The sequence below is a fragment of the Callorhinus ursinus genome, unplaced genomic scaffold (assembly GCF_003265705.2).
Source record: "Callorhinus ursinus isolate GAN/ISIS: 27379988/994484 unplaced genomic scaffold, GSC_fseal_2.0 scaffold21, whole genome shotgun sequence".
NCBI classification, from domain to species: domain Eukaryota; kingdom Metazoa; phylum Chordata; class Mammalia; order Carnivora; family Otariidae; genus Callorhinus; species Callorhinus ursinus.
The window spans coordinates 102,408-173,815 of record NW_027397083.1 but is presented as its reverse complement, the minus strand read 5'-3'; the positions used below and the strand labels follow the sequence as shown (position 1 = coordinate 173,815).

Below are 71,408 nucleotides of genomic sequence, written 5' to 3'. Positions count from 1 at the left end.
AGCTCGCCTTCAGATGGTAGGTCTGAGCGCCGCCATTGGAGATGATGAAGTTGCAGGAGTCCTCCACGGTGATGTTGGCCGTGGCGAGGTTGATGGTACCACGGCAAGTGTGTCTCATTTCTGCCTTTGACCTGCAATAATGAGACAAAGACCAGCTAAGTAGAAAGTGGATGGGTGGTTTATCCTTCACTGCCTTCCTTGTCTTCTCGTAGCTCTAAGCTTTTTGAACATGTGGCAGCCTTAGGAAACAGCAAGTTCTACTATTTCCCTTACACAGCTCCCCAAGATTCCAGAAACAATCAGTAGGGATTTCCTTTCACAGCCATTAAATGGTATTACTGAGTCAGACTGTATTGCTCCGCTGTTTTAGAAATAGCCTTCATGGAAGTATAACGACATACAATGTGAATTCAGCAATTTTAAGTGTATAATGCAGTGAGTTTTGACAAATGTATACAATTGTGTAACCACCTCCACAATCAAGATGTAGAACACGTCCATCACACCAAAAAGAGTTCCCTCATTACCCTTTTGTAGTCAGGAATTACCTATTTAGCAAGTTATAATTTTAAAATAGTGATTTATGGGGCGCCTGGGTGGCTCAGATGGTTAAGCATCTGCCTTCAGCTCAGGTCACTATCTACAGTTCCTGGGATCAAGCCCCACGTTGGGCTCCCAGGCTCAGCGGGGAGTCTGTTTCTCCCTCTCCCTCTCCCCCTGCTTATGCTCTCTCTCAATGAATAAATAAAATCTTTAAAAAATAAAATAAGTGACTTATAAACTCACACAACAAAATTTCTTTTAACACTCTCACTCCCTCAGAGGAAGAATAGCTCTGTTTCACATATACTGAACAACCTCCCTCCCTAACCTCAACTCAGCCCAAATGAGAATTGTCATACTACACTTAGAATTACATTGCATCAGTGTAAGGCACGCTGAGATGCTTAGGGTATTAAATATTGACTACAGCTCAAATGATATATGAAAGAGGAATAACTAGCTTTCTGTGGGAGTAAAGAAAGAATAATCATAAAAGAATCACCAAGTAATATAATCTTTTGGGAATATGCTCTTTCCAAGGATCCACTGACCTCTATTGGTAGGAACTCCTAAGCCATCCTATTAATAGCTAGGAAAGATTCAGCAAATCTGTTCTCAGAGGATTGGGTGCAAAAATTTTCCCCATCTCTACTGACAGTTCTATTAATAGACTAACTTTTGAACTTTACATCACTACCTGGTGACAACAAGCTAACTTCACAGAAAATACCAAGCTGCTAGCACAATTGTGTATACCTTGCAAACTGAGCTAATTTCCCCACCGCCCGTTGGGTTATGCCCAGAGACCTGCATGTTGAGACCATGGTTTTCCCTGACCAAGTTGGAACATAAAGAGGTCAAAGTCCTTTGCCGACTGCCACAGTGCAGAGCGGAGCCATTTCCCTTTCACTGGAGTCAAGCAGCCCCATACACCTGGCACAGCCCCATACACCTGGCACATTCCTGCGTGCCAGAAATGACACACACCCCATCTCCAGAAACTAAGACTTGGTATATTTGAGAAAGTCTGTTTACTGTGCTTAGGAAGACAGATTTGCTATTGTTCAGTGTGTCACATGAAACTGGTTTTTCCTCCTCAAATGCACAAATGAGCAGTATGGGAGGGCCAAGGGGGTCTCAATGGCCTGGGCCATTTTCCATCCCCTGCACCTGCCACACTGTAATGTGAATCCCTGTTTTTTCTATTCTTACCTCCCCTCCCCCCACCCCCAAGCTTCAGTTACGTTATGAATAATGCAGGCCGAATTTCAGACCCACAGCTGACAGGCCAGCTCACCCTTGCTTTCCACTCCAAAGGTGCTACTTGGACTTTTACCACATTCCTCACAATCTGTTGGTACTTTTCACCTGCCACTTCCTAGGAATCTCTTCTGCCTGCGTCATCTTCATGAACTAAAGGAGTTTCTCAAATCACATAAAGTCCATAGCAGTTTTAGAAATACCAAGGAACCCAAAGAGTAAGGCAGGCTTGACTCAGGAGCTCTTGGGTTCAGGCAGATACACCCATGTTTATAAATGATTAGTGCAGTTCAGAGTGCAAGGTAAGTTCTTCCAGTACTACAGCAACAATTAGGTGGTACTTTCTGTCTAGAAAGTTCCCTGAAAAGGCCAGCCGAAACAGTAACTCAATCTCTGGAAACTAGTCAGGAAAACGAATGCTATGTGTCTGGGAAAGCTGAGGTTCTACATACGGCTTTAAGTAATGGAACATCCATGTAACTGTGTATGTAAGGAAGAACAGGATGGGTAAAAAGAGGGAAGTGGCCCGCCAAAGCCCGTTAGGACAGTTCATCACAGGCTGGGTCAAAGAAATATATGATCTCAGTTAAAAAGAAAACAGCATTTTGTAAAAGGCATATAGAGGAGATGACAGGTTATGGAGGCATGAAAAATGGGAGGAATGACAATTTAGCTAAATAACTCCAGGGAGATGGGGACCCGAAGAACCCTGTTAAGAAGAATAAATTACCAGTGTAGTCGGTAGGAAATACTTCAAAGTGATTTTGAAGGTAGTGCACAGATTTGATAACCCTGGTTCCTGTTGCTTGGTTGGTCTGTGGGTGGGACCATCTTAGCTGGCAAAGACAGGCCTATGCACATTTCCCAATATGTGGTTTGGTATGCTTTGGAAGGAGTCTGATCTGTAGTCATTAGCTCTTGTAAAAGAGAAGTTAAAAGTGGTTACAAATACCTGAAGAGACAGCAACATATAAGTTCTTAATGTCCAGCCAAGATCAACACTGATTAAGACTGGTACTGATTAAAGAATCAACTGGTCTGGAAAGTGAATCTGGTAAGAACTTGGATGAGGAAAAATGGCCACACAGTAAGGCCCTCAGCTGACACACAACTTCTGAAGATGAGCAATCAATATTAATAGTGACTTACAAGCCAAGTTAGGATACGAGTCAATTGAACATTAGAATGATGGTCAGTGAAACAGGAAAATAGGACTTGAGTAGGGGAAAAATTTTGGAACACACTAAAATGTTAGATTTGTGATCTAACCTTAAAACTGATCGTCCTGGATGCGTACTTAGAAAGGGTTAAAATTAAAATCAATTCTGAATATAATAATGCAAATGATACAACTGTTCACAACGTGGCTGAAGCAGTAAGGATGTGCTAAGGCACTTTCCAATGTTAGAGACTAGATAAGAATGTGTTCTTACTTCAACAACCTCCAACTCCCACCTTCAATTTCCCCTCAAAATTCTCTAAGAGCTGATACAATGGGGTTGATGGAAGAGATTCATTCCCCCTAACTCTCCTGGTGGCAGAATGACTACCTGCAAAGGAAGAGAAATAGAGTGAGCTGTTCTTAACAGCGTTTGGGGTCTCAGGATGGTCTTTATAAAAAGATTTCAAGTAGAAATGCCATTATATTAAGAAAAGTCTCCCTTAAAGGAGACTTATACATTTTGTATAAAGTACACACAGTAACTATGATCTATGAACTTGCTATATAGGCAAGCAATAATCTCTATTATCTGACTGATTCATGTAACACTACCCTGGGTTTTAGGTTATGTTGGTGTGAGGAGAACTAATTTCAAATCCTGACTCCTTAAGACCGTGGAAGAGTTGCCCAGCTAGGTCTCAGTTTCCTCATCAGTAAGATAGGAATATCTCCTAACTCCAGGGTTATTGCTGGGAGTCAGTGAAAGTACCCAAACTGTCCAGGCCTCAGGAAATGTTTATGTCCTGTCCCCAAAGCCAGTATCATTATCTCCAGTAACTCGAGGAGCCAAAAGCATGCTACAGTGATGGCAAGACTGTCAGTCACCATAAATATATATTAAACATTCCAAAACAAACAAGAAGTAATCATACCAAAGACATGGACTCTTCTTTTAATAAAACTTCAACCTAACCAACCAAAGAGACCCCAGAAATACTGGATAGACCGCTTAAATCATGCCCATGGGGGTAGGTGGGCTCAGCATACATAAAAGCAGCACTGGAGTGCACATCTCCATTCTGGGCTGTCCAGAAGGTGAAAGCCTATGTCAAGTCTGGGAGAGATAAGGAAGACAGGGGCTTAGATACGGAGGCCACCCTGTGCCTGGTGTCCTTGTGCCTGAACATGGAGAGAACAACGGCAGGTACATCAAGGGCTGCTAATAACCTTGAACTCTGGAGATCGAGGACAGACAGCTAAGACTTGGGACTTTCACAGTAAGTTCCTGGAGAGCCATGCCTGGGCTTTGCTCTTCCACATGTGCCCCTTAGCACCTACAACAGCGCCTTCCTTGCAGAATTCATCATTGCACCTCTGTGCTGGTGGAAACACATTGGAAGAGTAGATGCTCTCCAAACAAATGGAAAGGCCAGGAACGGAGGGGAAGGTATTGCACCAAGGGCGGGTAACCCAGGTGGAGGGGTTAGACCCGGGGCGTTCACTTTTGTGATGGTGGGCTCGCGTCGCGGGCTGTCAAGGCGCGCAGGTGACGAAAAGGGGCCTGGGGCGACCTCAGCTGCGGTGCCGGCTCGAGAGGGTGACGGCGCGAGGACTGTGGGCTGCGGTGGGGGACGGCGCCCCGGAAGCAGTTACCTGTAGTAGCTCAGGAGCCCGTTGCTCAGCACGAACCACCGCCGCTGGTAGCCTTTGATATAATTGGTCCATTTGAAGAGCCAGCCCTCTCGAGCCGAGCCCGAACCCCCGGCGCCCGAGCCGCCGGAGCCCCCCGCCGGCGGCGCAGGGGCCGGGCCCGCAGCCGCCACTCCCCCGGCGCCGGGGCCCGGGCCGCCCGCCGCCACCGAGGCCACCGTGCCAAGCGCGGCCCCGGAGCCTGGCCCCGAGTCTCCGCGGCCGCCGCCGCCTCCCACCACGGGGGGACCCGTGCCGCCGCCGCCCGGAGCTGCGATGGCCGCCGGGCCCGGCCCCACCACCCCTCTCAGCTCCGTCGCCGCCATGAGCCGCCGCCGCCCCGAAATACAGGACCGGAACCGCCTACGAGAGCCGCCCTCGCCGCCCTGAGCGCCCCACACGGCTAGCGCATCAGCCGCAGCCGCGCAGCGTCCCCGCCCCGCCAGGCCCGCTGCGGGAGGGCGGGCTCGGCCGCCGGGAAGGAGGCAGTCGATTGGTGCCGCTGAGCGTCACTTGCGGAGGACCCCTAGGACATTGGCATTTCTCTCGGGCCTGTCATCCCACACCGCCCAGTGAGAGCCCGGGGTGGGACGCGTCCTGCAGGCACGCCGCTGACTGGCTCAGGTGAAGGCCAATCAGACTCATGTACAAGCCCATTGGTGCTTTCCCGAAGTCTCCGGCGCTCAGGGAGGACTCGAGAATGCAGAGTGCCCGGCCAATTCGATCACCGATTGGCCAGGGTTTCCGCCACTCATTTCAGTTTATGACCCCGTCACTGCCACGTCACCCCCTCCCATCACTCTTCTCTCGTCCCAGTTCCGCCCTTACGGATTGGTGGTTGGTGTCAGCTGCTCAGCCTTTTCTACCACTTGCTAAACGAGATGAGGAACAAGGGAAGGAGTCTCGTTTTCACATCCTCACTTTCCTATCTTATTGGTTCGCGTGCATGTCATTCACATGTTGGAGGAGAGACGGAGTGGGGATTAGAGATGATTGGTTCCGGATGGTGTCTGTGACAGCTGACGCTTGGCAGTGCTGACCAATAACAGAGACGTAATGAGAGAGGGGCTGACCGGAGGCAACCAATAAAATCCGGGAAGCCCGCAGTGGGGGCTTGCCTGCTTGCTTCCAGCCTTTCGGGATAGGCGAAGAGTCTTCTCCCCAAAAGCGTTTTTTCACAAAAGCGTTGGAGTCACTCTTCCTGAGTTAAAAACATCCGTATAGTTTCCTGTTGGGAAGAGTGACTCTCAGCAGGTTGCCACTGCCTGTGAAAAGCCCCCTTTTAGGGCCTCCTCCTAGCGGCTGGCTCTGAGCTGGAGGCCCGGATTGCTGCGGAGTCCACAAATAGCTTCCCCAGTTCCTTCCTGGGTCCAAGATCCTCCTAATTCCCTTCCCCGGTTTGCTCATTCATCGCACCACACCCCTTAACTCTTGATTCCAGACTGTATGCTCTTGTTAAGAGTAGGCAGCTAGTTAGGTTTTAACAATACCTGGAGTCCAGAAACGGGTAAATCGCGGCCAGCGCGTAGTTGTAAGAAAGTCAGAGGCCTGTCCGGGCAGAACTACCAAAACAAAGCCACGGGAAACCGGATCAAACCAGACCGGCCCAAGCCGGCTGACAAAGAAGGCTGGAAACGCCCGACAGAATCAGGAAGAAAAGGCGGGAAACCCTGCTTTCAAGAAATCCCCGCCTCGGGTAATAAATATTCCACCCCCTAGTTAACAACTGTCACTAAAAGGTAGAAACCCAAGCCCCCCGTGTGCAGCTATCCCTCGAGCCGGCCTGCTCTCACATCTGCGGAGCGTACTTGCACTTTAATAAACTTTCCTGCTTGCACCGCTCATCCACTGTGTCTGGTCTGTCTTTGAATTCTTTCTTTCGATGAGACCAAGAGCGTCCAGAGACATCCTTGGAATGGGCTGAGCAGAGGCCACAGGGCCCGGGTTTCCCCAGTCCACGGGCAGCACCTTTTTGGCGAGCCAGCCAGAAGGAGGTAACAGCCGTTGAGCGACCCTCTCCACCACTGGTGAGTCTCCAACTCTCGCCTGTCTTTGTGCTGGAGAGTTGCTTAGTCAAGTCACCATTCCTCCTTTGCTCTACTCTCTCTGGTCTACCTGGGAACCGGATGTCTGGTAGCATTTATGAGAGACTAATTTTCAGCTCCAAAGAATAAAGGGACACTTGCTCCTTCCAGCCGAAAGGCACTCTTAGGTGACTGAGAGTTTTATGGAAGTGTCGGAAATTATTTCTGAGGCCGCACAGCAGTCCCATGGGGCTTTGCATCTCCCTGGTAATTAAAACTTTGGCTCATCTGGATATGCACACATAGGACTGAGCTTCCAGTGCTCCGAGCTCCTCTGGTTGTCTTAGATTTCTGGTGCAAGAAACCGAGACATGTGAGAGAGTGATCCATGGTCACTCGTGCAAGTGACACAGCAGCACACAGAGATCCTCTCCACTGGTCCCGAGGTGACTGTCTGAGATTCCCAGGCTGACTCTGTCTGCAGGAATCTGCCTCTTGGTCATGGGACACTGACCCACCTTGTCTGCCTTCAACTGCTTCCTCTCCTACCTACTTCTGCACTCTCCTCTGTTGGTGGTGGGGCACGGAGACCTGCGAGATGTCCTGTCCCCTGTGGCAGAGGTCCGGCACAACTGCCAACTCAGACTGTGATCACCATAAAGTAGCTATAAACCATTCTACTCCCTGGCAAAGGACCCCACCCCTCGAGATCTCTCCCTGTGGGTATGCCTTATCCACCACTTAATTAGATGTGACTCAACCCAAATAATTCAGGGATGCAAAGAGAACTGGAAAATAGAGGTTAGTTTCACCAGAACTGACCACAAAGTGGGGGGAGATCAAACAGGTCAGACGAGAAACATTTAGACGGTCAAAGGGACCCCGTCCCTGGTGGCTGTTGTTTGCCACCAACTGTTAAGAGGCCTAACAGAACAAGGGAGGTGGGATATTCAGAGATCTTGAATCATGATGATGCCCGTTCCCAAGGGATCCATCCTAGGACATCAGGGTTAATTATTGGGCATTGTTTCTATCGGGTCTTCAGGAAGGCTGTCACTCCTGGGACAGCAGGTGCCAGAAAAACGCTTGGGCCCTGGGATGCCAGGGCCGCTGGGTCATCACTTGGCATGCTGGCCACAGCCATGATTTCAGGGGTGAATGGACAGCAGGCTCGGGACACCCACAGTCCAGTCACCACTGGAACTCTCTAGAAGAGAGAGTATCCACTTGAGATCCTATCAGGTTTCGGAGAGAGAGCTAACTCTCCTCAGGGAAATAGGACTCCAGGCTTCTGGTAATGGGAACCCTGGTTTAGTTGCTCCTTTTCTCTTTACAGGAGTCAACTATCTCCCTGAAGACAATGGGATATTCCACCTCCATCCCCAAAGACTCCCCCCTCTGGGATGTATTTTGAGACAATGGGATCAGCTCCTATTAGAAAGCCTAAATAAGAAAATGCTTATTTTCTTTTGTAACATTGCTTGGCCACCATATAAGCTAGAGGGGAGGTCTGGTCAGAAAATGATAGTCTTAACTATAAAACCATATTGCAAGTCGATGTCTTCCATATGATACAAGAAAAGTGGGTAGAGATCCCTTCTTTCCAGGCCTTTATGGCCCTCAGGGATGCCCCTGACACATATAAAACATGCACAGTGGGAGGGGGTCATTTAGATCTTGGCCCCAAGAAAGGAATTCTTGCAGTAGCTCCCCTCGGAAACACCCCAACACCGTTGGCTCCAGCCCAAGCAACCACTCCCCCACCCTAGCAGCCAATCTACCCTCCTTGACCAGACTCGGGCCCAAAGAAAAAGTTCCTCTGCCCCCTCCAGGAGGTGGTGGGTGGACCTCAGGGGACCACAAAGACTCTCTGTCCCCTTTTTGATGTCAGATCTCAGGCAGTGCCATGAGTGTTAAGCCAGTTTTCTGAGGATCCCAGCAAATCTACTGAGAAATTCAGGAGACTGACTGCAGTCTTTTGCTCTAACCTGGAAGGACCTTCTGGTCATTCTGTCCCATTGCTGCCATCCGGAGGAACCATTCCTCCTCTGGGCGGAAGAGGAAAACTTCATGCTACCCAGCCTAACAGATATCCTGGTTGGAATGACCTTCGTACCTCAGATAGACCCTAATTGGAATTATCAGCCTGGGCAGCAGGGACTAGCCCACATGGTACTATGCCTCCTGGAGAGCATGAAGAGGTGTATCATCAAACTAATAAACTATGATAAGGTGAGGTAGATCACCCAAGGACCCACTGACAATCCTGCTCTTTTTCAGTCCCATCCAGTAGAAGGGCCACAAAAGTTCACCAGTGTAGATCCAGATACCCCAGAGGGAAGGTTGGTCCTGGGAGCTCATTTTATAAATGAGGCAGGTCCAGATATTCATAGAAAGCTCCAAAAGATGGCTTTAGGGCCCCAAACTCCCAATACAGGCAACTTTACTCCTTCATGGGCCAATCCTCCAACAAAGGTCCCAATATACAAAGAAGGAAATAAACTGGACTCAGCAGAAAGACTACCAACTCCATCCTGAGGGATGGTGGACGCAAGACCAAAAGGTGATGCTTCCCTAGGCATCCCAGTGGAAAATCATCAAGGGACTACATGACTTTTCTCATTTGGGAAGAGATGTATTAACCTCCTTAGTTAATAGAGTCTTTTCAGGAATTATCCTGTCATGGGTTATCAAGGAAATCACCAGGGCCTGCGACCTATGTCACAAGAACACCACTGGGGGAGGGTTTAAACCACCTCCACTTCTCTAGCCCATCCAAAGACAAGGCACATACCCTGGAAAGGACTGACAGATAAGACTTCACTCAGATGCCCCCATCTCAGGGATCTAAATACCTCCTGGTCTTTGGGGACACTTTCACTGGTTGGATAGAGGCTCATCCTGCTAGAACGGAAAAAGCTCAAGAGGTAGCAAAAGCTCTACTAAAGGAAATTATCCCGTGCTTTGGGCTTCCAAAGTCTCGGCAAAGTGATAACAGCCCGTCCTTTATTGCAAGGGTGACTCAACAAGTGTCTTCTGCCTGGGAATTCATTACCACCTTCACGCTGCCTGGAGACCCCAATCCTTGGGAAAGGTCAAGAGCGCTAATCAAATCTTGGCCAAACTTTGTCAGGTAACCTCAGAATCCTGGATAAAACTCATGCCTATAGACCTCCTGAGAATGAGAATGGCCCCAAAAAGGAACCTCCAACTCAATCCCTTTGAAATGCTATATAAGAGGCCTTTCTTAACAGCAGATCTGCTGTTTGATTCAGAAGCTCACGATTATAAAACATTTAATCAGTCTAAGACAGGTACAGCAGGCTATCATGGATTATGGCAATAAAAATTTACCTGTGCCCAAGAAAGAGCCTGTACCTGCCCAGATCAGGCTAAGGGACATGGTTTTATTAAAGACCTGGAAGGAGGGTTTACCTTCAGATCAATTAGACCCCAAATGGTAGAGACCCTACCAGGTTCTTCTTGGCACCCCAACAGCAGCTAAGCTCTAAGGTATAACTAGCTGGGTTCATTTGTCTAGAATAAAACTAGTGGCTCCAGACCACCCAGAGTTGAAGACTGAGACATTCCATCTAATCCTGTGAGCCAGTGGAAAATCTACGCTACATCTTCAAAAAGATAAGTGATTGACATCCTACTATGAATATTTGCTTTGTACTTTTAGCTATTGCCTGGATTTTTTTTTTAAGTGTTGTTCATTTGAATTTTATTGGTTTTGTAGTTTTTTTCCTTGTATTTAACATATACATTTGTTTCAGCCTTATGGTTGTGTAAAAGCTGTAACATCAGGAGTCCTGGATTTTCTTTATACTGCTTCTCCTTGCAAACCTCTGCTGTCTACTTGCATCTCTGAGTTGTTTTTCTTGCTCTCCTCAAGCCACTCCCCTCCTTCAAACAAAACAACAAAAAACATCTTTCCTATTGGGTCTCACCCTCAGACATGGCCCTAAAAGTCTTATTTTTTCTCATTCTTATTACTGCTCTAACCTAGGCAGATCCACGGAAGAGTTCCAACATCATCTCCCAGGAAATAAGTTTTCCACCTGCTGGATTTATCATTTACATCCCCCCAAAAGGCCTTTCTTACCTCCTCTTTTATCCTGCTTATTCTCCTAATATAAGTCTCCATCAGAAAAACTACCAGGCAAGTTTCCCTTCCGTAGAAGGGATTCTCATCGGCCCTAATTGGATCTGTGTTGACCTATCCCCTCCCACGATATTTCAGGTGGTGAACCCCGCTTATTCCTAAGCTCCACTTGCAGATAACTCCAATAATTCAACCCATAAAAACAGACCTAAAAGATAGGTCAGCTGGCCAGATAGCATCACCTCTGGGGGCAGTCTCTGGACCTCACTTTGCCAACGACCCTTGGACCATCAGACGAATTTCCAATGTCTCAATTCAGTATTCCAGGCATGGAATGCGGCATGTCCGCATAGAAAATATAAACGACACAGATTGCAGTGCCACCCACTGGGTATGTGCCAATTCCACCCTTTCAAGTAAAACCCCAATACATCCATGTTTTGGATCATGGCCTAGCTGGACACTAGCTTTAGTCAGCATTACTGTTCAATTTCTCCCTTCACAACCACACTTTCTAGTTCCCTAGGATACAGGAAGGCAGGACCCGATTCCCCAAATGCACACACAATAACTCTTCCCTGTGGGCCCAACAGCTCCAGGAGCTAGGAACAGCAAGTTCTCCCATAACCTTATGTGCCTCTCCCAAATATCTCCTTATCTGTGTACATCCTTCTCACAATCTACAGGGGCCCCATGTTTACTCAGCCCATATTGGCCCTAGGATTTCAATGCGCTGATAACCTCAAACACTGGGGCAATTGCACCCTGGAGTCCACATCTATAATTCTGCCCACTCCGACACCAGAACCTGAGGAAATGCATTAGCTCCTTGGGGATTTGCATATCATGATACCACCCTGCGAAATCTGATAGCAGCATTAGATGAACTAGCTTTTCCTCTCATTTCTCAGATCTCTGCCAAGTCTCATCTGTCTTTGGCCAATGTGGTTATAGACAACAGGCTGGCTTTAGATTATTTATTGGCTGAACAAGGTATGTGCTGTCATTAACAGAACATGTTGCACCTACATCAACACCACTGGACGGGGGGAAGAGAATATTCCAGAATTCTATGCACCAGCCTAATGGCTGCATCCAATGGCCAAAGGGGCTGATCCTGCTAATAATATTTGGGATGCTGTATGTAAGACCTTTCCATCTGTAACCTGGTTCTTGCCCTTTTTAGGAGCACTAGTGGCTATATTGGAACTTTTGCTTTCTGTACCTTGTTTGTTTAATTTTCTTGTCAAATTTGTTTCTTCCAGACTCCCCACAATTTCATTTACAAATGATGGTGCACCAGGGATTCCAACCCATCCCCTGTGAAGATGAAACCTATCAACACCAAGCCCGTGATTTCCTTCTACTCCCCACTGTCCATCAAGGTGTCCTAAAATTTAGAGAGCAAGGACTTCTGGAACCCTCAGGCAGGGTCAACATCCCAGACCATTATGATGCACCATCACCCATTTTCCCTTCAAAGATTTTAAGGGCCCAGAGTCCTTGAGGGGAGAAATGTTAGAGGAGGCAGCTAGTTAGGTTCTAAAAGAATACCTGGAGACCAGAAAAGGGGAAGCGGTGGCCAGTTCTGTTATCAGAAAGTCAGAGGCCGGTCCTGGCAGCATTCCCAAACCCACGAGAAACCAGATCAAACCAAACTGGCTGACAAAGAAGGCCGGAAACCCCTGGCCAAATAAGGAAGAAAGGGTACAAAATCCTGCTTCCACGAAATCTCTGCCTCCAGTAACCTTCCTCCCCATAGCTAACAGTTGTCAGTAAAAGGTAGAAACCCAAACCCCAGCGTGCTCGAGCCAGCCTGCAGTCACATCTGCTGAGCGTTCTTGAACTGTGATGAACTTTCCTGCCTGCACCGCTCACCTGCTGTATCTGGTCTGTCCTTGAATTCTTTCTTGTGATGAGACCAAGAGCCTCCAGGGACATCCTTGGGTTGGGCTCGGGGAGGCCTCAGGCCTAGGTCTCCCCAGTCCACTGGGCAACACTCCTCATTCTGTCCCACAAGTTGCTGACCCCGCTGTGAGGAGAAAATTGACTCGAGAGGCCCTGCCTTTATGTGTGCTTCTACAGGTGGGTGTCTCTTCCAGACCTAAGGGCCCTGCCCTTGTTGGCTTTAGCATCGTTGACTTGGTTCACATGTTTGTGAAAGTCACAGATTCAGTAGCTCATTGAATATGGAGATGTTGTGAACTATTGTTACGGAGCTTTGGGGAATGCAGCACCTGTTACATTTTGCTAGTTTAAACCCGCAACAGAAAGCGTAAAACAAATTGCTTTTCCTTGGCATTGAGCTCTCTGGTATCAAGAAAGTAAAGAATACTCTTTTTCAGAAAATGTTGATATAAAAGAGAGGAGTGTTTATTCAATTCTGGAGAGAGGATACACTTTGGAAATCCCCAGTTAGATGTAGGCTATTTGTGATTTTAAATTTTTTTTAAGATTTCATTTATTTATTTGACAGAGAGAGAGCACTACCAGGGGTAGGGGGAGAGGGAGAAGCGGGTTCCCCACTGAGCAGGGAGCCCGATGCAGGGCTTGATCCCAGGACCCTGGGATCATGACGTGAGTCGAAGGCAGACGCTTAACGACTGAGGCACCCAGGCACCCTAATTGTGATAAAAAAAAAAAAATTGAATCAAAGTGAATCCCTTTATGCTTGTGTCCTGCCTTTGCTACTTACTGGTTCTGTGACTTTGGGAAAGTCATCCAAGCACTCTGAGCCTCAGTTCTTACTTCTGTTGAATGGGAATAAAACCTTACCGGATGCTGTTGTGATTAAATGCACTTGAACATGTTTGCTAAAACTAAACAGCTACAAAAATGTGACTTGGGTTGCCAAGCACATCCCCCAGATTACTTGCCAACCACAAGGGAGAATTAGATACTTCTACAGTAGGGAAATCTGGCTGTCCCCACTTTAACCCAGCTATCCAACTTAGCATCGCTCACCCTGGGACAATCAGTATTTTTAGGAGGTCCCTGGTGTGTTGCAGCATGAAGTATACAGCATTGCCTAATGAAGTTTTCTTGCCCTAAATGCTAAATCCTGAATGCAATCAAGGCTTCAAATCTAACCTTTGGTTTATAGGAGCTGGAGGAACTGGTTAAACAACACTCCCAAGGAAGACCATCAGATAAATCAAGAATGTGAGGTATTCTATAAGACAACTGGTTTTCTAGAAGACAAGACCTAAAGATTAAGGGAAATTGATGTCATAAAAAAGGTACCATCACCAGGGGGTGATGGTCCTAAATTTAAAAAACTTGAAAGACACAACCACGTGCTTACTAGATTCTGGTTCTGAAAAACAAAACAAAACAAAACAAAACAAAACAAAACAAAACAAAAAACAGCTTTTTAGACATTTTGGGGATAACTGGGGAAATTTGAAAATGGATTGGTATTAGATGATGTTAGGCAGTTACTACGTTTGTTCAGTGTGATATTGGTATGAGGCTATGAAGGAAAAACACCTTTAATATTTGGAGAAGTGATTGGGAGTGAAGAGTCATAATGTCTGTAACTCCCTTTGAAATGGAAAAAGAAAGAAAGGAAAGGAAGATTAAAAGAAAAAGAAAGAGTGAGCCAAGAAAAAGTAATACAGACTTTGAAATGCACGCACACACACATTTATATCTATGTATCATCTGTATATCTCTATATAAAGCAATAGAGCCCAATGTTAATTGTTAATTGTTGGATGTTGGTGAGAAGTATATGGGGATTTGTTGTACTATTATTTCTACTTTTATTGTATATCTGAAAAGAAAATTTTTCTTAATGTTTTCAAAGGCTGGGTTGCATCATCGTCGGCCACCACTGCCTCCGGAATACAGCCCAGATTTCTTACCTGGCAAATCAGGTCCTTGACAATCTGGTGTCACTTCTTTCCCAGGCAGTCTCTTACTCTAATGTCTTGATGTATTCTATGCTCCAATTAAATTGGTCCACACGTCTGTTTCCACGTTTGCCCGGCACTTTCCCATGTGGGTGCCTTTGCGTATGCTCCCCCTTCTTTCCTTTTTTTTTTTTTTAAAGATTTTATTTATTTATTTGACAGAGAGAGACACAGCGAGAGAGGGAACACAAGCAGGGGGAGTGGGAGAGGGAGAAGCAGGCTTCCTGCTGAGCAGAGAGCCCGATGCGGGGCTTGATCCTAGGGCCCTGGGATCATGACCTGAGCCGAAGGCAGACGCTTAATGACTGCGCCACCAAGTTGCCCCACTCCCCCTTCTTTCCATGCATAATATTCTCCCCACACAGCATCTCCTCTGATACCCTGCCTAGAAGTAATGCTCCCCCCTCAGGATACAGAATTTGCTGTGACAATTGTTGTCTCGCCCTAAGTCATTTGTGTTCCTGACATATGACAGCTACTACAGGTCGAGTTCCTCCAGCATGTGATCTGTAGATCTGTATCTGTCATCTTCAGCTCCCGCATGACACAGCCTAGCCTATTCACCCATGTGACAAATATTTATTGAGCATCTACTGGAACATCTCTAGTCTTGAGCCAAGTGTTGGGAACAGGGTAGTGAATGTACAGTGGGTTCTATTCCAAGTGCAATGGAAGCGATTAGGGATTAAAGTGATCCCAATTTTTGTTAAAAATGGTCACTGTGGAGTCACAAGAAGGGGGGAAAGCCAGCAGTAGGGGAGCGCTTGCAGCTTTCTCGAAGAGATGCTGGAGGCTGGATTGAATGTGGTGGCAGGTGGACACGTTCCAGAGGCTCACTGAATAGGTGCAGGAAACCGGGTCAGAGGGAGAAGCGGACCTGAGACGCACTTGGCTGCGATGAGAGCTGGAGCTGGGTGCCCCATCCCAGGCTTCCGCTCTTGAGACAAGGTGGCTGGGGGCACTCGCTCCACGGCACTGGTCCATCATTGCTGCAGGCTGCATCCAAGGAGGCGGCCCAGCCCAAGGCATTTCCTTGGGGTGAGGGCAATTCCCCGAGGGAGACAGGCTCAGCCGTGAGCCCGTGAGCCCGGAGCCACTGACATTGTCAGCAGCTGGGTTTGAGCACCTGCTCCTGAAGAGGGCATTTCCAGAGCACCACATTCTGTATCTATTTTGTAGACACTCCCACAGGGAATAATTGTGTACTTAAAAAACAGGACCTGCCTACTACCTGGGGAAATCTCTAAGACCCTAGCAGGAGGCACCATTGGCTCACTGAGGCTTTATAGCCCAGTGATGAGTTATTCCGCCTCAGGACCCTGATCACTGGGGTCCGTGTTCTGCTTGTGTGAAGGGAATACGATCTTGCGTGATTTACTTAACCTCTCACCAGTTTCTTTATGACCATGTGAATAGCATCTATTTCTCAATGTTTCGAGGGAAGGATTCGATGAAAATGCATGAATGAAATCTGCCTGTCATATAGTAAATGATCAGTATATGCTAACTGTAATTATTAATTATGCAAGGCTGTCTTTGAAGCACAGCAGAGCTAACCCAAGTGGGACCCAAGACTTCCTTGGGAGTATTAGACGTGCTATAGAGAAGCCTAGAAATATTGGGACTTTCTATGATGTAGGAGTGTGTTCGTAAAGTGAAGCTTTATTAAAGTGAATCAGCTTTTACTGTCGTTGTTTTTTTTAAGATTTTATTTATTTGAGAGAGGGAGAGAGGGCACAAGCAGGGGTGGAGAGAGGCAGAGGGAGAGGGAGAAGCAGACCCCCTGCTGGGCAGGGAGACCGACTCAAGACTTGACTCAGGACTTGACCCCAGGACCCTGAGATCATGACCTGAGCCGAAGGCAGACGCTTAACGACTGAGCCACCCAGGTGCCCCGCAGCTTTTACTGATTGTTAAGCACACTCACAAATATAATTGCATTTATTCTTTGTCACGGTCCTGGTTGTTTTACTCCCCCTCTTACACATGGGGAAACTGACTTAAAACAAGTAGGTAACTTGTAAGGGCAAAGCCCTGAATAGCCCCACACCTAAGGCAGGCTGTCCTTTGTACCAGAGGTACCATAAAATCTCTTTTCAATAACATAAACAACTCAGTTACAGCCGGTGTCATCAACACAATGACATGACATTTGGTTTGATTTCGATTAACAGAAAATAAACATAATTTCTCTTATTTTTAAAAAGTATCACCAGTCTGCCCCTGCTGCTGTTACTCCTGGGAAAACTACCATTTTTGCCATTCCTCAAATTTATAATAAATTTTTAAGATTATTCAAAACTGCTTCCCCCCCCCCAGTAACTCTTAACTCTAATACGAAACGACTGAAAAAAATGTGCAAGTGACAGAGACTCCACTTATGTTGGTTTAAACACATAAGAGTTTATTCTCACGTATAAAAGAAATCCTGAGGTAGGCAGCTCAGGGCTGGTAGAGTAGCTCCCTGAAGTCTTCAGAGACACACACTTCTTTCTCTTCTGCTGTGCAGTTTTTGATGTTGAGATTACTTTTTCCCTCAAGATGGCTGCTGGAGCTCCAGCCATCACAACTGCATTCTAGGCAGCAAGAAGAGGGAAGGAGGGAAAAAAGGGTTCCCTTCCAAGGAGCAATTTTTGGATATCCCACACAACATGCCTGCTTACTTCTCTGTTAATGGCGAAGCACTGGGGGATGACTGTACATGTAATTCAGGTTTTCTTTCTCTGCTACTCAACTCACTGCAATCTTGGACAAGTCATGTCCATAGTCTCTTTTCCTTCAAATACAAACCTATTATATTCATTATGAAAGATACTAAAGGTTCAGAAATGTAAATACAGGAAATGAAAATCCCCCATAATCACACCTTTCAGAGATGACTGTTAACATTTTGATATTCTTCCACTACCTTACGGGATTTTCTAAACAATTAATTTTTTTAAAGATGAAATATTTGACGCCTCTACTTACCAGTTTTCCAGGGCTACTGTAACAAAGGACCACAGATTGGGGGGCTTAAACAATGGGAATTTATTTTCTTACAATTCTGGAGGCTAGAAGTTTGAGATCAAATCGCAGGTGTGGACAGGATTGGCTTCTGAAATCTCCCCTTCACTTTTAGATGGCCCTTTTCTCTGTGCCCGTGTCCTAATGTCTTCTTAGAAGGACATTCATATTGGGTTCTAACGCACCCTAATGACCTCATTTTCACTTAACCTCTTTACTTTGAAGACACCATCTCCAAATACAGCCACATTCGGAGGTCCTGGGGGGTAGGATTCCAACATGTGAGTTTTGAGGGACACAATCTGGCCCCTAACAGACACAGAATGCATATAATACACAAAAGCTGTGAAGCACAATAGTAAGGCCCACCAAACTACCACCCAAAACAGCCAGTTTCCTACATCTTTATCTGAATCCCATTCCCCTAAACACTCCCAAAGGTAAGCACTGTCCTAAATCTAATTCTAAAAAATGATTCTCTCAGTCACCTTGCCTTCTAATGGCTCAGTCCTCGGCAGGCCAGGAACAGTGTTGTGAGGCCCTCTCTTAAGTGGTCCCTTCCACGCGGTGTGGAGAAGGCCCGTTTCCATCTCCACACTGCAGTGATTTCTCAAAAGCATGAATCGGATATTTTGTTTTGTGCTTTTTCCTTAAACACTCTGCAAAGTCTTCCCACTGCAGTGAGAGCAAACCCTGTCAGGGCCCTGTGGGGTCATTCTATCCCCACTTCACTCCAGCAACATCAGCCTTCTGTGGTCCTTGAGCTCCTCACTCTCCTCTCAGGGTCTTGGCGATCTTCCTTTTGCCCTGGGATGCTCTTTTGAGCCCTTTGCACGGCTGTCCTCTTGTCATTATTCATGCACCTACTCACAGGGCTCCTGCTCATCAAAGCCTTTCCTGACCTCCTCCCATCTCTCAACTCCCTTACCCTTTGTTCTCTGAACACCCGCCTCTACCTGTAAGTATCCTCCTGAGACCTCAGACTGCACAGGCACAGGGCCTCCGTTTGTCTTTGTCACCACTGGGCCTGCATTGCCAAGTGCTGGCCTGATGTATATGACCAAGTTGTTCCTGACCTCAGGGTTGTTGTGACAAAGCAAGTGACAATGTAGTGACACTGGCATCGCACAGACCAATTTATTACACTAAAGGACCATACAGATGCCAGACAGCTGTAACTCTGATCTTTATATAATGCAGTTGGTACCGATAATGACCACCTCAATTGCCCCCTTTTTTGACGTTACTGAGAGACAACTGCTTGATTTGCCTACTGAGAATAAAGGCGTTAAAATCCCATCAGAAGACTTTGCAGATGTGTCCTTAAATGCCTGGAGCTTTTCAGCTGCTCCTGTATAAAGCATGGAGCAGGCACAGGAGCCTTCTAGAGGCCAGGACACTAGGCATGCAGCCTAAAACGTAAGGTTGGTTATTTATTTATTTGACACTAGGCATGCAGCCTAAAACGTAAGGGTTATTTAATTTTATTTGAGAGAGCGAGCAAGCGAGTGCACAAGCCAAGGGGAAAGGCAGAGGGAGAAGCAGACTCCCCGCCAAGCAGGGAGCCCGATGGGGGACTTGATCCCAGGGTCAATCCCAGAACCCTGGGATCATGACCTGAGCTGAAGGCAGATGCTTAACCGACTGAGCCACCCAGGCGCCCTAAAATGTAAAGTTTAAATGCCAGTATCAGCCCTCACCAGCTGGACTGTCTTCTGAGCTACAGTTTTGGCAGTGTGCCCTTAGAGTGGCCCATGCTGCTCCAAAAGGTTAGAGGACTGATGAGAAGATGTGGGTTGAGTGTTCTTTGCACACTACAATGAAGAGCTGTAAGGTGATCTTGTGGGTTTACCTTTGTGCACTGTTGGATGAACAATGACGAAAAGTTATCTGAAGATCGAATCCTATTAATAGGGGAGCAGTTAAATAAATTATGTACAATGGCATGCTGTGGAACACTACACAACTGTTAAAAAGATAGGGAGGCTCGGGGCACCTGGCTGGCCCAGTCGACGGAGCATGGGACTCTTGATCTCGGGGTTGTGAGTCTGAGCCCCATGTTGGGTGTAAAGATTACTCAAAAACTAAAATCTTTAAGAAAACAAAACAGGGGAGCTCTTACATAGTAACATAGAAAGATGTCCATGATGCATTATGGGAAAAAAAGGTAAGAATATCTATAGTTCTAACTACGTATGTATATGCATAGAGAAATCACTTGGAGGACGATATACTAAATTGTTAGCGGTATGTTTTCGGAGTGGGGGGTGAAATCTGGCACTTTCCCTGTGTCAGTTATATGCGGATTTCTCTCCGCTTTAGACTGACTTAACATCTAAGTAATTTAAGACAGTGTATTCACAACCAGCTAAGTACACACATCACTGACTCCCTAGGTCCCTTCTAGAAGTTTCCCAGCCCTCAGGTCTGAGCGAGGGTAATACTGCTTCAGAGAACGAACTTGGCTAAGGTGGGAGTTTGCAGAGTCACAGTCACAGAATAATAAAGACAAGCTCCTCCGGACAGCCTTACGTGCAACATTCACAAAACAAAAAGCAAAGTGCCAAGGCTGTTCTGTTATGAGACCTGCAAATGATTCACAGCTGGGCTTCTGCAGCAAGAAGGAAAAAAGGTCAAAACAATGCTATTAGGTGATTTTAAGATGCTGATTCCTCAGATTAAAGACTTGCTTCCTAAACACCCTCACAGTAGTTTCTCAAAGGTCACAACGTTAATATACGTAAAACATGGCCGGGCAGAGGAAAAGCAGAAGTGTGGGCTTCCCTGCCCTCCAAAAACAGATGGTAGGTGGCATCCAGTTCTCTGTATCAAATTCAGAAAGTCATGTTTGGCTTTCCTAATGACGGACAGGGCAACTTTGGTGCAAGCCAGCTGGCTGACACCTGATCTTTCTGGAGATGGAGTGGGGATCCTTCCTGATTCAAGTCAGTTTGGGAAAAAATGCAACTTAAGAGGAAAGAGGAAGCTTGCTGGGAGCTACAGCTTGGACTTACCGAAGAGGTTCTTCGACCCCCCCCAGTCGGTTGGCTATCTCAGTTACGGAGTTACGAACACTGGACCACGGTTCTCAGGATAACTGCCTTGCTCTCACATGACTTTCTTAGACTCCCTAGCACGTTCACCTGCTGCAAAGTCAAATGCTTTGGCTCTGAAGTCAAGCACAACTAGATCAGACGCATTTGCCCTGCTGTAACTTATTTTCTCACTAGAAATAGAAGGCTCCTCCTATTTTTAGTTCTTGGAGAGGAACTGCCCTTTTGGTTATAATAGCAATACATGGTCACTGAAGACACTGGAAAATACAGAAAAAGCAACAATCACCCCCACACACGATCCCCTGCCACCTTCTCCTTAAAGGCCACCACTGCTACTTTGTCACCTTTTTCCCATTTTTTTCCCCTCCAAAAGATTTAAGTCACATGCATACATATATAGAACCTATCCTACACTTAACATTGTATTCTTAGTATTTTCCCACATTAACTGAACCCTTCAAAAGCAATTTTTCCTCTAAAATACTTCTCCCAAACAATGCATTTTCTCTATGGAAAATTTGGGAAACACTGAAAAGCAAAAATTAGTTTCCCATATTCCTACCACCTGGAGACAGACATCAGTTTCCATCGGGAACATACCCTCCCTCCCGATGTCTTTTTTTCATTGTATAAGTATCATGCCTGTGGAATCTTTCCTTAGATTTCTAAAACCCAATTATTAGTCAGAGGCTGTGAATACTTCTATAGGTCTTCACATCGCCAAAGCACTTCCAGAACTGTAATTTCTCCTACCAGTATGAATGAATCAAATTCTCACTGGCATTATTTTTAAAGATTTTGTTAATTTGATAGGTTGAAAAAGTATCTTGTTATTTCTCTAATATGAGGGTGAAATTCTTAGTATTATTCACTTGCACTTTCCTTTATAAAAATTATTATTTACAAGTCTGTTACCTACTACTTAATAGGGTCTTCTTTTTCTAAGAGGATTGTATTTGCTGAATTTTTTTTAAATGTTTACAAGAAAGAGAAAGAGCGAGTGAGCAGGGGGAGGGGCAGTGGGAGAGGGAGAGAGAGAGAATCTGAAGCAGGCTCCATGCTAAGCACGGAGCCTGCCATGGGGCTCAATCTCACAACCGGGAGATCACGACCTGAGCTGAAACCAAAAGTTGGATGCCCAACCAACTGCACCACCCAGGTGCCCCTGGAAAAGAGCTTTTAGTATTAGTTTCCATTTGAACCCACTGAGGAATGGGACGATTCTGGTTTTTTTTGGCCAGAAATTGATTGATCCTGAAAGTCTCATGAGAAGACCCTGAGAGGAATAGTCAAGCGTACACATTACGATGGCAGAGTGCGGGGAGAGAGCTCAGTCTCTTATCTGGAGCACGTTAGAGTAAAAATAACACCCACGTCTGAAATAACACAAAGTTACTATGAAGAATTATCAGAGCTTCCCCATCTCCTGTGAGGGGAAGAAGTGTGCGATGTGAGGCAGAGCTGGCCGTGGCAGCAGCTTAGGCCAAACTGGGCGCTATGAAGTCTCTTAAAACCCCATGTGCCTGGAGGTGGAATGGAAGCAGATGAACTGCACCGTGTCCACCACAATTTACAATCTTGTTTTGTAGTTGAAGGGAGGGTGGGGGAGGACTGAAAGCACCTAGGTTTTTCAAGGAAAGTTATGTGTGAACATAAGGTCTTTAATCTGTTTCCCTTATCACAACAGTACAAAAGTTAAAATCTTCACCGAGCCCCAACACCAAGACATTTGCCAGTCCATTGAAACAGGCTAGAAACACACCTGCAATCGTGTTCAGACAAGTAACAAGAAGTAGAAACGCAGGCATGCAATTTTTCAAGTATACAATTTTTTATTTACAATACCCTATAAAAATGTAAATTTAGAAACTTTAATTTTTTATTAATTAGAACCAAACAAAAAAGATAAAAGCACAGAAAGGAAGAAATAATAGTCAAGTATTCACTTGATCAGCTGTGAGGGGAAGGGAGGAAAGGGGCAGGGTGGGAGGAGTCAGTAGGTAAGGGCGGAGGGAAGCTAGGTCACGTCACCGGGAGCAGCTTGCGGGGCCGGGGCTCCGGAATGGGGAGAAACAGAGACGGAGAGCAAGGACAACTAGTTACAACGGAGGGCTTTACTGTTGTACAAGACGTGTATGTGCAAAATGTTGATTCTCTTTAAATATCACAACCTGTCCCCTCACTAACATTCGAAAAGGTGAGAATAGGAAAAAGTGTATCAGGACAGTCATGTGAAATGGACTCTGGTTTAATTTTCCGGAGGGCTGTGATCTCTAGCAATCAAACCCCTCATCTTGCTTGGCTGCTGCCCGGGAGGGGGATGGGTGGAAAGGACCTTGGTGGGCTGTCCCTGCCGGGACCGAGAGCCAGGTCCCTGGCTGCCTGGGAGAGGGTCCTGGAGACGAAGGGGAAGGACAGCACTTCTGCCCGTGGTGTGGAGGAGCCTGCAGAGCAAAGCAAGCCGAAATGAGCTTCCGCGGTTACCTCTGGAGGTTGCAACCCATTACAGCAAATAAAAACGGGGAAGAGGGAAGTAAAAGCATGGCTTTATTGAAGTTGTCTCAGGAAGACAGAGCGAGTGTGCAAATGCTATGCTGTGGAAGCAGGCTCTAAGTCCGGTTCATCTGGGGGCAACCTTGCACGCCCTGGAGGGGACAGGCTCAAGTACACTGTAGCTGTAGCAGGATAAGGGCTTAACCGTGTGCCGTTTCACCGAGGTGGACAGATACAAAGGAAATACAGCGGGGAGGAGAAACAGCACTTCTCAGCCTAGAGCTGGGTGTCAGCCAATTAAGAGTCCTGATTTTATTAACGTGCTGCATACCCTGTATTTATATTAAAACAAGTAGAACCCACCAAATTAATTACAAGATGGACTAGAAACATTAAAAATACATCAGCTGGTTTGTTTTTAGAGGAGGGACGTGTCAACTACATATTTCTCAATCTAAAACTCGTTCTTTAAGGATCCTCGGGAGATCACATGAACGTATGTAGAGGGGGGTGTGTGCATATATATATATATATATATATATATATTGGTTTCTACTTAATTGGTTCTCCTATAGTCGTGTTAATATGGGGCAATGAAAGAAGACTTGAATAGGATGAGGGAAGGAATCCTTTGGCAGGCTACAATCTACTGTGAACTGGAGTAGTGGGGGTGGGTAAGGGGAGAGATTACATTTGTGTCTCTAGGGCAAAGAAAATGCAAAATTGAGAAGAATCGAGGAAAAGCAGGACATGCAGAACTGTAACACAGAAGGTAAGAAGGAACCAGCGGAAATATCACCCAGCCAAATTGCACAGAGCAGTGGGGAAACACCTGGCATTGAGAGCCAACCCCTGTGACAGGAATCGGTCCCACAAGACGCTCTGGGGAATAAGCTACCTTCCCTCCCTCATTAAAAACACTCCATTGTGATGGCGGCAATGCAGGTGGCAGCCAAAAGGAGGTACAGGACACATTTGGAGATCTTTTATCGGATCCCCTGAACTAGCCTATGGGTATAAAGAAAGAGAGAAAGGAAACTTGTGTAAATGAGTTAAAACAAAAGGCAATCTTTTGCATTAAAGTTACACCCTTGTTAGAATTCTCTCAACAAAACACCTAAAATATCTCTACCCTTCCTTACTGAACTCAGGGTGCTTCTGTAGCCCGCTCAGCATCTTCTATCTAGTAAATACTCACGTATTTGAGACAAGTCCTTAATGTCTTCCACTAAATTCAGTTTTATGCCCCTGATCTCCTCATTGTAACGTCTAAAGTGCCAACTTTAGTAAGACGTGGAACTCTCCTGTTTCAGACTTACTGCAGCTTTGTCTCCAGCAAGTTCAGTTTCTGTCGGTCAACATAGCGAGAAAAGAGGGACACCAGGTTTGTGGGTATAGAGATTGGCTTGGCCAGGGCTGCTTGGGGAATCCGCAGAAGTTCTCGGGTTGCCATGAACATCACCTCCGTCCTGAAAGAAAAACCGTTAACAACCCGTAAGAACAATATGAGAAAAAAAATAAACAATGATCTAAAAGAACGTGAAAGAAGAAACACAGCCCGACTGACCACTGGTTGTTCTGTGTTGATTCTGTAGCAGGGTCTGAACTCTGTAGGTCTTCCCCACGGCTCAGGACGACGAGGAGCAGTGACAGGCCAAACTACAAGAGGAGACAGAGGGACTCCAACTCACCTCTGTACCCACTCCTCCAGCACCGCTGAGGGGATCCCAGCACTAGATCACAATGAGCCCGCCGCTTTGCTCTGCCGTTGGCAAACATCAGGCGACCATGAGCTGGGGGCTAGGCCTTTCTCCTGGCTTTGCTCAGGCAGGCAGCAACGACATCACCAACGAAAAGGGGAAACCCAGGGCCAAGCGTCCTCTCTGCTCCCCCACCCCAAAGTGAGACGAAAAGATAATTTCTTCCCTGTCACAGATAAGGTGGGGTTTAGTTTTTCTTGTATTTACTAAAACAGAAATGGATAAAAAAAAAAAGTCAAAGACAAACTTTGATCAGAAAATTAAAGTTCACAGAAAAAGTAAGAAAAAACATTAAATAGATTGATATTTTGAATTAAGAACAAAGATGTGAAGACCGGTGGGAAACGTACAAAGAAAGGTCACTGAAACGATCAGCATATGAAGAGACTTCCTTGAATCTCCTGAAAAAGTTTCCTTAACAAAGGACACACCCCTAGTGGACATATAAAGGTTGAGATAAGATGTTCAAAGCAGAGAAGGGATACACAGATTTAATAGTCTTACTAAGACTATTAAAATTTAAGCAACCTGCTTTAGAGATTAAAGATTTGTTTTATTCAGTGGGCAGTACCAGCAGGAAACACGTGGTCTAAGGGGGCACAAAACAGAATACAAATAGGGACAAGCAGCACTAGATGAAATATATAAATCACAGCCACAGTGGATATGAAGGGAATCCATGTTTCTGAGTTCACCTCACAGAGGAGAACCCTCGTGTCACTGTCAGAAAAAACAACACTGGGCTACACATACAATCTCTCATCGGATCTCGTGGTTTTGTATTGCCTTTATCAACACTAAACTCAGAGCCCAAGTAACACAGAAGGCCCACAGCCTGTCACTCCGGAACCCCATCTCTGTCACCTCTCAACCGCCCTTGAGTTCTGCTTTGGCAGGTTTTCAGGTGCCAGGGGGGAAGGGGCCTTGACTTTTTCACTGTGCTCGCACATGTGCCCACTGAGGAAGGGCATTACACTGAACTGTCACAGTGGTGGGCTCATCTGAGTAACGGGACAGCTTGAAATCGCCCGTCACCTCCCCCCTTACAGGTCAGGCAAGTGGGCTCAACAAAGTGAAATAATGTGTTCACCGTCACAAACCTAGAGACTGGCAGGCAAGGAATGGAAAGCTGCTCTGAAAGCTCATGTTCTCTCTTCTATGTTACACGTGCCCTGCGAGTCTCTGGATCATCAACCTGATGTAGATGAAACATGGAATGGGATGTTCTCCTATTTACAGTCTTACGAGCAAGAGCGCGGACTATCTGTTTTCTTCCTCATGTCAGAACTTGGATTTTAGCTCAGATTACAATGGTGTGAACTCAAAGATGTTTTCCAGCCTTGTTAGCAGTTACGTGTGGCATGTGAGGAAAACCTGGCCACTGAGATTAAGTAGAAGTTGTTGGTTACAACTGTTGGAAAAGGTCCCATTAGGCAGACAGCAAATCCGCACCTTTTGGCCGCTCTGCAAGCACCTCTCTTCCTGATGGAGTGGAGGCTGAGAGGCCATGAGCGTGGCAGCCACTGCTAAGGCTGCAGAGAAGGCAAGCCGGAGGAGCCTACATCCCTGGCGATGATGTGGACAGGATGCCAGAACTATTCCATGTGAGATACAGAAAATCCTCTTTTGTTGAAACCACTTATTTCTAGCCTCTGACACTAGTAGCTTAACATAACTCCTGGCTGAAAGATGCCTTTTTAACAAAATATTTTTTTATTTTAGAGACAGAGAGAGAGGCCTCACATGGGCACACGCGCACATGGGGGAGGGAGGAGCCGAGGGAGAGAGAAACTTAAGCAGACCCTGCACTGAGCACAGAGCCGGATGCGGGGCTCGATCTCATGACCCTGCGATCACGACCTGAGCCGAAATCAAGAGTTAGACGCTTCACCCACTGAGCCCCCCGGGCGCCCATGAAAGTTACCACATCAGCCAATGTTTATATCTGTAACTCAAATCTAGACAGCCGGCCAAGTTCAGGGACCTAAGAGGGTGCGAGCACCTTGTTCTGGAGCACAGCAGCGAGGTGAGGGTTGGAGGGTGCTGGTGCGGCTGTGCTCTGAGGTAGGTTCATGAGCTGTTGCAGAAGGCTGGTGACAGTCACTGACGGAAGGTGATAGAGGAGCAGAGAGAAGGGACTCAGTAAGCATGGCAGCACCTACAAAAAATAAAGAAAAGCATTACATTCTGGCAAGTGTGAGTTCAGTCAGCCTGCGTCAGTGGGCATGGACAGGAGGGTGCTCAGCTGCACACTCAAATGGCCTCAGGAGAGATTTAACACGAAGGGCTGACAAGTCCAGCAGGTACTACTAGAGTCTCAACAATGGGTTGGTTCTGAGGTGTCTACTGAGAACTTTTAAAGCTCAATTTGCACAGGAAACATGACTTGTGTGAACCAAGGGTGTAAAATCACTTCTCAAATAGGAAGCAAGAGTCACGATAAAGTATCATTTCTGAATTTATCCCACAAATATTTCAATGCCTACAGTGTGTCAGGCACTGTGGGCTACAAGAAATGGTAAACAGATCAGACCTGCAGGAATCTAAAGTTGAGTGGGGAATCATGAGTAAACTGGCAATTTCAATATACCATGAGAAGGACTCTGAGACAGGTAAATCCTGAGCGCTGCGGAACTACCCAGAAGTATTTTTAGACCTAACTAGATCTTTCTTTTTTTAAAGATTTTATTTATTTGACAGAGACACAGCAAGAGAGGGAACACAAACAGGGGGAGTTGGGGAGAGAGAGAAGCAGGCTTCCTGCTGACCAGGGAGCCCAATGTGGGGCTCAATCCCAGGACCCTGGGACCACAACCTGAGCTGAAGGCAGACGCCTAACGACTGAGCCAGCCAGGCGCCCCTAGACTTAACTGGATCTTGTCTGATCTTTAGACAAGCTCAATGAGGAAGCTGAGAAATGGTATTTTACAGATTATTAGACAAGCTAAGCGAGCAGAAGCTCAGTATTCATAGTTCCATAGCTACTAGTGAGAACCAGAATCCAAGGCTGTTGAATTCTGGCCTGCGAGTCATTCAGTCCTTTTAGCCATGAGGCCCAGACTGGAAAGTTAAAATACAGTGCTACTAACATAACTAGATTTTAACACAGGAAAGGAAATCAAGGGTGCTGCCAGCACTCAGTGCCCATGGTATAAAAAATGATAGCTTATTTTACTTCAGATGGCGTTCAAAGATGGAAAGTAGACTTTTAGTGATCTACTACTCTAAATAAACAAAGCTTTAACAACAAAAGCATTTTAATCATACAGAAAGGTATAAAGAGTATAATGAAGTCTGTGTACCCATCACTCAAATAATTAAATCATCATTCTACCAATTATATTAAAATTATATCTATGCCCCTCCTATATATCCTATCTTTTCATCCATAAATACTTCAGCTTGCATCTCTCACAGTATTCTTGCACCTAACAAAATTAACAGCCATTTCTCAATCTCACCTGATATCTCCTCCAAATTCATATTTCTCTAGTTGTCTCAAAAACATCTTTTAGCAACTGACTTACTCTCATCATGATTCCAACAGGACCCACACACTGCCTCTGGCTGGTAGGGCTTTGAAAATCTGTGAACCAGTCCTTGCCCACTGCTCATCTTCTCTTCTCATGCTATTTAGTTGCTGACGATGTCCCACGGTCTGGATTTGGCTAACTGCACCTCTGTGCTGTCACTTAACAGGTTCTACTATCTCCTGTCTTTCCAATAAAAACTGATGGTTAGAATTAGAGGTCTGATAAGATTTAAGTTCACCGGGGGAAGGCAAGGGTAAGAAAACTTCATGGATAGAGCTGTGTGCTTTTTCCTGCATTGTGTCAAGAAGCACACAGTGTCTGGTTGTCCCCCTCTCAGGCAGTGATCACTTGTCTGCTGCCCCAACCACCATAAATTTCCCCATCCACCTTTTACCCAATGCTTTTTGCACCAGTAAGGACTGCTGTTCAGACTGACTGACTGCTTTTCCATTAGGGACTGTAAACTGGAGATTTTCTAATTTATCATTTCTTTTTCATTTATTAGCTGAAAAAAATTTTTTTAAAGGTTTTATTTATTTATTTGACAGAGAGAGACACAGCGAGAGAGGGAACACAAGCAGGGCGAGTGGGAGAGGGAGCAGCAGATCTCCCACTGAGCAGGGAGCCTTGATGTGGGGCTTGATCCCAGGACTGTGGATCAGGACCTGAGCTGAAGGCAGACGCTTAACGACTGAGCCACCCAGGCGCCCCTTAGCTGAAATTCTTCTAGGAAAGAACTTTCTATTATCAACTTCCTGGTCACCACAATATTTGGTTGTAATGAAAAGCCAGGATAAATGTTTGAGTCTTTTCCTTATTTACCCATTTTAGAATAATGAGTTGATGGCCTAGCAATCTTGGAAGGTGATTAATATATTTTTTGGTATCGCTGTGAACTCATTAAATTAAAAATATTTGATATTTTTCAATCCACTTCTGTAATTTTTCTATCTGATGCAAATTATTCCATTTTTGGCCAGCAGGAGCCCCTTCAGCTTTGTCTGTGCATCTTTCACGTGGGACCCTAGTAATCTTTTAGCTTCCTTACTTTCTGGCACAAGACAGTCCACGATTACCTTGTATATTTTATGCCTCAGACCTGCAACTAGTTATTGCTTCAAGAAATGGTATTCAGAGATGTGGTCTATTAATCTTTAACACATAGAGGTAAAAACTCTGCCCCTATAATTAACCAAATTTTCCTCACTAGCAGACACCTCCACTAAGGCAAGCATCTCTGAATTCCTAGTTCCTAGCTCTACACGATATATTTCTAAGACCTAAGGTAGTGCCTGGTACATAGATGTGTAATAAATATTTACTGAATAAATAAATATTCACCGAATGAATAAAGCTCTCCCAAACTTGTTTCCACTGATGAGTTCCTCTAGGACTGTGAGTGTCCACCCCATGGCCTACAATAATCTATATGCTGTAAGGGAGTTGCTGCTTTTTGTCTGGCTTCCATTTTCTAGGATAAACCTCAAATCCTTAAACTCTCCTCCAACCCATTTTTCCTTCTTAAACTCTTTAAAAAACTTACTTGTCTTATCCCACTTCACTTTTCCTGATGATGACGCCTCAACTTTGCATTAATTTCTTCTACACGTGCTACAATTTCAAGGACTTTTTCAACTCATTATGATTTCAGAAGGAGTTAATTTTCAAATCTTTCATGCCATACCACTCACAAGGTATCCTGGCATCATGTTTTCTGTGGATCATCACCAGCTGGTTACTGATCAAGCATCATCTAATGTGAGAGGCTCACTCTCGTAAGTTCTAACATTCTGAACCTCACACTTAGTAATAACTGCCCTACCCTTAACAATTTCTTGCTCTGAACTTCTAAAATGATTCTAAATAGTGCTAATTTTTCACGTGTTAGGGTAAGTAGAGAGCAGGTCTTACCAAAAGTTTACTTATAAACTTGAAAATCACATTGCAAAGTCCAGATCATGATAAACGTTATTTACGAGCACAGTGGGCACAGCCTTGACTCCTCTGTGACACCAATCAATGGAGTCTGCAGCTGAATGTTAAGCTCCTGACAACAGCCCAGTGCATGATACTTTATATCCAGCTAAGTAACCAAGACCATGTTTGTAAATTTTTGTGAGCATCAGATTCAGCTGGGGATTCTGTTAGAGATACAGAAGCCCTGGCCTTTCCTCTGTAAATTCTGATTCATGTTTGGGGTAGGGCTGAATTATCTGCTTCCCAATAAATTCTGATACACAGCACAGCTTCACCACTATGTCAAATACAATGCAATCACTGCATTCCTCAGTTTAGGAACTTAGTCTGTTGGAGCAAAAATAGGATTAAAAGTATAGTCCTGGAGTAGAGTTTTGCTTTAAATAATCAAATCCTACTACTGAAGGTTAGACAAAACAACAGAAATAGGAAGAGGGGAAGAAATGATATTTGGATTCTAGAAACCTTATCAACTATGAAGACCCAAAGGAAAGAAGTCCCACATGGGGGATCACCTCATCTTGTGCATCCTTCTTGATAAGAAAAGGGAGATTCCTGGCTGTTGTCATGAGAATGTCAGCTGCTTGCTCTGTGGAGAGGAAAGGAAGAATACGGGCAACCATTCTCTTCCCTTTTCGGATACACATGATCTGTACAAAGTGGTCATCACTTGGCCTGCAGGGGAAGGAAATGCTCACTTAGGTCAGCAAGAACAATTTAACACATCCTTTTTCTCCCTCTTACATGTTACTGAACGAACATGCTGTGCTCATTTTCACCCTACGATGACCTGTGCTACAAAACAGTGGGAATTACTTCTCCAACCCTCAACCAGATAATAAGTCATTTTTCAAGTTTCGTAAATGTAGAAAATCATCCTTTCACAAACGTATGTTAAATAGACTTGTTCAAACTACAGGTGTTCATTTCCTTTCAGTTTTATGTAACTAGACAAATAACATGGTTGATACAGCAAAATCTGAAAACACACATAAGTAAAAAGGATATAAAAACAATCATTTCAGAATTAACTTTATTTTTTTTTTTTTTAAATTTGACAGAGAGAGCGAGCTGGAGAGCACAGCAGGGGGAGCGGCAGAGGGAGAGGGAGAAGCAGGCTCCCCGCAGAGCAGGGAGCCCGATGCGGGACTCGATCCCAGGACCCTGGGACCATGACCTGAGCCGAAGGCAGACACTTAACCAACTGAGCCACCCAGGCACCCCTACTGCTACCATTTTTAAGAACCTTTGTGCTATATATTTTTTCACTGAAGAAAATAAAAAAAAAAAAAAAAAAAAAGAGTCCAGAGAATCCATACGGCTTTGTTACTTGGCTTTCTTCACCCAACAACTTCTTGTGACAATTTTCCACCTCAACAGACACACTTCAACTACGTTGATTTGATGGCCCCATAACATTCCCAACTATGGACAAGCCCACATTTATTCAACTGGTTGCCTGTCAACCTGACTCCAGAAAAGGTGTGTTGAAAAGAAGGGGTTTATTTTTATGTTCTGGTTTCTGTGTGTCCTGGCTTAGAACAATCACCAATTCAGGCGCCTGGGTGGCTCAGTTGTTAAGCATCTGCCTTCCGCTCAGGTCATGATCCCAGGGTCCTAGGATCAAGTCCCACATCGGGCTCCCTGTTTGGTGGGAAGCCTGCTCTCCCTCTCCCACTCTCCCTGCTTGTGTTCCCTCTCTCGCTATCTCTCTCTGTTAAAAAATAAAAAATCTTAAAAAAAAAAGAATCACCAATTCTCTTGAATGGGCAAAGGAAAGGGACTTTTCAGGACAGAGTCCTCTTGCATTCATCAAATAAACACTTGAGGTTTATTTTACTTTATTTTTTAAAAGATTTTTAAAATTTGTTTTATTTGACAGAAAGAGACAGACAGTGAGAGAGGGAACACAAGCAGGGGGAGTGGGAGAGGGAGAAGCAGGCTTCCTGCTGAGCAGGGAGCCCAATGCGGGGCTTGATCCCAGGACCCTGGGATCGTGACCTGAGCTGAAGGCAGACGTTTAGTGACTGAGCCACCCAGGCGCCCCAACACTTGGGGTTTATAGAACGTTTACTGTTAGCAAGATCCCGGGTGGGAGAGATGACAGATATAGATAAAAAGACACATTAAGGAGCTTAGTCCTCACTGGAAGACTGGCTGCCATAGCGTATGAGTCTTCTGTGAAAATCCCAATTAAGTGTAAATATCTATGCTTTCCCTCTCAGTAGAAAAGACTACATGAAGATTCCAAGGTTGAACATGCTAGAATAAAGCATAAAGCAAGTATAATCTATAGGCTGAAACACAGAAACCAAATCATGTTCCCCCCTGTCTCCAGTGCCCAGTGTAGTTCCTAGCAGACAGTGAATAGGTAGGTGTCGAATAAATGAATCCAGAATAAAGAGATTTTCTTCCTGGCTGGGAAGGATTATGAAATGCTTTATATGATGCGGCATTTGAGTTAGGCCGGAAGGATAGACTCTGAGCTTCCTTGGATGGTAAGGATGATAACCCAAAGACAGAAATGTGGAAAGTTCAGGTCAGCCGAGTAAGGAGTCCAGCTGGTCTCACGTGTCCCTCCAAGTGTACAATTCTTACCTCTCTTGTCCAGGCAATTTCCCCCTTAAGTTGTCATACATGCTACAAATTTTGTGCTTTCTTTCATCCGCCAGGGCAGGTCGCTCTTCTTCTAGACTTAGGAGATACCGCCTTTCATAATCCTCCACATCCAGGAGTAAACTATAGGTCTAAGTGAGACACAAAGCAGGCCACAGCATGCTGGGTCAGGATCAGAGTATTTGATAAACAATTTCACAGTTTAAGACCACCAGGTAAAGACAAAAGAGTGAAAACGAATTGTAGAGTAGGACTGAGAGGAAAAAGGTGCTCTTCTGAATCCAGAAAAACACAGTGAAAAAAAGAATTTGTCCCTGTTTGTTTTCCCTCCTGACCACTAACCCAGGAGATGACAGTGAATGATTACACCCTTTGCAAACTTTCCAGCAGCAAGAATAGCATTGTAACATAAATGATCTGTGTCACTGCTTCAAGTGATGCATTCTATTTATAAACACAGCAATAATTTTACTCCTGGGCACCAGGCACTGTTCTAGGCACTTTGCATGTACTCATTCACCAGACACGCCCATAACCCAGTCAGAAAGAGACTATATTATCATCTCCACTGTTGCAGATAAGACGAGGACAGCACAGAAAGGTTAAGGAGCTTGCCTCAAGTCGCGGACTCAGAAATGGAGAGGACGTCATTTGCAGCCTGGTTCCACACTCCGCGCTCTTCCTTGCTATGCCTGTGGCCTTGCTACACAGTATTTACACTTTACAAATCAATCGACTACAGAGTACCAAATTTTTCTTAGCACCCAGCAGAGTGCCTAGCATCCAAGGGGCTATCCACTAAATACCTGTGAACTGACTTAATTAACTCAATTAATTCACAGGTGGAACAATGTAATTTTTATTCTCAGTTTCTTAGAAAGGTAACCTGCTCCCAAACACTTAGCAGTTAACTGAACAAGCTTGGACAAAGACCCAGGACACTGTAACTGCAGTGTTCTTTCCATGGGGTCATAGGTGAGGCACAGCACATTCTTTTCTAGTGTGCTCTGATATACAACAGGCATGTAGGAAGAATATATTCATTAATTAAAATCACAGAACACTGCTTACTTTTCCACTTCTTGCATACACATACATGTGACAGCAGTTCCTTATTTGCAACTAACTACAGCAACAAATTCTAACACTTACTTTTTCAATGATGACAAGGGTTTTTCGTCTCTTGTCCCGAACCTGCTTTTCTTTTGTCTCCTAAAAATAAGAAAAGACTATTCAGTGTGAATTCTTTGCCTCTGTTAAAAATAATTTTCTAAGTGTGCATATGTAGTTCCATTTGTGACAATATTGTAAAAGAATCTTAACTCTTTGAAAGTTAATAATCTTGGGCACCTGCGTGGCTCAGCTGGTTAAGCGACTGCCTTCGGCTCAGGTCATGATCCTGGAGTCCCGGGATCGAGTCCCGCATCTGGCTCCCTGCTCAGCAGGGAATCTGCTTCTCCCTCTGACCCTCCCCCCTCTCATGCTCTCTCTTTCATTCTCTCTCAAATAAAGAAATAAAATCTTAAAAAAAAAAAGTTAATAATCTAAAACACCACTAACTGGACAAAGGTCATAGAACAGACTGAACTAACCCACAGAGACTACTGAACTGAATATTTACAGACAGGCAAAAGGTAGTTATAGAATGCAGTAAAGATGCAGATAATCACTGGAAAATCTTAAAACACATAGAAAAACGGTAATTTTTGAAACTGGAATAAACAACCAATGCTGTTTGCAGCCAATTACCCAGTTTAAAGACTCCTGCCACCTCAAATCTAGCCTGGCTGCCTTGGAGAGGAAGGTGTTAGCACCTCAGCCCACCTGCAGGAAACCAGAACACTAGGACACGCCAGGGGGGAGCTCCGAGTTCGACAACACACAACTCCGTTGTGTCTGATTCCCTCCCACAATGACCCCCAGGCAGCAGTGACGACCCAGAGTTTCTTAAACACACAATTCTGTTGATACTTACATCATCCTCACTCCGCGATGTCACTACAGCATCGATCATTTTTCGGGGGTTATTCACACTAGAGACAGTAAGCTTTCCCAAAGAGCCCTCGAACTGCACTGCAAGGACAAAACATTTCCAACAAATAACTCAGCAACGCAGGCAAGGCAGTTTCAAAGACCTTTATAGTCTCCACTCTTTTACAGCCTAACAGTTCAGTATAAAAATCTACGTATCTAATGTGATCTCTTACCCAAATCTATCTTTTCCCATTTTGTGGCTGCAATGATAATAAAAATCTGAAGTATTTCCCCTTTACTATAGGGATACTAGAGATTAGATTTCAAAAAGTTAAGGAATCTCAAGCAATAAAGGATCTAAAAGTCTATCTGCTAAACCACTCATTCCATGGAATAAAGGCAAGCCTCTGCATTTAAGGACAACAGTCCTTATAAATGAGCTTTGAACGTCTCTATATCCAGTCATCTATACAGTTCTATTTATCATATTGGCAGCTCGCTGAATTTCTTTTATTGTGGGCCCAGGGATAAGGACCTTACCTGGCTTATAGGCGTGCTCCAGTTTGGCCACCTGAGGGGTAATGAGCTTGGTGCGCTCCTTTTTCGGGCCTTCACCTTGTACTTCTTCAGCAGCTGACAGTTTCTCCAGTTTTTCAAAGTAATTCTACCACGTGAAGATGATTTCAGTTGCAACACAAGCCCAGAGTATGGCTGCTCTTATCATACATGGTTAGACTGGTGGCAGCAACAACTTGGGACTCTATAAATGTATCGATCTTTAATTTTTTTAATTTTTTATTGTTATGTTAATCACCATACATTACATCATTAGTTCTTGATGTAGTGTTCCATGATTCATTGTTTGTGCATAACACCCAGTGCTCCATGCAGAATGTGCCCTCTTTAATACCCATCACCAGGCTAACCCATCCCCCCACCCTCCTCCCCTCTAGAACCCTAGGTTTGTTTTTCAGAGTCCATCGTCTCTCATGGTTCGTCTCCCCCTCCGGCTTATTCCCCTTCATTCTTCCCCTCCTGCTATTTTCTTTTTCTTTTTTAACATATGTTGCATTATTTGTTTCAGAGGTACAGATCTGTGATTCAACAGTCTTGCATAATTCACAGTGCTCACCATAGCACATACCCTCCCCAATGTCTATCACCCAGCCGCCCCATCCCTCCCACCCCCCACCACTCCAGCAATCCTCAGTTTCCCGAGATTAAGAATTCCTCATACCAGTGAGGTCATATGATACATGTCTTTCTCTGATTGACTTATTTCACTCAGCATAACACCCTCTAGTTCCATCCACGTCGTTGCAAATGGCATCGATCTTTAATTTTTGCTAGACTGCCAGATATCTACTTCTCAAAAAATCCCTACAGAAAAGCCCAACCTCAACGGAAATATCTTTAAAGTTAGACTGCCGATATTTTTAACTGAGAGAACCAGATTATTGATGCCAAAGAGATTTCAAAACATTGGCCCAGGAGCCTCTGTGTGTAAGGAATAAAAGGCATGTAGAGAAACCTTCTAGTCAATAGTGAGAGGCTCTCCATCTTCGGAAGAGGACAGAATTTGCTTAGTCAATTCTGACCCAATTGAATACCACCTCAAAAGAAGATTCTGTCAGTATTTAAGTTGACCGATATTTCCCTGAGTGCCTCACCAGAGTAAAGGACTGGATGACTACCTACCTGGTAATAGAAATCGTCCAGGTAGGGATCAGTGCTCTGCAGCTGCATCATCTGGATTTTAGAGACCCAATCCTTCTCTCGCTGCAGCATGAGGTTGGCATAGGGGTCCTTGCGGAGATGGTCCTGACTGCTCCGGTGACTCCCTCTGTCTCCGGCACCATTGAGACTGCGATGCTGACTGAAAACACACACAAACACAGGGGGCACATTCGCTCCATTTCAGGGCACTCGTTAGGCCTTGTACCAATTCAGGAACAAGCCAGGCCAGTTAAAAAAGATTCCACTTTGTTTTTGCTAGCAAAGGAGGGAAAAGAATTGAATCTAAAGGCGGCGTTAGAGAAGAAAGAGCTGTGCAATACACACTGAAAGAAACAAAACTGAGATGTGAGTGCCTCATCACGTGCTGAGCACTGTCACCCACGCACTTCTGTTTAAGCCCCACAATAACCCTAAGAGGTAGGTGGCTTTATATTCTCCACTGAAGACAACAAACCGAGGCCAAAGAGGTGTGAACACAGGCCAATTTGACTCATCGTCTACACACTTTAACTTGCTGAAAAATCATGAAATACTTCAAATATAGAGAAAAGCCCACATTAAACATTCATTTATCCACCACCCAGACTTAGTGGAAAAAAAAATTTTTTTTTATTTGCCCCAATTTGCCTCAGAGTTTTAAACAGTAATATTAAAGCAACATACTGTTGCATTTAGTTAAGGCTCTCTTGCATGCTGTCTGGATCCTGGTTTCCTGCCTCCCTTCTTTCTCAGAGGAACCACTATCCTGAGTTTGTATGCACTCCCCCCTGAAATGTTTTTTTTTTTTTTAAAGATTTTATTTGAGAGAGTGCTCCTGCACACATGTGCATGCGGCCGGAGGGGCACAGGGAGAGAGAGAGAAGCTCCACACTGAGCACGGAGCCTGATGTGGGGCTTGATCTCACAACTGGGAGACCATGACCTGAGCTGAAACCAAGAGGCAGATGCTTAACCGACTGAGCCTCTCAGGCGCCCCTCCCAGCAATGTTTTTAAGACTCATGACTCACGTATCCACCTTTAAATATTATACAGTATTATTCTGTGTGCCTTTAACTTTTACATAAATGGTACCACAGATGTAAGTCTGCTCCTTGCTTCTTACTCAATGTTGTGCTTTTCACATTTATCTGTGTTGATAGCATACCCAAGTATATACCCAAAAGAACTGCTGGCATGTGGTGTATCCACATTTTCAACCTTATTATTTACTGCCAAATTCTCTCACAAGAGGCTGAGAGAGGCTGAGGCTAACCGATATTCTTGCCAATGACGACAGTGTTGAGACATTTCAAATTTTACTTGTCTGATGATGTAAAATGGTTATCTAATCTTAATCTGTATTTTCCTGATTATAAGCAAGCTTGAAATCTTTTTTTTTTTTGAGTTTTAGATGTACAATATAATGGTTCAATGGTTTTAATTACTGTACTCTTAATCCCCATCACCTATTTCACCCATCCCCCACTCTCCTCCCCTCTGGTCACCATCTGTTTGTTTTCTATAGTTCAGAGTTTTTGTCTCTTTTTCCTTTGTTCTTTTGTTTTGTTTCTTAAATTCCACATATGAGCAAACTCTTATCAGCTTTACTGAGGTATAACTGACATACAAAGAACTATGCATATTTAATGTGTACAATTTTAGAAGTTTGGACATGCAAATACTTGTTACACCATTACCACACATAAGATAATAGATATATTCAACACTCACTAGAGTTTCTGTATCTTCCATTGATTTTTTTGGTGGCAATAACACTTTACATGAATGAGAACCATCCTCTTTATAAATTCTCAAATACATAAAACCATATTGTTAACTTCAGGCACTAGAAGTTCCATATTTTAACACAGTCAAATATATTAATCTTTTCCTTTATGGTTTGCACTTTTTGTCTTATTTTAAAAGCCTGTATTTTTCCCCCTCCGAAAAATATTCTAGAGCTTCTTCGAAAGTAAGAAGGAATTACACACATAGAACCATAAAATTGAAGGTTAAAGAAACCTCAAAGTTATGTTTAATTTTCTTATTTTCTGTATATGAATGATTATAGAATGCCAACCCCATGAAGGCAGGACTTTGACATATTCTTCTTTCAGTCCCCAAAACCTACCACAGTGCCTGATATACAGCCAGGGCTGCACATATAAATACATATTTATATTTGTTGAAAAAAGATTAGATTACAGGCAAAAACAGAGTGGCTGTTGGCTGTATATTAAGACTGAAACATAAGACTAGCTATTATATTTCAAAGTTACCTCTGAGCTGAGATCATAAACAAAGGTAGTTAAGAGTATGGTTAAGAACTTGGTAAGGAGTATAAAATGACTTATAAAAAAATCAGACCTAAATTATATTTCTGATGTATGACAAACAGATTTATAGAATCTTAGAAATTAGTTGATAAAAATCTTGTCATTTAAATCTACTGTATCAGGTCACCTGGGTGGCTCAGCTGGTTAAGCGTCTGACTCTGGATTTCGGTGCAAGTCATGATCTCAGGGTTGTGAGATTAAGCCCCATGTCGGGCTCTGTCCTGTGGAGGCTGCTTAAGATTCTCTCCCCTCCCCCACATCCCACTCTCTCTCAAAAAATGAAAAAAAAATTAAAAGCTAGTGCATCAAAAACATAAAATGACAGCATATATGATCTTCTTTACCAATAACAAACTTAATACTAATTAAATTTACTTAAAAAGTAAACTAAATTAGTAGCACCTTGTTACACTGTCAAAATTAAAAGTTGAATTAAGAAACCACCAAGGAGCTGGATGAGTACTTACTTTAATTTTTTTTAAAGATTTTATTTCTTTGACAGAGAGAGCAACAGCAAGGGAACACAAGCAGGGGGAGTGGGAGAAGGAGGAGCAGGCCTCCCACGGAGCAGGGAGCCCGATGTGGGGCTCGATCCCAGGACCCTGGGATCATGACCTGAGCTGAAGGCAGACACTTAACAACTGAGCCACCCAGCTGCCCCGAGTACTTACTTTCTGTTCTGTTGCTGTCTCTGATGCAAGAGCCGACGATGCTGTGGATGGAGGTGAGTTGTGTCTGGTCTAAACATTGGGGCCTGAGATCTGAGAAAAAAGGGAAAGATTTTTAATTCTGTTCTGTGATCTGAAGTTTTAGAGAATGTTGTCAGTATAGGATAACTTCACACAAGTGCACTCAAGGGAATGTTCAAGTCTATTCTCAGATCATCTTTCAGAAGGAAAAGACTGTTACATTTCTACATGTCCTCTACAAAGACTAATTAATTCTCAACTCCTAAGAAGAGGATCATAAAATTTGAGTGAATTAGCAGTGAAGCAGAACTATCTTCTTCTTCCTCCTAACTGTAAACAGAAGTCTCTTAAAAGATTTAATGTAGTTAAGTTTTAAGATTTAAGATTTAATGTAGTTTAGTTTCAACTATTTGGGAATCACATTGAAAATGTATGTGTGATGGTCAATTTATGTCAACTTGGCCATAGGCTATGGTGCCCAGTTGTTTGGTCAAACACTAGTCTAGATGTTGCTGTGAAGGTATTTTGTAGATGTCATTAAGAAAAAAGAGGACCTTTGAAAATGTGGGTGGTTTTCACCCAACCAGTGCGAGGCAGTAAGAACAAAAACTGGTATTTCCCAGACAAGAAGGAATTCTGCCTCAAGCCTAAACACAGACGTGCTGCCTGAGTTTCTAACCTGCCAGCCTGCCCTACAAATTTCAGACTCAAGACTGCAAATCCAACTCTTATCTGAATTTCCACTTTGTTGGCCTGCTTTATTCATTCCTTAAATCTTTTCGTTAAAGTTTTATGTATGTGCATATATACATATATATGTGTGTGTACACATATATTTCATTGGTTCTGTCTCTCTGAGGAATCCTGATACGATATAACATGTAATAAAATACAATTTCACTAGAAGCAGGAATCCGAACCCATTATAAAACCAGATGAGAAGTGTGCAACTTAGCTAGCACTGAGATGAGCTGACTACTTAGCATCTACATCTCTGGTCCTTAGCATATGGTAATTCTTGTTAAATGATAAGCACTTTGTGCACCTGTGTGTTTGTAAAATGGATATAAAGTGAGACCTAAGAAATGTCAGAAGAAATAAAAGATGTAATTAACTAGCAATATGCAAATTACACAGGAAGCACGTGACTTTAGTGAAATGTTAATTCATAAGAATGCCTGAAGACTGTCAAAACATTTTTGTGTTTGATGAGTAGATGATCGAGTAACATTTCAAAACACACCCCTTGCAGACATGGAGGCCTCACTGACAAAGAGCCTTGGGCGACTGATGGGTCAACAGTGGCATTAGTTTGCACACCTTAGGTTTTGCAGGTGCGGCCCTGGGCCAGGGGAGTGCTGGGGCGGAGGCGGCGGAGCGGCAGGGGGCGCAGCACTAAAGAAGGCACGGAAGCCAGGTGCTGGGGGAAGCACCTGCCCTACTCGCCCTTGCAGCAACTTGGGATTCATGGCAGCAAGCGGACTACCAACAAATCCAGGGACCCGTGCAAACTGGCTGGGAGACATCCGTCCAGGTGGTAGCTAGAAAGAGGGACAAGATCTCAGATTTAGTGAATCAGCAAGGCCTCTTGCTTTTATCCACAGAAAAGTGAATACTGTTTCCATCAGTAACTTTGTTTGAAAAAGTGAAGGAAAAAGTAAGAGGCAGTAGAGCCTGATTAACAGCAAAGAGAGATGTCACCTATGAATGTCAGGAAAGTAAGAAAGCTCTTCATGCATTCGGCTCATCACAGGCTTACCTGTGCTCCTCCAAGAAGCTGTGCTCTCTGGAGGGGGCTGAGAACAGGAGGAACACTAGGAGGGAAAGGGTGACCGAGTAGGGAAGAATTCTAAGAAAAAAAAAAAAAAGACAAAAAATTATACACAATCTGTGAAATAGGTAAATCGATATAATAAAGGAATTTAGTAGGAATGCAGAATAAACTTGGATATAAAAATGCCCAAACTGTATCGTCAAGCTGTCTATGAAAGTAATATGAAAAAGAGCAATGCTATAAATCAGGAAGCACTATGATCATGTAACCTGAAGAAGGAGGCGGTAGGATGAGGGAATGAAATAGCAGGAAACCAGATGACCATGCTGGGTGTGAATTTTTAAAGATTAAAAAAAAAAACAACTCAGGTATGAAACAACTGAACATGATGAACGATGGCTTCTGACCTGGGGACCCTAAGATCCAGAAATTCAAGTATGGAGACTATAAAAAGCACAACTAATTTAGGAGATGTCTATACACTAGTAGCGATCAGGAACCATATGCTGCACGTTTTCATTAGGTTGTGAAGGGACGTACCGGGACACTGCAGAGCTGGTTTGGAGATACTCTGTCACCATAGGGAGCAGGATAACGTGGTGGCATCGGGGGTCGGACATGAACAGGCTTCGGACACAGGATCTATCAGGACAAATATATACACAACTACACTCAATGAAGTCAGTTTTTCCTCCACCTACACTCCCTCCCCTCAAGTACTGGTAGAGACACAGAACTCAATGCAAAGCCCTACTTCTAAGCAAATTGCTATGGCTATGGGTTCACAAAAGAACCTTTGGTCACTTCTCGTAAACACCAAGCACCGTGCCACTTGTAACTGAGGAAGATTTAGCTAATTCTCCAGTTATCCCCACCCTTCCATGCTATCTGAGGGAGGTACCAACAGATATTCTGATTTGCAAATTCTCTGCAAGAGGATATTATTTTGGTAGCAGTGAGGGAGAAGGAATGATAAGAAAGCTGGAGGATTAACTAAGTCCTATTCTGAAGCCCCTGTGATATGGCCGCCATGCTCAGCTCCTTTGTGATACATTGTGACTCCACCATTTCATAGAATACTGAGCCTAACTAGGCCATACCAACACCACCCTCCCCCCATACCTTCCAAATTGGCCTTCCTTTTCAGCTGCTGGTTTCAGGTGGAGGAAAGTCTATGGAACAGGACTGCACAGGCTCTAGGGAAAGCAGGGATATCTTAAAGGTAAAAAGGGATGTGGACAATGCTGTGTGTCCCCACTCCCCCCGGCTGTCAGTTACCTCTCTGCCAATGTTGTGGGCAGCCAGCAAAACACTTGGAAAAGGATATATACACTACATGTGGCTAACTACCCTTTTTCTCACCCAATTAAAAGGCAGCAGCAACAGGAGCAGCACCAGCAAAGGGCATTAGGGAATGTGTCTCTTATTTGTACTACCTTCTCCTCTAATTGGCTATTTCTCTTTCTCATCTAATGCCTACCCAAAACTTCCACCCTCCTCCCAGCATTGCCAACTTCCCAAATAGTTTTGCCCAGATTCCCAATATCCTGGGCTGAGTGCCTGTTAATGAGAGGTACCTGTTGGTTGAAGCTGGGTACAGCCATCTGCTTAGGTGGGGTGCCTATGGGGACGGCTCTAACAGGAGGACTCCCAATGATAGGTGAAGTTGACCGCCGTGGTAATGCGCGCTCAGAAAGGTCTCGATCATCTTCTGGACCCTGTGGGGGCCTCTGAGGCAGGGCATATTCTAATACAGACACCGTAGGCATTTCCTAATTGAGGAAATAGTTAAAAAAAAAAAAAAAAAGAGAGAGAGAAAATTAGCCCACAGCCACCTTAAAATGTTTTAATAATCTGTACAGATTCCAAAATCATCTTGAGAGATTATTTTAAAATTTTAATTTTATTTCACATCCAGTAACATTCCCTCTCTTTCGTGTACAGTCCTCTGAATTTTGATAAATACATAGATTCATGGATCTACTGCCACGATCAAGAACAGAGCAGTTTGGTTACTCCCTTAGCAGTCAAGCCCTCCCACCACCTCCAACCATTGGTAGATACTGATCTGGTCTCCATTCCTATGGTTTCGCCTAGAAATGACTTAAGAAATTTGAATTATAAGCTAACAAATTTGAATTCTAATGGCTCCGTTTCAACCTTTCAAAATAAAGCACAGTCAAGTGAGCATTGCCTGGAGGCTGAGCAAGTGTACAGTCAACCATTGTTGATGTTTGTACGTCTCTGTACAAACCACGTACAGCTATGAGCAGGAGGTTAAGTGATCAACACAGTAACAGCAAATGACATACATCTCCACGTTGTTTCAGTAAGGAAAGGATCAAGACAGGAGTTTTTGGATACTAGGAATTTGTATAAAGAGAAAATGTTTAATACCTGAGCAAGGAGTGGCCCTCGGATTCGTCTCAGAACTTCAGATCCATCCCAGATGCTGGAATTGAGACTTCCTGGTTGGGGCTAACAAAACAGGAAAACACATACACAAAGTCTGGAACAGTGAGAGCTTTCTGGACGATTTACCTGCTTTCGGTGAACAAGGCTCCGAAAGAGTCTCAACTGCTTGAGAAGACGAAATTATAGTGTTCCAGAATATGTATTATTCCCCACCTTCAACTGCTGTGATCAGGAATTATATTAACAGTTTTCTATGGTATATGCAAGTTTCTCAGGGTAGCAGATGAAACAAAATGGCACAGCTCAATACTTCACCTTAATTACTAGTCTGCGATAGTTCTCAAATCAGAGTAACTTACTCACTTGCAGAACTGGCCTGGTCTGCACTGCCCTCATGATAGCTGGATCTTCTAGCTCATTTTCAATCACCATCTTACTGAGCCTTTCTGCCAGATTCTCCTCATGGTCACCCAACAAGTCCATCTCATCCCTTTCTCCATTGCCTGTTTGTTCATTAACTGCCACTGGCAGCTTCTCTTCCAATTCAGCCAGGCGCTCATGTGCTTCCTGCCAATCATCATCTGTAAGGAAATCATAAGAAATATAGTTCATACTGAGACTAGAAGTTTTATGAAATTCTTTTGTTAACCAAATGAATGATTCTAACTTTAGAAGATAGTAAATTTCCACTTAGAGACATGAAATAAGATTTAAACTAAGGGGCATAGGAAAGTGGGCTTTTCACTATTAAGAACTAATAACATCATACCAGGAATATAACTCAAGCACTTAGAGTGATAAAGCTTAATACGTTATCAGTGGTATCCAAACTGTATTCTGAAAACAATTTCTAAACTGGTGATAGGTATGTACACGACAACCTGTTGGTTCTGAGATACTTTTTTTTTTTTTGAGGATTTTATTTATTTGTGAGAGAGAGAGAGAGAGAGAGAGAGAGTGTGTGCGAGTGCACAAGCAGGGGGAGTGGCAGGCAGAGGAAGCAGGCTCCCCACTGAGCAAGGAGCCTGATGAGGGACTCAATTCCAGGATCCTGGGATCATGACCTGAGCCAAAGGCAGACGCTTAACTGATGAGTCACCCAGGCATCCCTGGTTTTGAGAGTCTATGACATATCAGGCAAAAAAGTTAAAACTCACTGCATTAGCATACACGTTCTTTTAGATTATACCTCCATCTTCTTTACACGCTCTCAAATCCATTTCATTCATTCAATTAATATGTGTTGAGCACCTATTATGTGTTAATGTTTTAGGGACATGGGATAGATCAGTGTACAAAAGACATAGAGATCCCTGGCCTCTTGCAACTTTCCTTCAAGCAGGGAAGAGACGGATAATAGACAATAAATGTAACAAATAAATAAATTAGATACTCTATCAGGAAATGAAATGCTATAGGCATATGGAGGAAAAGCAGGTTGAAAACTTTAAATGGGATGGTCAGAGGTACACCTCATCGTGAGGGTGACATCTGAGCAAAGATTCAAGGGTAAGATAGTTAGCCATGTGGATTATCTGGGAGAAAAGTGTTCCACACAGAGTGACAGTCTGTAGAAAGGACTTAAAGATGAGTGATGATTTTGAGAGACAGCAAGGACTGCGTCTGGATTGGAATGATCGAGGAGGAAGAGCAGGAAAAAAATGAGGCCAAGTAGGTAGTAGGAAGGAGCTCCTTCTGGGTCTTTTGGGTCACTCTGACTGAAATGGGGGGCCACTGGAGGTTTTGATATGGCTTGACTTTTTGAAAGAAACAGTCTGGCTGCTTTATTGAGAACAGATTCGGGATGTGGGCGGTGAGCGGGGAAAGGAGCAGAAACACTGGAAGCATGGAGGCCTGCCAGGTGGCTACTGTAGCAACGCCGGGGCAAAGGTGATGGTGACCTGGACCTGTGTCTGGTCCTTTTCCATGTTAACAACACTCTGGCTATCCCTGTACACTCCTATACAGTCTGTAGCACTGGCACTCACTTGTCTTCTCACTTTGTATGCCAATGCAGCTTTATTTTTGAGTCCTGCCACAGCATAGGTAAAAATCTTCACAACCCTCCATCAGCTTCTCTAGAACTAGACCTTATTTCCATCACTCTGTCATTCCAGTGCTCCTTCATCTCACCGCTCCATTCTGCTTCCACTGGAAAAGCTCTACGCACTATTTTGCTCCTTTTGGCATTCAAATTCAGATATCTTTCCCTCCTCATGGAAGCTTTCCCTAAATAATCTTTTCATTTTAATGCTATCTTCACCTCATCTAAACATGCAAGACTTTCAAACTCACAAAAACCCCATGAGACTTCCAGATGTATAATTTGGTATGATGAGAACCACTGTCTAGTCTTTGGGCACTGCGGTATATTTGAATGTACTATTTGTGGTAAAGAAAAAAACTCACTTTAGATGAAAATTACAGTATTAATTTATCAGTTATCTGGAAAAATATTCTTAGTGTTATTAAAAATCAATTGTACTGGGTGTTATATGCAACTAATGAATCACTGAACACTACATCAAAAACTAATGATGTACTATATGTCGGCTAGTTGAATTTAAATTAAAAAAATAAATAAATCAATTGTGACATTAACATTTGTGTCATCTTTGCTAAGGAAGAGTAAGCTGAGCACGTTTTTACAGGATAGATTGTTTGTTGCAATTTTACTAACTCAGTGATGCCAAAAAAAATGGGGACTCTATAATCCTGAATGAGGGGATTTTTTTTTTTACATTTATTTCCCCAATTTAAGAAGTTAATTTGTTAGTGGTTTGCTCTAAGGCAGAAGAGTTCTTAAACTTGCGTTGTCTTCATTTACCACGTCCCATACTCATGCTTACTAAGTTTATCAGATCCTACCAAAAATGAATAGTTTGTCCTTAATTTAAAAACACTGGTTAAATAGCCATATTCTGTGAGAATGGCTCTGTTTCAAAAATGTAAGCAAAGGATTCTATGCCACAGAATCCCATCATTACCATTTTAGGTTTTCCTTGCTCTTGTGAAAACTCATGTGAAGCAATATGCCAAGAGATCACACGTCCTTACTATTAGAGGATATTTCATTTGTATCTTTTTCAAATGACCTAAAAATAAAGTTACTTAGATATGCCAACGCTTGACCTCAATCCACAATGGTCAGAATGATAAAGGGTAGGCAAAGGAATACCAGAGAAATGAAGAAAAAGAAGTATTTGTTTTCCTTCAACTAATTAATCTATACCCTGATGTGACAGGTTACTCAATCCACCCACACACACCCCCCCACCAGCTGCTGTCTATCTCAGGAATATTTCTGAATACACACAACATGAAAAGGAAGTACAGGTGATTTAATTTTAAGGCAACCTAACTCCCTAAAGATTATAGCAGCTATCAATAAAAGGGAAGTGGAAAGAATGGGGAGCCCTTCCAAGCAGAGGCAGGAGATCCCAGAGATTCCTCAAGGACTGTTTTGAGGACTGATTCCTCAAGGTAGTTTACCCTGATTGTATTTATAGTTACTTCACCTCTCTCATACTTTCCTTCCACATTTGTTAAATGAAGATAGTAACAGTACCTACCTCACTGGGTTCTTGTGAGGATTAATAATAAATATAAAACATTTAGAATGGTACCTGGCAAATAATAAGTACTCTGTAAGTGTAAACTTTTATTTTTAGAGAATGAGTTGAGATTACCGTGGCCATTTACTGCTCTAAGATGTAAACATTTTTCCACGGAGAAGACACGGACTAGTTTCTTTTTTGTTTTTTTTTAAGATTTTATTTATTTATTTCAGAGAGAATGAGAGAGAGAGAGCACATGAGAGTGGGGAGGGTCAGAAAGAGAAGCAGACTCCCTGCTGAGCAGGGAGCCCGACGCAGGACTCGATCCTGGGACTCCAGGATCATGACCTGAGCCAAAGGCAGTCGCTTAACCAACTGAGCCACCCAGGCACCCAAGGACTATTTAAAAAATTTTTTTTATTGTTATGTTAATCATCATACATTACATCATTAGTTTTTGATGTAGTGTTCCATGATTCATTGTTTGTGTATAACATCCAGTGCTCCACGCAGAGCGTGCCCTCTTTAATACCCATCACCAGGCTAACCCATCCCCCCACCCCCCTCCCCTCTAGAACCCTCAGTTTGTTTTTCAGAGTCCATCGTCTCTCATGGTTCGTCTCCCCCTCCGATTTCCCCCCTTCATTCTTCCCCTCCTTTCTTTTTTTTTTTTTAACATATATTGCATTATTTGTTTCAGAGGTACAGATCTGTGATTCAACAGTCTTGCACAATTCACAGCACTCGCCATAGCAGACACCCTCCCCAATGTCTATCACCCTGCCACCCCATCCCTCCCACCCCCCCACCACTCCAGCAACCCTCAGTTTGTTTCCTGAGATTAAGAATTCCTCATATCAGTGGGCGCCTGGGTGGCTCAGTTGGTTAAGCGACTGCCTTCGGCTCAGGTCATGATCCTGGAGTTCCGGGATCGAGTCCCACGTCGGGCTCCCCGCTCAGCGGGGAGTCTGCTTCTCCCTCTGACCCTCCCCCCTCTCATGCTCTCTCTCTCTCTCTCTCATTCTCTCTCTCAAATAAATAAATAAAATCTTAAAAAAAAAAAAAGAATTCCTCATATCAGTGAGGTCATATGATACATGTCTTTCTCTGATTGACTTATTTCACTCAGCATAACACCCTCCAGTTCCATCCACGCCAAGGACTAGTTTCTTAAGGAAAGATTGACATCAGAGCATTAGTAGCCAGTGACTTAAAATAACTACTAACAAGTATCATTCAAAACACCCACTCTTTGAGTTAAAAACTATCAAACCATAACATATGTCAAAGGTCTGACATTTTACCTCCTGGTTTAAATTCTTTACACCAGCTGTCTATCTACCTGTATGGTGCATTAAACAAATCACAGGCTGACTTAGCAATTTTTTTTTAGTAAACAAATATGTACAATATTTATATCAAGATATTATGAAGAATTAAGTTTTTTTTAAAAAAGATTTTACTTATTTGAGAGAGCGAGCGAGCTCACGCACATGCACAAGTGCGTGAGAGCATGAGTGCGGGGGGGGGGATGTGTGGGTGCGGAGTTGGGGGAGGGTAGAGGAAGAGGGACAAGCAGACCAAGCAGACTCTGCACTGAGCAGGGAGCCAGCCATGGGACTTGGTTCCAGGACCCGGAGATCACGACCTGTGCCGGAGTCAGACACTCAACCGACTGAGCCACCCAGGCGCCCCTGAAGAATTAAGATTTTAATTTTAGGGGCACTTGGGTGGCTCAGTCAGTTAAGTGTCCAACTCTTGATTTTGGCTCAGGGTCCTGAGATCGAGCCCCGCACTGGGCTCTGCACTGAGCGTGGAGCCTGCTTAAGATTCTCTCTCTCCCTTTACCCGCCCCCACTCATGTGCATACGCTCACTCTCTCTCTCTCTCCCCCTAAGAAAGATTTTAACTTTATAATTCATATATAAGGATTCATATTCGGAAATTTTTTCTCCATTATAAACTTTGTTGACCAAGAAAAGTCTTCCTTAATCACTTATGCCCTAGGGTACAAAGTGGGCTAACCATATGCTACTTCACTGCCTTTACTTTTTACTACCTGTTCTTGTACCGTGTAACCCTAGGGGCTTTTTCAATGTGTGTGAACTTTTCTTTTTCCCACCATATCGCATACGGTTTTGTACACTCTAATGTCCTTTTAAGGCAATATTTTCCCCAACTTGTGAGGAACACAGAAGCAGAAAAAGATTGTCCATAGCATGTTGGAAGTCAATGAGAAGAGATGAGATTATTTCTCTTCTGTCCAGGTTCAAAACTGAGGACATCTTAGTATGCCATCTCATTTTAATATAATATCTATAGATCAATTCCATCAACTTTATTTAATCCTGAGGAATTTGCTAAAAAAATAATATTCAGTATTATTCAAATAATATTCAGATTCCTTTTCTTTTAAAAGAAAAGGAGTTCTAGAAACAAGCAATGTTTGTAACTTCTATTGTATCCTATAGGTTATTACTAAACTAACTTCCAAAAACAATTTGCAATTCGCATCAGTTCCTTGCATTTGCAATTCTATTCTACATCTCTTTCCCAGTGATCTCCACGGAGAGAGAACAGCATCTTAGATCATGTCATCCTCTTGGAGGCTCTCATCTCCTAAACTATGGCTATGATCCAAAAGGTCTTTGGTTTCCTTCTGTAGTCAGTCTCGCTTCTACCTTAAGTGCTTCTCTTGCTGCTCCTGAATAGTGGCAGTTTTAATCTCTACTGAATTTTGTAAACCTTGACTAACAATACTATGCTTTATCATTTTTTCCAGTTAATTCAGCTCAGTCTAAGTTTTAATAAATTCAAGCTATTCACATCATTGCAAAATGAGTAACCATTATCACACCTTTAAGACCTTTTATTTGCTTTTGATATTCAACATCTTAAGATCAGTCACTATTGTGAAATTTCCTCTTGCTACTTAACTTTGAATATTTGCTGCATAGACAGAAATGCTGATTCCAAAGAAATCACATATATTTACACATTCCAACAGAAACAGTTATTGCCACTTTTCAACACCAATGGTTAAAGCAAAAATATTTGCATTAACTCTTACCTACTTTTTTTGAAAATACATTTTATTAGTATATTTGCTCTAGGAGGTCTAATTCTCCAACTTTATCATATAAAATTGTTGCCTAAGTTTCCCATTTTAGAGTACTATAACTCTGAGCCATGTTAAGTTTAGTCTGGCTCTTTAATTTTTTTACCCTTTAACAACTCCTAAAATATTTATCTACATCTTGGGATGGGAAAATTTCATCTGTGCACAACACTTTTCTAACTTAAGAAGACTTCCTATACCACAATTCTTAGAATAAAATTCTTTTTATTTTATTGATGATACTATGTAAGGCAATAGTGGGGTCATGCAATACACCAATGGTTAACTGAGTTTTAAAACATACACACCCAAGTCCAAGTTTTCTTTTAGTCTACTAGTTTTCCAAAAGTTACATGTTCCACAAATAAAAATTTCCTTCTTCTAGGATTATTTTAAAATCTTTATAAGATGGCTACTTGTCTAACCATTTGCATGCCTTATAGCATCAACCTAGAGCCATAGATAATATAGCTGGAAGGCACAGGGCTCAGAGAACATCTGGTTTTATATATAAATGAGGCAAAAAAGGGGCCCAGGGGATTGAGATAGATGCTTCCAGTGAAGACTGAACTATTCTGAGACCAAGAATAGAATAGTTTGCTCAATTTGTGAATGTAGTTACTCCTACTAAGACAAAGCGCTTACAAAAAAGAACATTTGAAGAGCAAGAGACCAAGATGACATTATAAGAGAAAGATGTCACTTACCAACGGCACCTGACCCAAATGTATCATCATTGAATTGATCAATCTCTTCATCTTCTTCTCCCAAGCCCTGAAATGCATCTTCATCTTCATCCAGAGGACAATCCTCTAAAGACTAAAAAAAAGAGAAAAGAGATTAGCTATTCATGAAGTTCACACCTTCATTTAAAAAATGTTCATTTTATCTTCCCAATCATCAGAATAGCTTATGACCTCTTATAAAGACAGCATTTTTTCTACCCCCAATTTCACTGACATTGGAAAATGGCAGTATCTTCTTTCAGTTTCTTTTCCCAAACACTCCATTTCTCTATCAAGAATCTAATAACAGTATTTTTCTTTCTTTTTTTTTAAAGATTCTATTTATTTGACAGAAGAGAGACACAGCGAGAGAGGGAACACAAGCAGGGGGAGTGGGAGAGGGAGAAGCAGGCTTCCCATGGAGCAGGGAGCCTGATGCAGGGCTCGATCCCAGGACCCTGGGATCATGACCTGAGCCGAAGGCAGACGCTCAACGCTTAACAACTGAGCCACCCAGGCGCCCCTAATAATAGTATTTCTTCATGCAACCAAGGAATTAGGCCCCCAACTTTCTTGACATCACTGGTTAGAATAGTAATGACAACTCAAAATGCACACTTTATCATTATTTTGAGTTTTATGTATATTTTTCAACAAAAGTATCATGTTCCTCATTTTCATGTCAAAATTTCAACTATTATGTCCTTTTAAAGCTTTCTCTTCCTCTCCCCCCCCCCCCCCCCCGTTTTCTGTAGGCCCAAACTCTGGTGATGAAACAGAAAGCTAAATTTTCAACCCCAATTAAGTGAACTCTGGAAAAGCTGTGATATGGTGAGTTCAAGTTTTGGCCCCATTCTTACAAGTGGTGCAAACTTGATTAAGTCATATTCTGGTTAACTCATTAAATACCTCTTAAGTACCTACTGTGTCTCCAGCTCCGTGTTAGGCTCTGAGTGGTAACAAAGGGACAATACCTTAGAGAGTTGTGAGGATTAAATGAGGCAAAGGTTTGGCAAAGATTATAGATTGCTAAACAATGCTAGTTATCACCACAATAATTTAGGTCTATTCTATTTTAAATATTACCCCGCTCCACTTCAGTTTTCAACTAATTTCTTATTTTCCAAGTTCTCTTTTCTTTTGGCTACTCTGCCTACTGCACCTCATCATCTCCATGTTTACATCAAGTCAGTTTGGTCTTGAACCGTTCCTATCAAGTACATGTGTCCCAAGTTTTCAAAGACTCAGAATCACAATACCACATATCAACAGGCAGGTCTGTGATACACCTTGCCAGGCAACTTCCTTTAAATAGGCTTTCCCAAAAGCAAGGTTAGGCCGAAAGGCCATTCTACCCGTCTTAAGCCCTTCCAAACTTCCACAAAGCAGGCATACAACTGTCTCCACAGCAGAGGCAACTTCCAGCTGCACTCCTTTCCAAATCACAAAGATCTACTTAGCCAAATCACTGCTTTTTTAAATTATAAAGACTCTTAGGGATCACCCAGAGCAGCCCTTTCAGTCTACAAATGTAGAAACTTTCTATCAGGAGACTAAGAGTAGCTCAAGGTCATACAGTGAGTTAGTGGCAGGGTCAGGACTCTAGACTATTGCTACATTCCCGGGATGGTCACCAAACCCACGTCTCTCTCCACTCGCCCAGAACTTCCGCGGGACACGCCCCCTCCCAACTCGGAGCCCTCTTTGGTAAACAGTCTCAGGCCCCAGTAAAGGGCAAGTCCAGCTCCCCCCCCCCCCCCAACCCGCTGGGTGCCCGTGCGGACGGGTGTGTGTGTAATTGGAGGGGAGCTGGTTCCGGGTCCAGGGCGGGAAACGTGTCTCTAGGCTTTCCTGGGAGACTCTCCCTCAAGAGCCAGGGGGTGGGTGCAACGCTCTCCCCTTCACGACTCCTCCCGGGATGGGGGTGGGGGATGGTCTTGTTACAGCACTTAACGGACGCTCCCCACCTCAAAACAGAGGCCAACTCTCCCCAGCGGTAACTGATAGGACAGTCCCGCCCCTGTCGGGACTGGAGCCGGCTCACCGCCTTCGGATTAAACCCGCGACCCCAGGCCCCACGCGTTCTACTCGGTCCCCGGGGTCCCGCTGCCAGCCCCTCCTTCCCCAGGGGCGCGGGACGGACGCGCGGGGGGTGAGAGAGGAAAGGGGGCGCGGGAGGGAGGGAGGGGTCACTTCCGGTCGCAAGAGCTCACCTCGTAGCGGAACATTCTTGGGGAAGGGGGGAGGGAGCGGGGAGGGGAGTGGGGGAGGGAGGGAAGAAGCGCTGACTCCCCGGTCCTCCGCTCGCGGGTCCTCCACCGGCTCGCGACCCCTGGCCGCCGCCGTACGCCGGAGCGTGCGTGGGAACGTGCACAGGCGCGCCTCGGGGAGGGCGGCAGCCCCGCTCCGCGCCCTGAGCGGCGGCTGCGCGGGGACAGATTTCGCGTCCCGCTTCCTAGTCTCAGCGGCGGGAAGGAGGTCCCGTGGAGAGAGACTGCGCACGCGCCGCCCGTCGGGGGCTTCCTCGCGAGCCGGACTCGCAGCTCCGCCCCTCGGCTTCTTTGCGCCCGCCCCGCGCTCAGGTCCGAGTCACGAGTTTTCCGTCACCGACGGGGCGGAGAAAACCCCTGTGATTGTCACAGGATATGGCTTTGGGGAGACCGAGGCTGAGCCCGGGCTGGGAGAAATGGAGGTTCCTGGGCTGTTTTTCCAGCGACCAGCACGGTCTTCGGGGGGCTCTGCTGTCCTCGCGATACACCAGGCGCGGAGTAGAGGGGGAAAAGCCCGACAGATGCAGCTCATCGAAAGGGGCTGAATTCGTCGCCACTTTGAGCCGCATGTCACCCGCTGAATCCACAGCAGGTCGGGGCTGTGATTTATGTGTCTCGAGGTGATGACGGCGCCTGGTTTTTATAAAAAGCGGAGGCTTGTTCCGGGAGGTTCAACCAGGGTGATATTTTTAGGCGCCAGGCGCTCCGGGCACGTGGCGCCCGGGAGCCAGAAAGGGCAGCGCGGCCGTGGGCAGCAAGGTCATCGAGGCCGCGGAGCGCCACCACGGCTGCGCCGCTGGGGGACACCACCTCCCAAGCGGACCGCGCCCAGGAAAGAGTTTGTCCTGGTTATAAGCCTCCGCACCCAGGTTCCAGGAGTCTGATGGTTCGCCACCTGTGCTGGCACCGCCCAGGCCCTTTCGGCCCGTTGAGCTCACGGCACTCTCTCTTTTCCCGTAAGAACTAAACTTCAACCGTGAAGAATTAATTCCTGTGCATTTCGCAACTCCTTTCTCCGCGTGTCTGAAAATGCAGCCTGGCCTAGGGATGGCATACAGTAAATTCCTCACATACTAATCAGAGTCTGAGTCTGGACACTTTGGATTTGGAAATAGAAATTCTGGGTGGGAATCGGTGCTTTGTCACTGGCCATCAGATTTTGGGCAAGTTCTCTAAACATCTCTGAGCCGTAATTTCTTTGTAAAATGGGTTGAATGGTACCTGCCTCACAGAGTAAGTGGTTCAATGGCATGATGATGTTAATGTTACTAATAATGATTGAAATCTGCCTGGCATTCTGCTATGTGCTGTATATGGATTATCTTATTAAATCCTTCCTTATGCCAACCCCACGAGGTAGGTACTATTATTTTCTCTATTTTGTAAGTGAGGAACCAGAGGATTAGAGATGTTAAGTAATTTGCCCCAAACAACCCAATGGCAAGTAGCAAAGCTGGCAACTGGGGCCTCTCTCATTCCAAAAACCTAGTATCTGAAGCACTATGATAATTTAACAAAAGCAAGTGCTTACGTGGACCGGGCCTGAACCTTAAAGAGTAGCAGGGGGAGGATAAGATGATTGTTGGGTTTCGGGCATGCACTGAACATTACAAAGTAGTATTAGGTAACAGCAAGTCTTAACAATGACCAAAGAATCTGTACTATATAGACCAGGGGTTGGAAACTATGACTCCTGGCTGGATCAGGCCCGTTGCCTGCCTTTCTAAGTAAAGTTTTGTTGGAATAGTCACTATCATTTATTTATAAATTGTCTTTGGTTGCTTTAGGGCAATGAAGGCAGAGATTAGTACTTAGAGTGGAGACCATTAAGCAAGCAAAGCCTAAAATATTTACTAACTGGCTCTTTATGGAAAATGTTTGCTAATCCTTGATACAAATCATGTTTCTCATCACTGTGTTAGAAATCAGTTGTTAAAAAAAATCTCTAATTCATGGACTAAAGAAAATATAATGGCAAGCAGAAAATGTTTAGAACTGAATGATAAGGGGCGCCTGGGTGGCTCAGTTGGTTGAGCGACTGCCTTTGGCTCAGGTCATGATCCTGGAGTCCCTGGATTGAGTCCCGCATCGGGCTCCCTGCTCAGCAAGGAGCCTGCTTCTCCCTCTGACCCTCCCCCCTCTCATGTACTCTCTCTCTCTCTCATTCTCACTCTCTCAAATAAATAAATCTTTAAAAAAAACCTGAATGATAAAACATTAAGACTTTCAGGATATAGGTAAGGCAGTTTATAAAGGAAAATAGGAAAGTCTGAATATAAATGAAGTGGGTAAACTCGGGAAAGAAAGAAATAATAAGCAGTATTTAAAGAAACAGAAGTCAAGGTGTCATAGAGAGGATTAACAAAATTATCCATTTTTTCTCACCTAACACCTGTTTGTGAGGGAGATTGAGAGTTCCTTTAAGAGAATAATGCATTTTTTGTGTGTGTGTGTGTGTGTAGTAGATCCTATGTTAAGATGGGGAGGGTAACAAATTCTCTCACAAGTGATTCTTTAGAAATAAGTATGGTGCCTCTGGAGAGTGTCCTTTTGGGTGGGTGAAAGAAAGTCTCTCTTGCATGCCAGGTAGGTAGAAGAGGCTTTGACAGATGAGAGAGGGCCTCAGTTAGACAAAGCTACTGCGTTTTCTTTAGCACTGTCTGTCCTTTCTCCAAAAGCTACAAATAATCCCTTGTGGTATTTATAGGCTCTATACATTCTTTTAAAAAAATTGAGGCAAAACAATCCATTTTCTTGTGAGACTATTTTAGATGGCATTAATTTTCATTAAGTAATGTGCAGCTCTAAATCAGTGGTTCTCTGCCTCATCAAGAGTGCTAATTAAAACACTGCTGGGCCTCATCCCCAGAGTTTCTGATTCAGTAGGTCTGAAGTAGGACCTGAGAATTAATTGCATTTATAACAAATTCTAGGTGCTGCTGATGCCACTGGTTCTACTTTGAGAATCATTGCTTTAAGGCATAAAACATGAATGCAAAGTGTTATAGAGAAGGGGAAAGAGTGATGGGCTGCCCAGTAGGTCATTTTTCATGAAGCCAACAAAGTTGCAGTACTGTGTTCGTCCTGGAGGTTCTAAGAGAGCATCTGTTTCCTTACCTGTTCTTAGCTTCTAGAGGTTGCTTGCATTCCTTGGCTGGTAGCCCCGTCCTCCCATTTTCAAAGCCAGCAGCCGAGCATCTTTCAAACTCTTTCTCTCATCCTCTCCTTCTGTTATGACATTTTTCTCTCCCACCCTCCTGCTTCCCTCTTATAAAGACTGTGATAACAGTGGGGGCATCTGGATAATCCAGGATAATTTCCCCATCTCAAAATCCTCAATCACATCTGCAAAATCCCCTTTACCGCATAAAGTAACTTTTTCATGGGTTCTGGGGATTAGGCTATGGACATTTTAGGTGGAGGGGGCATTTTACAGTTTACCACATGTGGTATGTGTGAACTATTGGGGGTATTTAAAATGATTTTGGGGGCGCCTGGGTGGCTCAGATGGTTAAGCATCTGCCTTCGTCTCAGGTCATGATCCCAGGGTCCTGGGATCCCCTGCTCCTTGGGAGCCTGCTTCTCCCTCTGCCTCTATCTCTCTGTCTCTCATGAATGAATAAATAAAATCTTAAAAAAAATAAAATGATTTTTGGTGGGGCACCTGAGTCCATCAGTTGGTTAAGCATCTGACTTGATTTTGGCTCATGTCATGATCTCAGGATCTTTTTCTTTCTTTCTTTCTTTCTTTCTTTCTTTTTTTAAAGATTTTTATTTATTTGACAGACAGACACAGTGAGAGAGGGAACCCAGGCAGGGGGAGTGGGAGAGGGAGAAGCAGGCTTCCCGCTGAGCAGGGAGCCCGATGCGGGGCTCGATCCCAGGACCCTGGGATCATGACCTGAGCCGAAGGCAGATGCTTAACAACTGAGCCACCCAGGCGCCCCATGATCTCAGGATCTTGAAATCAAGCTCTGCTTCCGGCTCTGTGCTCAGTGGGGAGTCTGCTTGAGATTCTCTCTCTCCTGCCCCCCCACCCCCCATGCTCCTGCGCTCTCTCTCTCTCTCTCTCTCTCAAATAAAATCTTTAAAAAAATAAAATGATTTTTGGTAGTATAATGAGAAAATGTTTTAAAAATTAAGTATTTCGTGTACTACTTGAAGGTGAAAAATAGAAGGTTTCACTAGGTGAAATCATGAAGGATCATTAAAAGGAGACTCAAGAATGAGTGAGAAGGAGCCGGCCCACCCTCCTGCTATGGATCCCAGGGGGGCAACTTAGTGCTGACCAGGCCTTGACACTAATGCATCGGGGGGGACATCTGACTTGTATTAGTAATTGTATTGATTGGCTGCCATGTAGAGATGGGGAAATATGGTAGTTTTCTGGGGTAAATCATGGCATTGGAAAATAAAAGCAGAAGGCCAGCTTCTTCGTACGTTTTTCTGTTACTGAACTGTGGTAAGAGGTGGGGGGGAGCTTATAGTTGCTTCCATTATTTCCTTTGGCTTTTTTGAGCATTGCAGGGCAGGGATGGGGGCACAGGGAACTATTCCTCTTGTCATTTATCTACACAGCCCAGGAAAGGATGATGATTCCCTCCTTCCTGGGCCCTTCTCAGTGAGAATAAGTGATGGAAGGCAGAAACTATGTATTTTGCATTCAGCATTTTATTCTTATCACATCATTTACTTCAGCACTTAATAGTAATTGTTTGAACATTTTTGAGTTCTTTCAATCATAAACCAGTATGTAGAGAAGAATTGGCAAATTAAAAAATGGCTTCTACCTCCTGGTTCATAGGAGAGGTCTTCACATGCTCTACCTTGAAGGCCCAGGTCTTCAGGTACCTTTAAGTATCTCTTTGCCTTGGTTTCTTACAGTTCCCATAGAATCACCGGAACAGGGTCGCGTGGCAGCATCCCATTCAGAATAATCATTGCCCATTTTATTGGCAACAGTTGGTGCTAAGGAAATGGGGGCAGGGTAGAAGAGGACTAAGAAGAAGGGTAGGGAGTAAGGGAGGAAATCCTGTGAGAGCTTAAAAAGCCTAACTCCCCGTTCAACACCTTGGTGTTCCCTGTGCCTCGGGCTCACTGGTAGTCAGTTTTTGGCATTAGCTGGACTTCTGTATTTCCCCATGTCTAAGAGAGCAGGTAGGTAAGCTTCTAGTTTCTGGCCTTTTCCTGAGACAGTTGGGGAAAGAGATTCAGGCTGTTCCCTGAGACTGATATATTGGAGGGAACTTGGCTGTATCTCTTCCTTTGGGCAAACCTTGCAAAAGAAAGAGGCTCGCTCAATAACATGTGAAAATTAGTCAAATTCCATGAACACCATTCTCCAAAAGCTACATTCTTGAGGCATTCTATTAATTACAGAGAAACCTGATGTAAAATACAATGATTCAGGCACACTTGCTTCCCTCGCTTATTAGCTAACACTTAGGACAATTTTGATTGAAGAGATGCTTACATTCTGTTTTTTTTTTTTTTTCCTATTAGTGAGATAGGTTACTTATACTATAAAACACATGACATTTTGGACTTTGATGGTTAACTTGAGATGTTGTAGTTACTCGATATGCATAACAGACCGTCCGAATTTAGTGGTTTAAACAATAATGATTTATTTCGCTAATGAATCTGCAGTTTGGCCAGGACACAATCGGAACAGCTCATCTCTGCTCCAGGTGGCATCACGTGGTACTGCTTGAAGCTGGGACTGACTCCGTGGTTGGTTGCTAGAACCATCTGAAGTTTTACTGACTACCTGGCAGTTGGTGCTATCAGCTGAGACCTCGGTGGGATTTTCAGCACTTACATGTGGACTTTCTATGTGGTTTCTTACTTTTTTCACAGCATGGTGGCTGGGTTCCAAGAATAAGTGTCCCATAAGGGCCAGTTGGAAGCATATCCCCCATCAGGACCTAGTCTTGAAAGTGACATAGCATCACTTCTGCTGTAGTGATAAGCCCACCTAGATTCAAGGGCAAAAAAGATGGACCCCACCTCTGGATGGAAAGAGTGTCAGCGTCACAGTGGGTGGAGAGCATGTGGGAAGGGATATTTCATTGTGGTCATTTTGGAAAATTGGGGCTAAGGAGTAGGAGACAAGGCTTTTTAGATAAGAGAGGCCAAGAGACCTCTTGAAACAGAAGTCAAATCAAGGTAAGTATTTTTCTTCCCTTAAAAAGTCACCATCACTACCACCACTACCTGGGTTTATATGATGGTGTGTGAGGATGGGACAGAATTAAAGGACACCTGGGAAATTTTTGCAGTTTTGTAGCTTATAAAATCTTTGGTAAGGACATTCCCTGATTTCCATGGTGGAACGTAGGCCATGTGCATGCAAAATCCCCATAAAATACAGCTTGTCAGTCACTGCTTTGTTCATTCCAATAATGGGGGCTATGTTATCTATTGCTGCATGAAAAATTACTCCAAAACATAGCAGCTGAAAAATAAAATCACTAATTACAAGGCTTTGGAGGGTCAGGATTCCAGGAGGAGCAGCTTAGCAGGGTGTTTCAGGCTCGTAGTGTTTCAGGAAGCGCAGTCAAAACGTCAGCGAGGGCTCCCATCATCTGAAGGTGGGTCCATGCACTCATATGGCTGTTGGCAAGAGGCATGGACCTCTCCTTGGAAGTTCTTGGCTGTTCTCAGAACATGGCAGCTTCTCCCAGAGTAATCAGGGAGAGGCTGCAGCCACAGTAGCTTTTAAGACCTGGTCTGAGGAGTCATAGGGATCACTTCTGCCACGTTCCATTTGCTAGAAATAAGTTAACTAAGTATAGCCCACACTCAAAAGGGAGGGGGATTAGGCTCGACCCTGTAAAGGGAGGAATAGCAAAGGATTTTTTGAAACCACCACAACCTGTCTGAAGGCAAACTCCAGACCTTTTAACTGTGGCAAATTTCTGGAAAGATAGATTCTAATATTATGATGATCATAAAATATCAGTGGTACAAATAAGGTGGTGTTGGTGCAGGAATACACGGACTGATTTATGGACCAGAGTAAGCACCCAAGAAATAGAACTTGACAGAAATGTGTATTTACTACGTGATAAAGATGATAATTCAATGGCTAAAGGAAACATTTGAAATTATACTGAAGCAATTGGTTATTTATTTTGAGGTAAAAGTTAAAGCCTTATAGCTTTAATTATTTCCTATTTATTTATTTATATATATATTTTATTTATATATAAATAGAATATATAATATATAAGTATATTTATATATTGTATATATATAAAATGTATATATAAATATTATTTATATATAAATAGAAGCAGACTCCCCTCTGAATATTTGTATGATTTCAGAATAAATTTTCAGAATTTATTTACTATAAAAATGGAAAAATCACAAAGCAAAATTTTGAATACTGAATTTTATAATAACATACATACATAGTATATATATAAATAGTATATATTACATGTAATATATGTATAAAATAAACTTTCAAAATATTTTCAACACAAAGAATAAAGTATAAAGACTTAAAAATAGATCTTAAAATTCTTTAAGCATCTAAGAAAAACCTACAAAAATTTTTTTAAATTTTATTTTATTATGTTAATCACCATACATTACATCATTAGATTTTGATGTAGTGTTCCATAATTCATTGTTTGCATATAACATCCAGTGCTCCATCCAATACGTGCCCTCTTTAATACCCATCACCAGGCTAACCCTTTTTTTTACCCCCTCCCCTCTAGAACCCTCAGTTTGTTTCTCAGAGTCCATAGTCCCATGGTTCATCTCCCCCTCCGATTCCCCCCCTTCATTTTTCCCTTCCTACTATCTTTTTTTTTTTTTTTAAACATATAATGTATTAACCTACCCTATCACCCAGCAATTGCACTACTGGGTATTTAATGCAACGATACAAATGTAGTGATCCGAAGGGGTATGTCTACCCCAATGTTTATAGCAGCAATGTCCACAGTAGCCAAACTATGGAAAGAGCCAAGATGTCCATCAACAGCAAAAAAAATTTTTTTTAAAGATTTTATTTATTTATTTGAGACAGCACAAGCAGGTAGAAGGATCAGAGGGAGAGGGAGAAGCAGGCTCCCCGCTGAGCAGGGAGCCCGATGCGGGGCTCAATCCCAGGACCCTGGGATCACGACCAGAGCCGAAAGGCAGATGCTTAACTGACTGAGCCACCCAGGCGCCCCAACCCACAAAAATTTTTAAATAACTGTAAAATATATAAAAAGGTCAATTTATTTAAATGTAAACAAAATTAACAGTTGCCATTGTAAAACCACCAAATTGACAAATAAGGAAAAACTAAAGAAAGAAAAAGAAAAGGAAGGAAGAAAGAAGAAAGAAGGGAGAGAGTGAAGGAGGGAAGAATGGAAGGAAGGAGGAAAGGAAGGAAGCCAGCCCAGTGTTGACCATGAAATTATAAGGCAAATACTTTTGTAAATAGCTTTTGGGAGTATAATTTTGTAGTCTTCAGGAATGCAATTTGGCAATGTGTGTGTAAATAGGGGTTTAAAGTATTTTAACCCTAGGGAAGTAATTAGAGTTAACACACAATGAATCATATTTAAAGATGTTTATCACAGTGATACTTGTAATAATGAAAGACTGGTAACCATTTAAACACCAATAAGGATAAATGGAAATGTTATGACAACCATGTTTTAGAAGGCTACTTCAGCAAGGCAGATGTTTATATTACAAGTTAGAGAATGAAGCAGGGTACCAAAGCTCAAAATATAATACTCATGATGTATAAAGTACCCAAATATTATCTGAGGTTTATTTTAATTGGGTTAGAAATGATTTTTAACTTTTTTCTGTCTACTTTTATATGTTTCCCAATTTTTCTAAAATCAATGTGTATTGTATTTAAAAATGGAAAAATGCTACTTTATGTTTTTTAAAGATTTTATTTATTTCAGAGAGAGAAAGAGAACACGGGAGAGGGTCAGAGGGAGAAGCAGACTCCCCGCTGAGCAGGCAGCCTGATGTGGGACTCAATCCTGGGGCTCCAAGATCATGACCAGAGCTGAAGGCAGACGCTTAACCAGCTGAGCCACCCAGATGCCCAGGAAAAATATTATTTTAAAAGTAGAATCATAACAAGACAGATTGGCAGGAACAGAGAAAAGAAGTTCTTGTACCAGTTCTGCCAAATAACCATTAGTCCCTTTACCCCTTCTTGAAATTTCCCATTCTGAATGGGGTGAAGATACTGTTTATAATTTTGAAGCATCACCAATTACACTTTTGAAATGACAATGCGTTCCAGATATTTGTTACATTCCAGATATTATTTTTATAACTTTTCAACACTAATGGGTGTCACAATAAACATTTCCCAAGACTTGGTCAATAGAAAGAAAAATAGTGCTTTATGAGTGGAAACTTAAAGAATTATTAGTGCTCTTAGAGGGAACCTCTTGTAGTTTTCTGTGAGTATTTATGGAATGCTAACAGCATATCTCAGTATATAACCTTGTGGGGAGATAACAAATAAGAATGTCCTTTGACATCACTTGAAGGAATTCATCAATTCAATGAATATGTACTGACTATCTGCTTTAGCCATTTTAGGCACTGGGGATGGATCAGTGAACAAAACAAAATACGTGCCCATTAAGAATTTACTCTCTCTTATTTTAAATGTTAATACCGAACTTTCAGGAGCTTGCTCTATACTTGGGAGCTAGAAATAGGAACTGGGGCCTGAGGAACTAGTAAATCAGTTCCCCTGAGTTGATCATTTTCTGAAGAATTCTTTTGTGCCATTTACATGAGCCCAGAAACCCCCCCATTTCCTAGCACAGCAAATGTCTTTTCATTACCTTATTTAGTGCATCTTTCAGTTCCTTGTTCCTCATACTGTAGATCAAGGGGTTCAAGACGGGGGTGACAAAGGTGTAGACAACAGACACCACACGGCCCATTTCTGGGTTGTAGCTAGAGCTGGGGCGTAAATAGATAAGGCTACAGCAGCCATACTGGAGGAGAACCACGGTCAGATGAGAAGAGCAGGTGGAGAAGGCCTTGTGCCGCCCCTCTGCAGAGCGGATCTTCAAAATGGCACCCACAATGAAGATGTATGAGATGGAGATCAGGGAAAAGGGAAGAGTAAGGATGATGACACTGACAATGAAGATCATGGCTTCTTGCATTCGGGTATCTCCACAGGCCAACCGCAAGATCGGGAGCACGTCACAGTAGAAGTGAGTGATTCTGTTTTGGCCACAGAATGGCAGGTGGAAAATCAGAGCCGTTAGTTGTAAGGCTAGAATGAAACCAAGGACCAGGGCTCCCATAGCCAGCTGGGCACACAGCTGCCATCTCATGATGAGGGTGTAACGCAGGGGATCCCGAATAGCTACAAACCGATCATAAGCCATGATCCCCAAGAGGATACAGTCAGCACTGCCCAGAAAGACAAAGAAGAACATCTGTGTGCCACAGCCAGTGAAGGAGATGGGTATTCTCCCCATGGTCAGGAGGTTGACCAAAGCGAGAGGGGCCACAGTGGAAGAGTAAAAGATCTCCAGAACTGCCAGGTTGGCCAGGAAGAAGTACATGGGAGTGTGGAGTGAATGCTCTGCCCAGACAGTGAGAAAGATTGTGGCATTACCAATGAGACTGCCAATATACATTAGCAGGAAAGCCACAAAAATAAGTATTTGTATCTCCAGGATGGGTGAAAATGGGAGAAAGTGGAACTGGATGTCTATGGTTCGGTTTTCATCCCCCATAAAAGTGGCTCATCAGGTTTTCTAGGACAAAAGAAAAAGTATGTTAGGGCAGAAAGTGCTTTGGGCTTTAGGATGAAGGTGATGATACTGTGTTAGCACCTCTAGCTTTAATAATCTTGAAGATGAGTTTATACTGGGCAGGTCACTCTCTATTCTTGCTTGTGTTTGCCAGCTCACATTTTCAAGAGAGTTGGCTCAGGTTAACTATAAAGCCTCTCACTTTGAGTAAGAGCCAAGTTAATTTGCCCCATGTGGCAACTGAGCTCAGGACTTTGACTTCACTTTTGTTTTGCAAGAACCAGCTGAACTGATAACCCCTGAGCTTCTAAGCATACGCATTGCCTAGCAATAATATACTGGCTGTCAAATATGAAGTCATGATCTTGAGTTCAAGTCCTATAATATACATTGGGATCATATTGTCCCATATAATAATAATATAATAACAATTGTCCATTGTTCTCTGAAGGGTTATCTTCCTAGACAGAAAGAGGTCAACTTGGGCCAGTGCAACAGCATTGATCATGATGGCTCCATTACTGGTTTGTGATTGCAGAAAAAACTCAGCCTTCTAGTATTTTGGCCCTTAACCATAGGCACCCCATACTGTTTACAAACTTTCTCTCTGTGTTTTTTTTTTTTTTAAGATTTTATTTATTTATTTGACAGAGAGAGACACAGCGAGAGAGGGAACACAAGCAGGGGGAGTGGGAGAGGGAGAAGCAGGCTTCCCGCTGAGCAGGGAGCCCAATGCAGGGCTCAATCCCAGGACCCTGGGATCATGACCCGAGCCAAAGGCAGACGCTTAACGACTGAGCCACCGAGGCTCCCCTTTCTCTGTATTTTTAACCAAAAGTCAAGAGAAGTACAGCAGTTTTAGAAACAGCATCAGTATAGACATCTAGCTTTGGAAAGTGTATGAAAATTCTTCCCCCTATGACAATTGGACAATGCCCACATTCTTGCATATGGCAGAGAAAGTATCAAGTATGATATATTGTACACCTTTCTAAAACAAACTTTTAATTTTTTTCTTTTATTTTTTGTGATAATTTGTTTTAAGTATGTTTTATTTATCATAGATATATGATCTTTTTCAGGATAAGGACTACATCTTATTCCTCCCCCTCTAATGCCTAGTATGGTGACCAATAAATATTTGTTGAATGAATAAATAAATGAATAAGTTTTTCACAACCTGGGTAGATTTTCTTTTTTTTTTAAGATGTTATTTATTCATTTGAGACAGAGAGATACAGAGAGAGAGCATGAGCAGGGGAGAGGCAGAGGGAGAGGGAGAAGCAGACTCCCCACTGAGCCGGGAGCCCAACATGGGACTCCGTCCCAGGACCCTGAGATCATGACCTGAGCCGAAGGCAGACGCTTAACGACTGAGCCACCCAGGCGCCCCGTTTATTTATTTATTTTTAAATTTATTTTAATTTTATTTTTTTAAAGATTTTATTTATTCATTTGCTGGGTAGATTTTCATTTAGGCAGAGCATATAGTCTTGTAAAGTGTGACTTAAGGGTTCATGGAAGGAAAACATTCCTCTTACAAGCTGGCTGCAGCTTACTTAGTTCCTTTGTGTTTAGGAAACATTGTCACTGAAAATCTGCCCATCTTATTAGTACTTATTAGTTTGACTTCAATTAATTCAGTGCTCAAAACTCAAACTGTTTTCCTGTATGAGGAAAATAATGCTCTCTCTCCATCTCCCTGAATCTCTGTTTGAAGATTAGGCTGATGTGCATTTCTGGTCTGGACATTGCCCTGCTCTGGGCCTCACTACTGAAAGGGACCAAGCACTGAATGTAGAGTTTTCTCTAGACTATAGGGAGTAGATTGGGCTAGAATAGACTTCAAAATGAGACTAGAGCATTCAAGACAGCCAGGGCCTTGTTTCACCTTCTTTGTAGTTACTGTCACACCCCAAAACACACCCTCTACCCAATAGTCATCCCATAGGAAGTCATCCAAACTCCTATAGGTTTGTTAATTACTGCTTGGATCTGGGTCAGGCTCATCCCTCCAGGAAGGAAGGCTAGACATTACCAAAGGGATAGGAGTTGAAGAGCCTTGTAAAGACTTTCATTCATAAAATTATATTTTTCCTGGTAAAATGAAAACTTTACGCAGCTAAAATGAAAATGTGAGCTAAGATGCATGGGGGTGGGAGTGTAAATGAAGAGGGTCAGTTATAACACCATTTGCTCTGTCAATAGCACCTTACCTGATTTTGCCAGAATCAACTCAACTTCTCTTTCAGGCCCTGTAAAGGGGAAACATTTTATTTTTTTATTTTATTAAAAAAATTTTTTTAAGTAGGCTCTGTGCCCAGAATGGAGCCCAACACAGGGCTTGAACTTACAACCCTGAGATCAAGACCTGAGCTGAGATCAATAGTCAGACTCTTAACTGCCTGAGCCACCCAGGCACCCTGAAAGGGGAAATGTTTTAGAGCACTGTGCATATGGGAGGAAAAAGTGACATAACCTGGATATAAACCTTGAAGAACAACCAGATGTCTTTATAGAAACTTAGGGACAATGTTATAGACCACTCTATGCTTTTTCAATGTATTTATGTTCCACTATCTCATTTAATTGCCTTAAAATGTTTAGTAGGTAGGAAGGTAGTTATTAAGACCTCCATCTTGAGGCTGAAGCACATTATTCTTCAGTAATTTAGAGGTAGAAGAGAGACTAGCATTTAGATCTCCTTGTACTTATCAATGATTACATAAATCTTAGCTTGATTCTTGTTGCAGGACCATGAACCTGCTGTGATCTCACTGACACTCCCAGTGAACTCAGAACAAACCAAGGAATGGCTTTTCTCAGGGTAAGGCTCTTACATATATAAAAGAATGACTTAATGATGCTAGAGGAAAAGATAAAGAGAATTCTATTCAGAACTTATAGCCAATTCCATGAACTACAAGGTTTGTATGCTAAAAATGCTACTAATTCAAATAAAACTTGGTGAGACTTGGCTTCGCCTCTAAGGAGGTCAGATTATCTTAGAATTAAAGCTGTGCTTACAGGCACCAAAAGCATCAATCTCTGGTTCCTAAAAACACAGTCATACCGATTGGTCTGCAGAATTGGCAGTAAAGCCTTGCAGAGTTAAGAATTTGAGTACTGGAGTTGAGAAGACCTGGGACCATCACCTGTCTCTGCTATTTACCATCTGTGTGACCTTGAACAGCTTCTCTCTGTGCACTTCACTTTCTTCGTCTTCGAAATGCAAATAATATCAACATCTATCCCATAAAGTTGTTGTAAAGATTAAATGAGGGAATGACTATAAAGTGATTTGTACAGTATCTGGTGGTGGTGTCATTCCAGGCTAGCTATTGCCATAATTGATGTTTGAAAAGCTGTACTAATGGCCCTGTGTGAGTCTTGCCATAGATAACATGAATTCTTATTCTGTTATAATAGTATATAAAATCTTTGATGATCATGTTTTCCTGCTTTTAGTTCCCTATGTACAATTACATGTCTTCCTGCATCTGATTTACCTCCACAGGACAAGGTATAAGTATGTTGGTGTGGCATTGTTATTACTCCAATTTGAACCGGGACAATCTAGTCCCATGAGGGAATCCAGTGACTATAAAGGTATTTCCATTTTCACCCAAATTTTCCAGTGTATCTTGACCTTTCTGAATTTTAATTACTATCATTGATGACTTAGGCTATTTATATTTTCTGTTATTTCACATTCTCCAAGAAGGAGGGGCTTATGGCTCTCATATCTCATGCATACCGTTGTACACCCAGCACCTATCATTGTACCAGAATACAGGAAGCAATATGAGACTGAATGCATGCATGAATGAATGAAGGATTTTTTTTACTTGTATATACGAGGGAAAGGGAGAACATATAGCTTTGTCTGGGATAGTTTGATGTTCTAGTAAGGAGTAGTTCAATCCTCATAAGAGATGAAAAATAGCGGGGAACTTATCCAGAATATTTTGAATCTTGGAGCCAGAGCCAAAAGAATTTCCACCTGATTCCTTAGGACCATACAGATTTGTGTTAAATAATGGCATGTTAAGGCGTTAGCCTATTTACCCACGAAATGGTCCTTGCCATTCTTGTGACTAGATGCATAGCTTCCCAGTTCTGTTCATTTTGAAGTTATCAGATGTTTTTCTGCTCTGAACCCAAACTGGATATTGTTCAATGCATAGTGAAACTGTTTTGATTCTTTTCATCTGTCTTCACTTGGACTAAATTGTGAGAACAAGGACCCATGATAAATGGCAGGTCTATAAGTCACTGATTACCTGGAAAGAAAGTCAAAACATAGATCAAAATGTTCCTGGTGGAGCCAGTCTTCCAGACTTTTACAGATGTTACAAAAGCCAAAGACAGAATATTTATTATTCTAAGGGATAATTAGAATCATCTTATTATCAAGAACTCTGGTAGTGTATCTCCTTTGCTATAATCTTCAGAGTTGGCTCTTAAGCACGTAGGTAGGGAATCCGATGCCCTACAAGGCAGCTAAGAGAGATGCTGGAATTGGCTGAGAACTTACCTTCCTCTGGAAGGAGGAATGATCTTCTAATCCGAGTGTTATTTCTAAAGATTTCCCTCAATCCTCAAGCCTTTACAACTTCTGCAGGGATCTTTGGGACCAATCTCCCCCGGGTGTCCCTAGATCCCTGTCCACAAACAAGTGCCAGGTGGTGGCACAGACCTTGTCATTGTTCCTCCTTCCCAGAAGCCACACTCACCGTCAGGGGTTTCTGTCAAGCACAGTGTCTCCTCAGCAATCTTGCATCTTGCTGTGTTTTAGGTCAAGTGAGGCATTTATCCCTCAGAACCTGGTGTCTTAGGAGGGTTTCACAGTCCACCAGTCAAGTTTCATCTCCAACAGTGGTTTATAGCCCTTAGAAATTCAAAGCAAGAGAAACAAACAACCTTTATCATCCACTGTTTAGTAGCTTTTAAAGAGTTGACTTACATTTCATTGGTAGTTTGCCTTGATGAAGTCACCCCCTTTCTCAATTGTTTTAAAAAATAGTGCTTGGGTGTTATTTTCTGTGATAATGTCATTAAACCAAAAACCAACAACCAGAACAGTCTTTCTTCTGGAGTAAGATCACTGGTGTCATTTTCATAAAGAAAAAACATAATAAATAGTATATCTAATCACCTAGATAAAGGTTGAGAAATTGACTCAGACATCTGATTATTACTATTTTGTATTGAAGTATATTTAACAATGTTATATTAGTTTCAGATGTACAACATATTGATTGTATGTTGCTCAGTGCTCACCACCGTTAAGTGTAGCCACCATTTGTCACCATGCAACATTATTACAACATTTTTTTATAAGATTTTATTTATTCATTAGAGAGAGAGAGAGAGAGAACAGAAGCAGAGGGAGAGGCAGAGGGAGAGGGAGAAGCAGACTCCTCACTGAGCTGGGAGCCCGACGTGGGGCTTGATCCCAGGACCTGGAGATCACAACCTGAGCCGAAGGCAGATGCTTAACCCTCTGAGCCACCCAGGTGCCCCAGCATTATTACAGTATTATTGACTATATTCCCTATGCTTCACTTTTTATCTCTGGAACACTTGATTGTTTTGAGGCAAGCCCCTTGACATTTTGTAGGATGAAGGCAAAATTTTGCATTAACAGCACACTTCATTGCTGTTCATATATTCTGATGTTCAGTAGACATATTTGTAGGTTATGTCTTTAAACTTTTAAAATCATTATTATTTCTTCTCTCAAAAAGTGATTTGGTATCACTACCACCATAGGGGAATATCACCATTATTTTCAAGAGACTTAAAAATTTTTTATTAAAGAAGGAGGTATCCCTGAAACTAATAATACATCATATATTAACTAATTTGAATTCAAATTTAAGAAAAAAAGGGAGGGGGAAGTTGGAGAAAAAGAGGTGAACAAATTTTTGTGGATTTAAAAACATGCTCATTTAAAAATAATGTAAAGTATGTGTGAAGTATGTACATATCATAATACATAATGTTTTCTAAGTGCTTTTACATTACTCGTTTATTCTCACACTATCTTATGAGGTTGGAATGATCATTCCCATTTTACAGATGGGTCAGTAGAAGCTCACCTAGGCTAAGTAAAGGATAGTGCCCGAGCCAGGGCTGACATTCAGATTTCATAACCTAAAGGCTTTTTTTGTTTATTATATTAAGCTGGGTTTAGTCTGTATTATTGTGGCTATAATAATTGTTACTGCTTGTTATTAATTAAGCTTTTTGGTTTAATTTTATTAAAACTTCTTTCTAGTAAACTTTTCTCTTTCCACCCTTTGTCTTTCTGATTCTATATTTCTCTTGATCATATAACCTTTAGGAGAGGATCATTTTTATGGTCCCTTGGCTTATAAAGCTTCCTTGAAGTAGAAAAAAGTGCTTCTTTTTCAAGTTAAAAAGTTAAGCTGAGCACATTGTTTTTCAGTCACAATTAGAACAAACATATTTCTGTGTAAAGTATACAGATCAAATTATTGAACTTAAATAATAGAAAAAATGAATTTTTAATGACAATAAATATATACTGGATATAATAATTTTTAAATTGTTATTTTAATTTTTAATTGAAGTGTAGGTGACATATTGGTTTCAGTTGTATGACATAATGATTCGATAGTTCTATATCTTACAAAATGCTCATCACGATAAGTGTAGTCACTATCTGTCACCACACAAAGTTATTGCAATATTTTTTTCTCCTTGATTTTATTTATTTATTTGAGAGAGAGAGAGACAGCATGAGAAAGAGAGAGAGAGAGAAAGAGCCCCGAGCATGAGCAGAGGGGAGGGAGGAGGGAGAAGCAGACTCTCTGCTGAGCAGGGAGCCCAACATGGGGCTCAATCCCAGGACCCTGGGATCATGACTTGAGCTGAAGGCAGACGTTTAACTGGCTGAG

The 71,408-nt window shown here is 43.2% G+C and overlaps 3 protein-coding genes and 1 long non-coding RNA gene across 5 annotated transcripts in view; 1 reads left to right on the top strand and 3 right to left on the bottom strand.

The window, feature by feature from the left end:
* The window catches only part of OSBP (oxysterol binding protein), a 35,989-nt gene extending 29,497 nt beyond the window's left edge, over positions 1 to 6,492 (bottom strand). Inside the window, exons 1-2 of the mRNA XM_025878510.2 lie at positions 4,619 to 6,492; positions 1 to 131 (exon numbers count right to left, since the gene is read on the bottom strand). The exon at positions 1 to 131 is cut by the window's left edge and continues 78 nt beyond it. Of these exons, the coding sequence (XP_025734295.1) occupies positions 1 to 131; positions 4,619 to 4,980 (493 nt within the window). The 5' untranslated portion in view covers positions 4,981 to 6,492. The remainder of the gene's footprint in view (positions 132 to 4,618) is intronic.
* Positions 6,493 to 22,573: 16,081 nt separating this feature from the next.
* Positions 22,574 to 53,912, bottom strand: PATL1 (PAT1 homolog 1, processing body mRNA decay factor). The gene is made up of 19 exons (XM_025878474.2): positions 53,660 to 53,912; positions 51,429 to 51,540; positions 44,410 to 44,627; positions 44,029 to 44,109; positions 43,209 to 43,403; positions 42,172 to 42,273; positions 41,617 to 41,706; positions 41,178 to 41,398; positions 39,840 to 39,929; positions 36,814 to 36,991; positions 35,656 to 35,779; positions 35,117 to 35,214; positions 34,294 to 34,353; positions 33,124 to 33,272; positions 31,041 to 31,200; positions 27,018 to 27,173; positions 24,823 to 24,914; positions 24,575 to 24,724; positions 22,574 to 24,263 (listed from the first exon to the last, which is right to left on the bottom strand). The coding sequence occupies exons 1-19, from the start codon at positions 53,672 to 53,674 to the stop codon at positions 24,242 to 24,244; spliced, it is 2,313 nt and encodes a 770-aa protein (XP_025734259.1). The 5' UTR covers positions 53,675 to 53,912; the 3' UTR covers positions 22,574 to 24,241.
* A 5,613-nt stretch (positions 53,913 to 59,525) lies between these two features.
* Positions 59,526 to 64,591, bottom strand: LOC112829284 (olfactory receptor 10V1-like). 2 transcript variants are annotated; one of them, XM_025878767.2, is made up of 2 exons: positions 63,553 to 64,591; positions 59,526 to 60,548 (listed from the first exon to the last, which is right to left on the bottom strand). In XM_025878767.2, exons 1-2 carry the CDS (start codon positions 64,462 to 64,464, stop codon positions 60,537 to 60,539), a joined length of 924 nt encoding a protein of 307 aa, XP_025734552.2. In that variant the 5' UTR covers positions 64,465 to 64,591; the 3' UTR covers positions 59,526 to 60,536. The 2 variants fall into 2 exon arrangements, with proteins under 2 accessions (XP_025734552.2, XP_073760668.1); XM_073904567.1 differs by having other exon boundaries at positions 59,526 to 60,448.
* LOC141374708 (uncharacterized) lies at positions 63,956 to 68,331 on the top strand. Its single transcript, XR_012381796.1, has 3 exons — positions 63,956 to 64,269; positions 67,236 to 67,309; positions 68,000 to 68,331. It is a non-coding gene; the product is annotated as an uncharacterized lncRNA (long non-coding RNA).
* Positions 68,332 to 71,408: the final 3,077 nt, after the last annotated feature.

What these genes read in the sequence shown, in the direction of transcription:
- PATL1 (XM_025878474.2), bottom strand. An exon ending in AGACCAGGCCAGTTCTGCAA is followed by an intron (nt 44,110 to 44,409) that starts GTGAGTAAGTTA and finishes CTGTTTTGTTAG; the next exon opens with CCCCAACCAGGAAGTCTCAA. An exon ending in CTGCTGTGCTCCAGAACAAG is followed by an intron (nt 24,915 to 27,017) that starts GTGCTCGCACCC and finishes CTCCTCTTGTAG; the next exon opens with TTTGGCCTGTCACTGCTCCT.
- LOC112829284 (XM_025878767.2), bottom strand. Translation starts at nt 64,464, where the DNA reads ATGGGGGATGAAAACCGAACCATAGACATCCAGTTCCACTTTCTCCCA.